This window comes from Ochotona curzoniae, unplaced genomic scaffold (assembly GCF_017591425.1).
Source record: "Ochotona curzoniae isolate NIBS_2020 unplaced genomic scaffold, NIBS_Ocur_1.0 scaffold_274, whole genome shotgun sequence".
Classification (NCBI taxonomy): domain Eukaryota; kingdom Metazoa; phylum Chordata; class Mammalia; order Lagomorpha; family Ochotonidae; genus Ochotona; species Ochotona curzoniae.
Genome location: NW_024467101.1, coordinates 12,447,918 through 12,516,545, shown reverse-complemented (window position 1 = coordinate 12,516,545; position 68,628 = coordinate 12,447,918). Strand labels below are relative to the sequence as shown.

The 68,628-nt window shown below is 54.5% G+C and overlaps 2 protein-coding genes across 4 annotated transcripts; one reads left to right on the top strand and one right to left on the bottom strand.

The window, feature by feature from the left end:
• Positions 1–37,286: 37,286 nt before the first annotated feature.
• On the bottom strand, positions 37,287–56,349 carry MVK (mevalonate kinase). The gene is made up of 11 exons (XM_041003816.1): positions 56,270–56,349; positions 55,418–55,500; positions 53,851–53,998; positions 49,889–50,033; positions 47,718–47,873; positions 46,249–46,352; positions 45,700–45,745; positions 42,180–42,270; positions 41,658–41,774; positions 38,466–38,619; positions 37,287–37,538 (listed from the first exon to the last, which is right to left on the bottom strand). Exons 2-11 carry the CDS (start codon positions 55,493–55,495, stop codon positions 37,387–37,389), a joined length of 1,191 nt encoding a protein of 396 aa, XP_040859750.1. The 5' UTR covers positions 55,496–55,500; positions 56,270–56,349; the 3' UTR covers positions 37,287–37,386.
• Positions 56,350–56,641: 292 nt separating this feature from the next.
• MMAB (metabolism of cobalamin associated B) lies at positions 56,642–68,390 on the top strand. Of its 3 annotated transcripts, none has more exons than XM_041003735.1 (9): positions 56,642–56,773; positions 58,043–58,104; positions 60,423–60,516; positions 62,200–62,257; positions 64,221–64,293; positions 64,542–64,639; positions 64,971–65,035; positions 66,241–66,300; positions 67,746–68,390. In XM_041003735.1, the coding sequence occupies exons 1-9, from the start codon at positions 56,658–56,660 to the stop codon at positions 67,843–67,845; spliced, it is 726 nt and encodes a 241-aa protein (XP_040859669.1). In that variant the 5' UTR covers positions 56,642–56,657; the 3' UTR covers positions 67,846–68,390. The 3 variants fall into 3 exon arrangements, with proteins under 3 accessions (XP_040859669.1, XP_040859668.1, XP_040859670.1); XM_041003734.1 differs by having other exon boundaries at positions 58,040–58,104; XM_041003736.1 differs by lacking the exons at positions 64,221–64,293; positions 64,542–64,639.
• The last annotated feature ends 238 nt before the right edge of the window (positions 68,391–68,628 follow it).

Here is a 68,628-nt window from a genome sequence, read left to right as displayed (position 1 = left end):
GGGGGCTTGGCTTCATCCATTAGAGGCCCTGGGGGTGAGGGCTGGGTGGGTTGGCTCCCACATACCATGGGATTAATTCTGACTCATGCACAGTTTCCATTTGGTGTGGCAGGAGATCCTGCTGCCAGGAAGCACCAAAGGCAACATTAGGGAGAGAAAACAATGTGGCTGCCTATGCCTTCACTGAGTGCCTTTTGTAAGCATAACAGCTTCCATTTATTGAACATTTACTGTATGCCAGACCCTGCTGGAGGCTCCTGGCAGGAGGGACAGCTCCCCACAAATCTCCTGTTTCTGCTTTTATTTATTTGAAAGACCAAGTGACAGAGAGAGGCAAAGAGAGGGAGAGAGAGAAAAAAAAAAAAAGAGAGAGAGAGATCTTCTATCTGTGTTTCATTTCTCAGATGGCTGCAATGGTTAGGGCTGAACCAGGCTGAAGCTAGGAGCCAGGAGCTTCTTCCAGGTCTCCCACGTGTGGATGGCAGGTATCCAAGCACTTGGGCCATCTTCCATTGGTTTCCCAGGCACATTAACAGGGAGCTGGATGGAAAGTTGAGCAGTCAAGACATGACACAGCACCCATACGGGATGCAAGTGCCATAGGTGGTGGCTTAACATGTTGAGCCACAACACTACCCCCTAAATCTTATTTTTAAAGTTATTTAAAAGTATATTTATTAATTTATTTGAAAGGCTTATGCTCTCCTCATGCTTGTTCACTCCCCCAAATGTTTGCAACAGTTGGAGCTCAGCTAGGTTAAAGCCAGGGTCTCCATCTGGGTCTCCCGAGCATCCGGACCATCTTATGCTGCCTTCCCAGGTACATTAGCAGAGAGCTGGATGGAGAGTGGAGGTGGGATTTGGTCCTGGGCTCTTCGGTAATGGGTATGGAGTCCCAAGCTGAACCTTCAAGATGTCCTGGGGAGCGGTAACCATATTAAACCCTTCTCCCAAGCTTTAGCCTAGGGTTGCACAGTGCTAGAGCCTGGTCTCCACCTCGGGCCTGAGTTCTCCACCTCAGCCACAGGCTTGGGGGCTGTGGAAGTGGAAGGAAGCAGAACCAAGCTCACCTGCCACCCCCAACTTAATGACTCACCAGGGCCCTTGTAGCCTGTAAGTAACCGCAGGTTGTGGCCTGTACCTGTAGAGGCTGGGCCAGATGTAATGGCTTGGGATGTTGGGAAATCCCAGCCAGCTTGCAGCTCCTCGCGGAGCCTGGGACACAAAAGTGGCACCTATAAGGGATCCCGGTGCATGCATGGTGAGGATCCAGCCACCAGGTTATCATACCGGACCCTCAGCTTCCACTTTAGAGGTGACAAAACTGGGGCCCAGGGAGGCAAGGGTGGATGAGCCCAAGGAAATACAGCAGGCTTCTGATACCTCAGTGGACACGAAGGGTCATGGCATGGGGTCCAACCCTAGTGGCTGCTTAGGTAAGTGTCAATCAAAGGAGCCTTCAGTCTGAAGGACTCTCCCCACAACACACTTCCCTACGTGATCTTCCTCCCCATGCCTCCGTTTCCCCACTGTGCATGCCAGCGCTGAGCTCCAAGGCCCCTCCATCCCAGCTCTAACCTTGGCACCCTTCCTGTCCTGTGCTGTCTGTTCTATCAGCCTGGTATGCCCACCTTCTGATTTACTGAGTCACAGCCACCAGCTCCGAGGCAGGTGCAAGCCCCCTTGGGAGCTGTGTCACCTGGCTCCTGGGGTCTCCTAACACATGGGAGGAGGGAGCAGCGGCAGCAACAGTGACAAAGCTGTGACAGAGCTGGGGGGACTTCTATACCAGCCACTTGTGCACCTGCCTTGTGCCCTTGGTCCCTGGCAAGGGTGGGGCTTACCTCCGGGTGAAGACACAACCCCTTCCTGAACTCGGGGGCTCTGGGAGTCAGATCTGTGCCTCTGGGCTGGGCTGGACACATTGAGCTCTGAGCAGGCAAGCAGAAGCAGAGAAAGAAGGGTGCCTGCCAGTGCATGGGCTGTCCACAGCTCCCGTGTGGAGCACGGGTCATTTCTTGGAGCCATGATGGATTGAAGAGAACTAGCTCCAGGAAGCTCCTCCACCCAATTGAGACTCAAGGATTTCCCTCAGAGGAGGGACTGCCAGGCGGTGTTAAGCCCCTTCCCCAGAGAAGCAGAGGGTCTACCCTGCTAGATGGGGCTCATGTTCTGTCTCGCTAGTGCTCCCAGCACCTGTGGGTATCTGAGTGACCCAGTTCCTCCCCAAAGCATGACAACTTCCGAGGAAGTGCAGTTGCCTCCTATTGTACAGAGCACCTACAATCAGCAAGTCTCCCAGCAGGTGTAATCTGCACAGTCAGGCTTCACTCCTTCTCCCCCTGCACCCTGAAGTCCCTGAGCCTCTCCTGTCATCACCAGCTTGCGCCCTCTCATACCTACAGAGTTGGGAACATGCTGCTCCATGCAGCCGCATCTGGCTCAGTCCATCTCCTACTCCTGGCTGCAGGTGGAATGGCCTGAGGAGTCCCTGCCAGCTCTCTTAGCCTGGCTCCATGGCCGTGCCCTTTGAGCAGATTAAGACACTGAGGCTGGGGGGATTTGCCCAAGAGCATGTGTCTGTGGCTGGGCTGTTCCCTGGCGTGGTTCCCTGGCTCTGCATCAGCTCTGAGTTGGTCTAGTTCCATTGCTACTTCAGGCCTTTGCACACACATGCTCTTTCCTTCACCTGGCCTGTCACACATCCTCCTTTGTCCATCAGTAGCCGTGATGCTGGCAGAAATTTGCTGAACATGACCCATGAGCTCCTTCAGTCCTCCTATGATCTTGTCACAGCTGAGGTCACAGAGCCACAGAGAGGGCAGGTCACTTGACTGAGGTCACACTGCTGGTGGCAACATTCTTATTTGATGTTGTATGATTATTGGAGTGATCTGTTCTAGTGTGCATGTGTTTTTATTTACTTGAAAGATGGTAATAAAGCAAGAGGGAGAGACAAGATGGAAAGCTCTTTGATTTGCTCATTTATTCCTAAGCTGGGGATGGTCCAGGATGAAGGCAGGAGCCAAGAACTCCAGCCAGGTCTTCCACATGGGTGGCAGAGTCCCAAGCACTGGACCATCCTCTCCTGCTTTCCCAGGTGCCTTAGCAGGGAGCTGAATGGAAAGAGGAGCATTGGAACTAGAAGTGGTGTACTGATAGGGGATGCTGGTGTCGCTGACCCTGAGTGACCCGTTCTCAGCAAAGCAAGATCCCAGAATAATGCTCCAGAGTCACAAAGCCACACCTCTAACTACAGGGTGACTGCCCCCTAACTGTCATAATACCCAGATCAGCAGCTTTGTCCCCAGGATCCCCAGGGAACAATAGGAAAGCACTGGCCAGGTGCCACACTGTGGACTGCTGCCTTCTGCCTCCCCTCAACCACACAGCAAGACTGGGGCCTCTGGGAGAGTCTCCAGGAGCCTCTCATCCCTCCTCCTCTTCCCCCTCTCCCCCGTACCAGTTTACTGCCAATGACACTCAGACAAATGGCTGCTGTCAGCACGGCGGGGCCGGGGAAAGGCGTGTCGTGTGATGTATGGGACCATCTCCTGGAACCACAGGCCCCTGCGCTGCAGCTCTGATGGGGGTTCCCCTCCCCCATCATCCTGTGACCTGGGGGGCTACCCTTGGGCTTGGGGCTCCCCCTCCTGCCCGGCCCTGGGGATGACTCCCTCGTCAGACACAATTACTGGGGTCTTCCATCACCTGCTGCAGAGCCCACTCCCTTAACTCCGGGTTGCTACACAGCCCTAAACCCAGCCTCTGTGATGTCTGTTTTGGGCGCCCCCTTCCGGATTATTTCAGGGTTGGGGGTGGAGGGCAGAGTGGCTGTCTTACTCTTTTTAAAATATTTTAAAATATTATTTATCTGGAAGGCAGAAAGCCAGAGAGAGACAGAGGGATGTCTTACCTGCTGATTCATTGCTCAAATGCATGCAGTGGCCAGGGCTGGACCAGGCCAAGGTCAGGAGCTTGGAGTTCCATCTGGGTCTCCCACATGGTGACTGGGACCCAAATGTTTGGGTCATCATATGCTGCCTTATCGAATGCTTGTCATCTGATCTTCAGCTTCAGGGCCTAGAGAAAGGTGATGCAAACCCAGTCAGAATTCAACCTGGCAACTCATGCTGCCCTGGATTACAGCCATGTTTTCCCGGCTAATGGTCAGGACCCAGAAGGAAGCTGCCATCTCCCTGCATCTTCCACCAGCGCCTCCAGCAACCCCCTTCTCCCCAGCCTCCCCCTGCTCCCGTCCCCCGCCACAGAGTACCAAAATGGCTTCTCCTGCCTGGGGGACTCTGGCACCAGATTCATCATCCTTAAAGTAAGATTACCAAGGGCCAACATTCTAGCACAACAAGTTACGGCTTGCTGAGATGCCAGCATCTCTCATTTGAGCACCCGTTTGAGTCCTGGCTGCTCCACTTTTGATCTAGCTCCCTGCTAACACACTTGGGAAAGCGATGGAGGATAGTCCGGGTGCTTGGGCCACCCATGTGGGAGACCAGGATGGCGTTCCTGACTCCTGACTTGGGTCTGGCTCAGTGCTGGCAACTCGGGAGTGAACCAGCAGGTGGAAGAACTCTTTCTCTCTGTCCCTCTCTCTTTCTCTGCCTTTCAAATCAATAGAAAAATAAACCTTGATGAATAAATAAAAGGCAACAGCAACAACTGCATTTTTTCATGACACTGTTCAAGCGCTTCATGTGCAGAGAATCCTGCTGTCATAGCACCGAGTATTCATCCTAACTAGCAGCTCTACACCACCAAGTCATGTGGGCTAGTACCCCAACAGCTGGGCCGAGCCAGCAGGCAGACCTGAGGGAACCAAGCTCACACCATTGGTTTCACCCTGGGTCCTAACAACAGAAGTCCAACTAGTTTCATGCTCCCATTTCCCAGACAAAGCACATTGACACTCAGAGTCTCAGGTGCTTTCCCAAAGTCCTGAACTGGGAGGAATTCGCTTCGTCAGCTCCTGGACAGCTCTGTAGATCACCTGTGCCCAGCAGAGGAAGAGCAGAAAAGCCTACATGTGTCGGACACCCCAGGATTAAAACATGAGGCACTTGTTCCTTGTACGTGGAGGCACAAATGCCTCCCGCAACCTTGTTCTTCCTCTGGGATGGTTCACCAAGCATCATCAACGATGATGCACCTGGCCTGAGCCACAGGGAGAGGGGGCATGTAAGCAGCTTTGAGGTACCTCAGGGCTCAGCAGGGGCCTGGGAGACAGGCTTCCAGAGAGGAATTTGGTCAGAGTCTATCCTGAAACTAATGCTGAGTACTGCCACCACCCCAGTTCTGCTGAGTACCACCTGTTCACGAGACAGCATCCAGGGCCCCAGTGCCACAGTCAAACACCACACACCAACAAGGCTCCTGCCATTACACCTTGCATTTCAGCAGAGGGAGATAATGATCATCCAATCAGGAAGGGTCAGCCTGGACATAGCAGGTGGCAGGGCAGGACACAGGGAATGCTGATGAGGTCAGGAAGGAACCTCTGCACAAAGGGGACCAGGGGGCTAAGACCACAAGGCCTGGCAGGAGCCACACCTGCAAAAGTCAACTGGGGAAGTCTGGGATGCGGAGGGCCCAGGTGGCTGGAGACAGAGAAGGGGCTGGGAACAAAGGAGGAGCAGGGTTCCCTGGGGCAGCACAGAGAGAGCTAGTGTTGGTCTGTGCAGGCTGCTGTCGCCCAATGCCACAGACAGATGCAGAAGCCGGAGGGACCACAGTCAGGGTGGTGGTGGTGGCAGTGGTTTGTCTGCATAGGGGAAACAGGATTGGTTTCTTCTGAGGCCTTGGTTGGCAGATAACCACCTTCTCCCAGTGTCCCCACATGGCCTCCCCCATGCCTGTCTGGGTCCTGATCTTATATAAAGATACCTGTCATGTTGGAAAATGACCTCATTTTACCTTCACTATCCCACTGAAAGCTCATCTTGGGGCCAGTGTTGTGGTGCAATGCCAGCATCCTGTATCAAAGCAGTTCTGGCTGCTCTACTTCTGATCCAGTTTCCTGTTAATGTGCCTGAGAAAGCATTAGAAGATGCCTCAAGTGCTTGGACTCCTGCCACCCACATGGGAGACCCAGATGGAGTTTTTGGCTCTTGGTTTTAGCCTGGTTCAGCCCAGGCACTTGTGGGTATTTGGGGAATGACCCAGCAGATGGAAGACCTCTGTGTGTCTATCAATGTCCAGCTCCCAGCAGGACCACTCCTCTTCTCCCACAGGGACATCTGCACACAGCTGCCTCCTTCCTGCTTCACCTTCTTCTCTCTGGCTGCTGTGAGCTTCAACTCCACCGCCACCGACCTGGACCCAGATCTTTCATGTCAGGGGCTACCTAGGAGCAGTCAGGTATTGGGAAGGGATGGGAACTGCCCCCTTTATGTGTGCCTCATGGAAATCCAGAAACAATTGTGGCTGCTGGAGATTCCCCCTTGTAGCGGACCGGGGTACAGCCAGGGGGTGGCTCCTGGTGATAAACCCACAGTCACAGCTGCTTGTGCTTGGTGCTTTACTGGACTCTTGTTCCTAGATCTCCTGTGTAGCCCTGTGGAAAGCAGGAATCATCCTTACAAAAGAGAAAAAATTGCAGCCCAGAGAGGTTGAGTCACTTCCTAGAGGATGCAAAGCCAAGCCTTTTCTCCTGCTTTATGAGGTCAGAACCTCAGACACCCCTGGCCCAGCCTCCCTGGTTAGGGGGCAGTGCCTCCATATCACCACATGATTCCCACTCCCCCCACCCCATAGCAGGGACCTGTTATCTGTTTTGTGCACGGCCTGTGCACATCAGTGTAATGGACGACACAGGTCCTGGCGGAGGTGGTCGCTGGCAGCGATGATGTATGAGGCACTATTGTTTGATATGAATGCATCAGGCGACATCCCTGATAAAGACTTTACCAGCAGTGCCGGTTCGCTGGCGGCAGCCTTGTAGACGAATAGAGGGGGCAGAGACAGAAGCCCAAGTCCCTATCACACAGGGAGCCGCCTACAGGGAGCTGCTGCGAGTCACCCTTCCTTGCTTTCAAAACACCTGGGGCCCAAACCCTCTCTCTTACACCAGGCCGCAATGAGGTTATAGATCCAGGACTCCGGCGTTAGAGAGCATCGGAATGGGCTCAGGAGCCAGCTGGGAGGCAGAACAGGTCTGGGGTTGCAGCTGGGAGCCTACTGTTTGGAATCAGTGGCACCAACAAATCGGCCCTAAGACTCAGGGCCCAATGGGGCCCAAAAATGGTGCAGGATGAAGAGAACAGGAGTGTGCTTAAGGTCCTAACCCTCTGGAGGGGATTCTGGGCTCCCCTAAGAAACAGTCAGCCAAATATTTGCCAAGTAAGTCTTAGTTGCCCAAGTTGAGTCATGGGCATATCAGAAGTGTCTGCTGTGGCTGCCTGCCTGTGTCCTGCCCACATACACAGCTCCCAGGGGCTGCATAGAGGGGACCCCCAAGTCTTCCTGGAGGGAATTTCTTTCTTTTTTAAGAAATGATTTTTTAAAATTATTATTGGAAAGTCAGATATACAGAGAGGAGAGGCAGGAAGATTCACTCCCCAAGTGGCCACACTGGCCAGTGCTGCGCACATCTGAAGCCAGGAGCCTTGTTCGAGTCTCCTATACAGGTTCAGTGTCCCAAGGCTTTGGGCCATCTCTGACTGCTTTCCCAGGCCACAAGCAGGGAGCTGGATGGGAAGCAGGGCCGCCCAGGACACAAACTGGCACTCATATGGGATCCTGGCGCATGCAAGGCAAGGACTTTAGTTGCTAGGCTACTGGGCTGGGCCCCTGGAGAGGCTTTCTTATGGTGATATCACTCCCAGGTGCACGCTGACAATGCAGGGACTTCAGGACACACTCCAAGGGAAGGAGAGCCTATGGAGGACTGGAAGATCCTTCAGAGCATGTGTGCAATGAGTCCTGCTCTCTGAGTGAGGAACAGCCTCTGTGTGCAAACCCACCCTTTGCACCCTGGAGGTCAAGACCAGCAGAGTCTGGAAGCTGCCCCCGAGGGGGTAGAGTCACAGGGGACTGTGGATGGTAGGTCTGGGGACAACATGGAGGGGTCTGGCTGAAGAAGAGTGCCATGAAACACTGGAGGCAGCCCACCTTATAAGAAGAAGGAGCTTGGACCCAGTATGATAGCTTAGTAGCTAAGTCCTCGCCTTCCATCTGCTGGGATCCCATATAGGCACTGGTTTCTACCCTGGCTGCTCCCATCAAGCTCCCTGCTTGTGGCCTGGGAAAGCAGTAGAAGATGGCCCAAAGTCCTGGGACCCTGTGCCTACGTGGAAGACCTAGAAGGAGCTCCTGGCTTCTGGCTTTGGATTGGCTCAACTCTGGTCATTGTGGCCATTTGGGGGAGTGAATCAGTCAATGAAAGATCTTTCTCTCTGTCTCTCCCCTCTGTAAATATGATTTCCCAATAAAAATAAATAATAAAAAAAGGGATAGGGGAGTTCCTAGACACAGGGAACAGTTGAACAGCTTGCTAGGGCTAGGCTGGGGGTGGTAAGTGACTGTTAAGGGGACAGGGATTCTTTTAGGGGTGACAGAATATTCTGGAATGAGGTAGTGGTGATGGCTGCACCATCCTGTGACTGTACTCAAAACCACTGAACTGTAAGTTATTTTTTAAATGTTATGTTGTGATTTAAAAAAAAAAAATATTTGAGAGGTGGAAAGACAGAGACAGAGCTTCCAACTTCTACTAGTTCACTCCCCACATGCCCATGTGAAATGGGCCTGAGCCAGGCCAAAGGAAGACAGGAGTTGGGAATTCTGCCTCGGTCTCCCACATGGGTGCCATGGACCCCGATACTGAGCCATCGTCTGTTGCTTCCCAGACGTACGTGAGCAGGAAGCCAGAGTTAGGAGTGTGGCATTCCAAGATGGGATGCAACCATCGCAAACAATGTCTTAAGTATCCCTGGCTATTGTGGGCATTTGCGGAGTGAATCAGCAGATGGAAGATCCTTGTCTCTCTATAAATTTGTTTTTCCAATAAAAATAAACAAATCTTAAACAAACAAAACAACAGAACCTGCATCAGCTTCCTCAGGATGATACCAAGGTCCCTCGTGTGGTCTCCAAGCCTCAGAGTGCCCCTCCTGCCGTCCTTATCATCAAACATGCCTCCTTGAGCTTCACCCAGCGCCCTAAGCCTGAAGGTCCCCCACAACATCACCTTAGTCCACCTCCTGCCCCGAGTGGACCTGCAGTAGGCAGTCACCCACACCCCATGAGCTTGCCCTTGCCCTGCCAGGCTTCCCGTCTGTCTGTCTGACTGTGTTTAGGTCATGGGGAGAGGCTGAAGACCCAACCACAACCACTATCACCATCTCAGTAATGATAACAAGAGACTCCCCTGGGTCCTGACCCCTTCTACCCCCTTGGATGCTAACTGCAAGCCTCAGACAAATACACAGCCAGGCTCTGCTATACAGCCTCAGAGCTCAGTCACGTTTCTTCCTGTTTCAATGTGCCCTGTTTCAATGGCACACACCCCAAGGAAACGGCAGTTTCTATGGTGAGGTCAAATCCACCGTACCACAACGCCAGTGAGGTGGTGGTTATGGTTATGACAATAGGAGCTGGGGCTGGATCAGAGTCAGGAGCTAGGAACTCAGTTTGGGTCTCCTAGGAGGGTAGCAGGGGCTCCTCACACCTCCTCCTCCCCACTTCTTCATTTCCCTAAGCCTGCCCCATCCCACGACCCCATCTCTCAGCACCTGGACTCCTGCAATGGAGCAAGGAGAATCCTTGGATCACTGTTCCCTGCAGTGTGAGCTCAAACCCATTTCTGCAGATGCTTCCAGAAGTGACGATGGAATGTTGACAGTGGGGGTCTTGGGCATGTTGTGCCTGACCTGTGCCCTCACACCCACCCTAAGCCCACCCAGGGGTCGGCAGGAAGCAGGCTGCTGTGTGGCGGTTCCAGACATGACTGTTAGAGCTAATTTATGCTCCGTTTACACAGGCTCCAGATGTCCTGGGCTTCAGTGCACATTTATCCTAATGCCAGGGAAGAAGGAAGGCTGGGCCACAGGCTTCCTGCCTGCTCCTCCAGCTGAAAGGAAAACACCCCAGGCACCTGCCTGCTCTGCCAAGCCCTACTCCTGTTCCCTAGAACTTCTGTTCAGGGTTTGCCTCAGGGACTGTAAGTGCAGTCCCACGCCTGGCCCCCTGTCCCACGGGGGACCACTTCATATTCATGCCACGTCACCAGTCAGGAGGTGGCAGTTAGTTCGACATCTCTTGGAGAGATATGTTGAGGTCCTAACCCTTGTGTAACTACAGAGGGGTAGTCTTTACGGGTGGATTTGTCAGGAGGTGGTTTCACTGGATGAAGGCTGACCCTAACTCACTGGCTGGCGTCCTTAAACAAGAGGGAACTTTGGATAGAGACAGAGAGAGACGCCACATGACAATAGAGGCAGAGGTGGGAGGCCTGTCTCAGCTAGGGAGCACCCAGGCTTAGCAGAAACTATGAGAGAGGCCTGGGATTGTTTTTGACATCAGAGCTTCCAGAAGGGCACATATGGATTCCAGACATTTGGCATCCAGACCCAGGACAGAATAAATTCCTGCTGCGTTTGAATCTCCTGGTTCGTGGTTCTTGGTCACAGAAACCCTAGTAAATTCCTACTAGGGGACTGCCAAATGGTCAGGGATGGGTGGCATTTGGTGCTTAGGACACCTGCCTGGCATCAAGTCCCACCTCTGATTCCCATCCAGCTTCCTGTTGATGTGTGCCCAGGGAGGCAGCAGGTTCAAGGCCTTGAGTCTCTGATACCCACAAGGGAGATGCAGGAGTTCTGAGTTCTTGGCTGTAGCTTGGCATTGGCTGCTCTGGGTATTTGGGGAATGATCCAACAGATGGAAGATCTCTTTCTTTCTCTCCCCTTCTCTCTTGCTGTCTACCTTTCCCATGAAATGACAATAAATTTTTAAAAAAAGTTTAAAGTTCATAGAAAATGGAATTGAAAGGTAAGTTTTGGGGCACAAAAACATTTTTGAAATCCTTGCATCATTTTTTTTTATAAAATGTGGTGATAATGATAATGGTGATGGTGATTGTGGTGACAATGATAGTAGGTGGCGATTGAGGGTGGTGATGGTGATGGTGATGGCAGTGATGGCGATGGTGATGGTGGTAGTGATTATGGTGACAGTGATGATGGTAGTGGTGGTACTGAAGGTGGTGATGATGATGGTGATGGTGCTGCTGGTGCTACCGATGATGGTGATGATGATGGTGACGGTGTTAACTGGGTAATGGTGATGGTGGTATCTACACAGACTGTTCTGTGTCCTAGGTTTTCATGGCAATGTGCTGCAGCACAGGGGCTGAAGGCAACAGAAACTGAAATTTGGGAGCTGGGTGTCCCAAATCCAGATGTGAGTTCCTGTTCTGAGCCACTGGGAAGACTCTTATCTCCCCCTCTCTCTGACTCCTGGTGGTAACTGCCAATCCCTGACAGTCCTACGCTCACAGCTGCACCCATCTCCACCTTTCAGGCCCGCCCTCCTGTGACACTGGCTGCTTTGGGCAGCGGCCACCTTCATGACTTCACCTTAATGTGACTGCACCTGCTAACAGCCTAATTCCAAACAAGGCTGTAGTTACAGACATGGGTGGTTTAGCAATCAGGACCTCAGGCGAAATTTTGGGGGGCTCTATTAATCTCATAACCTATCCCTCTTCACACACAAACACACACTCTCTCTCTCTCTCTTTGTCCTGCATCTTATTCTCAGGTTCACACTGTTGTCATGCCTGCTTCCTGGCACCATCCTACATTTGCCTCAGGGGTCACCTTTCTCCTAGTCTCTATAGGCATTTACTGAGTTTCACTCTCTGCCAAGTGATATGTAGAGGAATTGGGGACACAGAGAGAAGGTAATGGCATGGTCCCTGTCTTCAAGGAGCTCCCTATCCAGAAGGGAGAGTGAGGTGGGCATAGGTCGCCAAGTCCTTGTTCCTCTTTGCCCATTCATACTGCCTAGGTTCTTTCCTGCCCTGTGTACCTGCATGGTTGTGCCCTTTGAGGCTGCTCAGATATGCACCTGTCCAATGGTCACATCCATCCATCTGGAAGGGCCAATCATATCCCAAAGGGGACATGCACAATGTGACTTCCTCCACATCCCACCCCCGCGCATGCACACCCACCTCTCTGTCTCCCATTCTCCCACTGTCTGCGCATCTGTCACTCAAGAGGCTGAAGATGGCCTGGCCCATCTCTGGGCTTTGTACCGAAAGGGCTAAATGATATGCTGACACCTTAATTATGGGCCATTGTCACCAAGCATGGCAAAAATTGTCTGAGTGATCCTCAGAGAATGGGCGCTATCAGCCCAGCAGCGCCTTTGATTCCTGTGGCAGATCTGAAAGTGACACAAATGGTGGCTTGCTCCAGCCCGCAGCCAGCCCATAGCCCTCTGTGACACCTGTGGATACCCATTTCCACCTCTATTCATGGCTTCCACAGCCAAAGTGCCTCTCAATGTGAAGAGTCCTAGCTGGTCACCTTGTGTCTCTGCTGCCCGCTAATGAAAATACCATCCTCTGCTCGCACCCTGCATCCCTCCCCTGCCTGAGTTACTGAGGTAGATGCTGGCCACACTGGCTAAATACCCACCAATGCTGCTGTGATCAGGCAGGGCAAACACAATCCAGACACTTGCAGCACCCAATGTGGGAGGACCATTATTCTCCTATTTTGTAGCTGGGGTAATAGAGGCCCCACATTGTCAAGCCTCCTCCTGGCTACCTACCTGTGAGGGGCAGAGCAGGTCACCTGGTTCCCGGCTTCTGTCTGTCTCTCTCTTAAGATTCACCTTTATTTATTTAAAAGGGAGAGGGAAAGAGAGAAGAGAGAGATCTTGCATAGCCTGCTTCAGTCCTCAAATGTCCGCAACAGCCCAGAAGTCCATCTGGGTCCTCCAAGTGGTTGGCAGGGGATCACAGAACTTGGGCCACCTTCTGTACATCAGCAGAGAGCTGGATGGGGTGCAGAGTGTCCAGGACTGGATATGGCATTCCAGTATCACTGGACAATGCTGGCCCTTTAGCCTGAAGCTGTTGGTTTACACATGTGCACCCCCAATCAAAGCCCCAGCCATGACTCCTGCCTCCCACTTTCTGCTAACATAAACCCGGGAAGCAGTGGTGATGGCTTAAGGAGCTGGGCTTCAGTCACCCACATGGCCAGAGAGGCTGCTGTGAATATTTGGAGAGCCAATCAGCAGATGAGAGCATGCACTCTCTCCCTCTCAAATAAACATGTTTTTAAAAAACCATGTTGTTTTCAATCCTCCTCCAGTGGGAGAACTTCAAAATAACAGTGTTTAGATTAAGGTCACCTCTGCTGCCTTGGGGAGGGCTGGGCATGCCAGTGCCACGTGCTCCAGCTTGGGGCAGACCCTTGTCCCCCCTGCCCCCAGTGGGACACAGCCCCCTGGATCAGGTTTCCAGCCTGCCTTGCAGTCACCCTGCCCTCTGCTGCAGGTGCAGAGCCAGGGGCCGCTGGATGCCTGAGCCGGGACTCTGCTCTCCTCTGAGCAGTCATTCCACATCTCTCTGCTGGCTGCTGTGATGGTGTGAGACTCTAATGCCGCTCATTGGTGAGCTGGAAATGAATGAAGGCACCTCAGGCACAGGGGAGACATCCACTGGGCAGTTCCAGGACACGCAGACAGTCATGGGGCTGCCACCCAGGAGAGATATTAGAAACTGAGTGATAGGGCCTGGCGCGGTGGCGCAGTGGTTAAGGTCCTTGCCTTGCACGCCCGGGATCCCATATGGGCGCCGGTTCTAATCCTGGCAGCCCCGCTTCCCTTCCAGCTCCCTGCCTGTGGCCTGGGAAAGCAGTCGAGGATGGCCCAAAGCTTTGGGACCCTGCACCCCTGTGGGAGACCCAGAAGAGGCTCCTGGCTTCGGACCAGCATAGCATCGGCCATTGCGCTCACTTGGGGAGTGAATCATTGGACGGAAGATCTTCCTCTCTGTCTCTCCTCTCTGTATATCCGCCTTTCCAATAAACAAAATAATAAAAATAAATCTTTAAAAAAAAAAAAAAAAGAAACTGAGTGATAGCCCAGAGAGAGGGGGTGGGGCAGAGGGAGAGGCCAGACACCCATACAAGAGTAGCCATGGACTGTCACTGTGGCGGGGCAGTGAAGTGATGGGGTAGAGGAGACTGGCCCTAGCAGAGCAGTAAGTGCTGCTGTAGATGGTGGGGCTGGGGGCTGGTCTTAACACACCGTGCTTAACCCATCCTCTTGTGGGATGAGGGTGAGGCCAGATTTCCATAGAAATTCAGATGATGTACTTTACTTGTTCCCAAGGTCAGCCCCATTTTACACACGAAGAAACTGAGGAAACATGTACACTTTCAGAAGAACGATGCAGAGCTGGGGTCTGTGCTAGGGGCTGTCTGGGCCTGAGACCACAGCAGGGGACCAGACAGACATAGTCCCAGCCCTCAGGGCACTCACACCCAGGGTCACCTGCCTCCCAGTGTATCTGGGAGGAGGAGGGCCCAGGTTCTGAGGAGGGTATGGCGTGGGACTCAGCTGCAGGTTGGACACCGGGTCTGACCATGTCCTTTACTTCACACCTCTGGACTCCAGTTCCCTGGTGACCTCCTCTAACCCTCACCATCTCTTGAAGTCCACCAATGCATAGGTGTGCAAACCAGCCTCCTGGTTGCTCTCCATAGATGACAATGACAGTAGAGGGAAAGGCAAGATTCAATAAAAAGAAATTAGCTTTTAAGTGTATTTGAGAGAGAGAGTGCTTTTCCATCCACTGGTTCACTCCCCAAATGCCCAGGGCTAGGCTAGGCTGAAACCTAGAGCCAGGATTCCCACATGAACAGCTTACTGCCTCCCAGGGTGTGCATTAGCAGGAAGCTGGGGATGGAAAGCAGAGCTCTGGTTGGTATGGGTTCCAGGCACCTCAACTTCTGTGCCAAACACTCATCCCAAGACTAGATTTTTATGAGGCATCTTGGGGGAGGTGGGGATATCTGAAGCTGTGTGGGAAAACTCCTGGGGTTCCTGCAACAGGAGATCCCTGTTAGGGACGGGTAAATATTTAGGGCTGGCTTCTCCTGCAGGATTTTAACACTCCAGATCATGCTGAGAGAGAAACCTAAACAGAGGGAAATGAAACCACAGGTGGCTGCAGCAGCAGCAGCACTCTGATTTATGAACGTGAACCTGTCCCCAACTTCCTGTTTTTAATTAAAAAGCCCTTTTTGGTAATTCCATTAAGAGGCAGCTGTGGTGAGAGTCTTGCACTTACACTCCCTAAATTATGAAGTGTCCAATCGGCCCTTTCGAGTTGCAGAGGAAAGGAGGGAGGAGAATGGTGGGACCCCGAGTCCCCTCCAGCTCCCACCCTGTCACCATGACATCTGCCCCTAGCCTTTCACTCCTGCCAGGCTCACCATCATGCACCTGCTGGGCCTGGAGCTCCCTTTTTCATAACTCTTTGCTACTCTCAGCACCAGGATAAGGGTGGATGGAAGCAGCCTGGTTGACAGAGTCGCTGAGAAGAAGCTGAGACTCAGAGAGGAAAAGGCACCGGCCCAAAAGTCACATGGCCAGGGAGTGGCAAAGCAGGATTTCTGATCAGGGTCACCTGACCCCCCAAGTCTTCTGCTTTTGCCACTTTTCCTCAGGAAAGGGAGGGACTGGTGTGTTTTGCTTTGTCCACTGGTGATACCTGGTAACTATGGGCAGCCCAGGACCCCAATCAGCCCAGAGCTGGGACCCAGTGAGGAGAGCCTGATGGCAGGAAAGGGCCTATGAGGTCCTACCAGGGCCCAGGCCAGGTGCTGAGGATTTGGAGTTGAACACGCCCCATGCCTGCTTTTGAGATGCATGTGGCCCCATCTTCCCTGCTTGGGAGCTTTCTTTGACTCCACAACCATCACTCTTCTTTCCACCTGCTAGCCAACGCTTATTTCACATCCATGCATCTGTCCTTTCAATTCTCTGATCCATCCACCTACCCAATCTTTCATCTATCCTTCCTTCCTTCCATTATTCCATCTATTTACTCATCCACCTGTCCCTCCATCCATCCATCCATCCATCCATCCAAGAATTAACACATCTCAAGTCAAGACTATATGTGTTCCTCATGTGCTACCCTCACTGAATTTTAATGACACCTCTCTACCAGGTAAGGCTACACCAGGAAACTGAAGTGAGGGAATGGAACATTAGCTGTACTTTTGGGGACCTGGTGACTCTGTGTGTGTGGGGGCTGGGGGGGCTGTGCTTGGACCAAAAAAGAAAAACCTTCCAAATCATAGCAGGCAGGTGTGCTGTCCATACCCTCGTCCACTCCTTCCATGTGTGGGCTCTCCAGGTCTCCTTCCCTTGCCCATAGGCTGTGCACTGACACGATGACCAGTGCCCGCCCCCAGAGTGGGACCCAAATACAGGGCGCCTGTTGTGCCTCCTCACAGGTGGGTTCTAAGCTGGCTTTGATTGTCACCACTGTGTGGCCACAGGGGCCCTTTGTCCCAGTCCAGCTCTTTTGCTGCCCCACTACCCTCCCCTCAGCCCAGTTGTGCGATTGGAAAGCAGAGGGACTGGGGGAGGGGACAGCACTGGCTTGGTCATGCCGAGAGACCTAGAACACCAACCCACCAATCTGAGTCTCAGTTTCCCCATCTTTAAAGGGGGGAGGCAGATTGTTTCTGCCGTTCAGGCTGGAGACAGTGAGAAGAGTAAGGGGGTGGCTATTCTGAGCGTGCGTTCAGTCCTGGCTCTGTACCAGGTAGTGGTCTCTGTGTGGCCTTGAGGCAAGTGTTCTACCCTCTCTGAACCCAACCCCACCTCTGCCTCCCAGGCGAGTGCTTGACCTTAAGTCTGTGGCTGGGGACACAGCTGCCTTCTACATCACTGATGGTGGTGGCTCAACCAGCCCTCTGACCTCAGGGACTTGCTACCAGCACACTGCAACCATGTGCTGTATTTGTAAACCCTCAAAGGCGCCCCTTAGCCCAGAGAAGTTAAGCAACTTGTCTGAGGTCACACAGCAAGGAGGATAGGTCTCAGCTAGACACCCAGGCTTTCATCCAGAGTTTTATGATCCTTCCCTCCCACCCCCTAAGAAAGGACCACAGATGCTTTAGCTGTGCTCTGGGTGCAGGCTGGACAGAGCTCTGCCTCCAGGGTGCTCTACAGCAGAGGGAAGGGTGCTTCAGGCCTGGGAGTAGCCACTGGGTGATGCCATTCTTGGGATCTGCACAGGTGCTGAACAAGTGGAGGGATGAGGGGGTGGCCCCAGGAGCCACAGGGGGATGTCAGATCTAGAGGGGGCTGGAGACAGGTGCAGCCTGGGGTGGAGGACTCTGCCTGGCTACCCTGAGGGCAGGTATGAGGGTGAGACTCACCATGCGTGCATGTGGAGGAGGGACTGCATGACTGGGTCGCTGCCCACAGTGGGTACCATGGCCTGTGTCTGGGAGCTTCCTGTCCCCCACACAGCACCAAGCCTCAGGGCCTGGGGCATGGCTGGCACAGGAGTGGAGACCCAGAGGGGGCCCAGCAGTCACCAATCTCTGCTGCGGCACTCTGTATCCAGCAGACCCTCTGGAGATGAGCGAACAAAGTGACAGCACCACAGGGATGATGTCATGGACACACAGACAAATGGTGTCCCAGTGTCCGACACAGGCTGTGCAGTGTCCTACACAGGCCATACAGTGTCCTGAACAAAAGCGGCGTCACACACACCCCCCACCCAGACAGTATTCCAAAGACAGGTGAATTGTGACACTGACTGCCTCGGGTCACAGAGAAGCATTACAGACTGCTTTCCAGTGTCTGGCACAGCATCCTGTTCATGGACACGCTGCCTGGATGGGTCCTGCGGACAGAGGCAACCCCGGCACCTGGATGTGCGTGGAGGACACAGCAGCCCCACACAGCAGCTCTCAGCTACACAGTATCCTGTCCACCTTGCTGAGATAGGTTTCATCAACACCTGGGTGCCATAATCCCCCAGCAGTGTCCACGGAGAACAGCTTAACTGGAACACATCGCCTCAGAAGGCCCAGCATCCCGCGGCCTCTACAGGCTTTTGTCCCAGCCATAGCATTACATACAATGTGGGATACGCACACCCAATGGTCACATGTGTGGCTACAACCACAGGTACTGACACTTGCTCCCTTGCTCTGCAGGACCAGGACAGAAGGCTGGGGCCATCCACAGGGACCAAGGCCTGGGCTTGAACCCTGGCCCCCAATACTGCTTCTAGGTGTCCCACTTTGAGACTCAGGGTCCCCCCGAGAAGAACGAGCCTGGAAATCAGGCCTGCCTTCTTGGCTGTATCCGGGTCATAGCCCCCAGGCATCGAGTTTGTTAACAGAATGATTTTAAAGTACAACCTGGAAAGCAGAGGGTGGGGACCAGAGGCAGCTGGAGGGGTCTCAACCCAGCTCTCAGCTCCCAAGGCCCTCTCCCTCCACACAGCTGGGGCCTTGGCCCCGCAGCAGCTGCAGCCCCTTCATCGGAGAGTGGGTTGGGGGACATGGGGGTTCCGAGAGCTGCAGGAGGCACCAACACATGTTTGGAGGGGGCATTATCTGTGCTTAGTTGACTGTGAACGTTTAAGCGGAATTGACTGTGTACTCAGCCACTTTCAAACACAACTAATCTTCATTGGGTGACGGGAAGTGAAATATGGTATTGTCGGCGGCAGTAAATTACCCGTGCCAGACCTGGCGCGTGAGCCATCACAGGCCCAGGCCGGCACACTCCTTCAGCCAGCTGCTGCCTGCCCGCCGTCCATCATTGCAAACAGCCCTGGTCATCTCCTCGGCTGGCCGGTCAGCTGCCAACCTCCCACCCCTGGATGATAGGAATGAAGAGGGCCCCCTCTGGGGCCTCCTCCAGGTGCCTCAGCAAAAGATATGCCTGATGGATTCCAGAAGACCCAGCAACCAGATTGGGAGATCGAGGTCCAGCCACCTTGGTTTCTGCACCTTTAAAATGGGAATTTCTTTGTTGTAATTTTGGTGCAAGTTTTTGTTTTGTTTTGTTTTGTTTTTTTTGTGCAGACATTTTGCAAATGTTTGCAAGGTCTGGCTTCACAGAACACAGCCAGGTTGTTACATCAGCTTTTGCATTCAGTGGCTGTGCTGCATCGTTCTGTCTAACCTATGTGTGGCTCCCATGGATAGGCTGCTTCAGACAGGGGCAGATAACTGGGGACATGGGGGAGTTCTTCTTTCACACTAAAGCAGCACCCCATTGTGGCAGCTCGTGAGCGACTAGCAACAGGATGGGATCTAAAATCACGCCACTGAACTTTTCAGAGTTCCAAACCTGGTAGTTCTATATTTACTTATTTGAGAGTGAGAGCAGAAGTGTTCCCACGCCCTGCTTCACTCCCTGTATGCCCACCACAGCTGGTACTGGCTAGAGCTAAAATTAAAAATCAAGAACTCCATCCAGGTCTCCTACTTGGGGTGGCCGAGACCCAAATACTTGAGCTGTTCACTGCTGCCTCCCCAGGTGCGTGTGAGCAGGAAGATGGAGTCAGGACAGCAGCCCAGCAATGCCCATGTGGGAGGCAGGTGTCTTAGGGTCAACGGCCTACCCCAGCTGTGTACTTGGGAATTTTTTTTTTAACTCATTTTGTGACCTGATACACGGGTCACGGAGAGAATATGGCTTGCCTGAGATACAGAATTCTTCCAAATGTTGACACATTCCCTAATATGATATACATATATGTCACACTCATGAATATTACCACCCACCCCTTCAGGAAAGTATTTAAGTAGGAAGCTGTCAAACTCATGGTGGCAGATACAAGTTCTCCAAAATTCTAATTTTCACTTGAAAGTCAAATTTCATCACTGGCAACAAATACTGTCAGTTGACAGGTGACTTTGTTCAGTTTTGAAAAAAAAAGAGCTGCCACGTCTCTGAGGGGGTAGGCTAACGCACATGTGTTGGATGTATTGGCATTTGCTGAAAATGGCACCCAGCGTGGCTCCCAGCCCAACTCCAGAGCACCTGTCCCAAGACCCACCAGCATGTTTATGTCCCATCATGTCACACAGATGACTTCACAGCTGTCTACCGAAGGCTGAAAGTTAAAAAAAAAAAATCAGTAATCTTTTACTTTTCATTAAGCGCATTCCTAAATGACTCTGATTTTTCTTTATTTTCCTTTTCTTTGAAAGGCAGAGAGAGAGAGAGAGAGAGAGAGAGAGAGAGAGCTTTCCACCTGCTGGCTCACCCCTACATGCCTACAATAACCAGGACTAAGCCAGGCTGAAGCCAGAAATCTGAAACTCAATCAAGATCTCCCATGTGGATGGCGGGGCCCAACCACTTGAGCCATCACCTGCAGCCTCCCAGGGTGTACAGTAACTGGAAGCTAATGAGAACTGCCGGTTCTGGTGATGCGGGAGGATGTGGGTAAAACAGGATGGGTGCAGGGACCAGAACGCACTCATCATTATCTGGTTCCCCCCATCTCTGCGCACATCACCTGGGCCTCTTCCCTACTCCCTGGTGGTCCCCCCACCCCCAGCATTGGTAGTTCAGTGGAAACCCCCTCGGCTCCTTCAACACCTTGTGCAGAAGTCAACCTCTATCTGATGCCTCCCAGAACACAAGCTCCAGTGGGGGCCATGGCTTCCCACCCTGTACCCCCCACACCCCATCCACTGCATGACAACCCAATGGCTTCCCCTTATTCCCGCTGCCCTGCCTCAGACACAGCAGGGCCTCAGCAGGATTCGCTTGACCAGAAGGAGCGAGAGCTTCGGTACCATTAGTAACACAGATGGACCAGGCATTCTGGCTAAGTCCCAAAAGCTAGGTGGAACCCCAAGAAGTACCAAGGACCAGGGATGGAGCAGCAGGGACCATCACCTGGGGTTGGGGTGGGGTGAATGGGACAGCTGGGGCCTGGAAGAGATGAGGGGTTACAAGTTCTTTGAGAGCTGACCTCAACCACCTTGAGAACTGGATGAGGGCTACACGGGAAGGGGTGGAACCCTTCTTGCTGTGTGTCCTTGGCCAAATCACTGCTTCTCTGGGCCTCAGCTTCCTCATCCGTCAAATAGAACCAAGCCCTGAGACTCCTCATGGCTCCCTACTCCGAGCCAGTGGTGTGCATATGCTCATAGCCCCTGCTGTCAGTGCCCCAGCTTCGGGGGACCTGTAGGTTTTCTCTGCCACTGCTGTTCAAACACAGCATGCAGTTGCCATCCATGTGTCCTGTGACATCATCTGATGACACTGCTGTTCCACGGGCAGGAAGGCTGACCTTCACGCCTGCTGCTGGTGCTGCTCATACTGAGTGCTATGACATCACCTGTCTGGGTGTGTGCCAGGTGCTGGTCATAACGACAGACTGAGTGACTCCTGAGTCTGTGAGTCGCCCCTTCCTCTCCTGATCCCAGATCCTATCAGTGGCTGGGCATGGGGGACATACACCCTCTGTCAGGAAGGACCACATTCGCACACAAACCCCTGTGAGCCTTCTCGAAGCTCCAGAGCCTAGAGTTGTAGCTGCTGTAACTCAGTTTCCCCAGATTCCCCTGCTCCCTGTGGACTTGGACAACGCCTGTGTCCAAAGCTCAGCAGCAGGACCCAACTGCCCCCCTCCCCCCGAGCCTCACCACTACACCTCAGGAGGAAGACCCTCCTGCTGAGTCTGGGTGAGATCTGGAAGGGGGTGGGGAGCAGTCATCCAACACTAGTACCCCCTCCCTAGGCCCCAGGCTGTTCCCCACCCACCCAGTCCCAACTCTGGCCCAGCTCTCCAAATCCTGAATGCCAATGGCCTTGCTTCTCTTGTCTCTCTCTCTCTCTTTCAAACAAGGGAAAAGAAAAGAAATTCCTGCAACTTGAACAATCATTGTGTTGGATTTGGGAGATGTTATTCCTGGTGACAGACAAGGGCAATTATCTGCAATCCGCCAGCAGTTTTAGCCTAATTTCATTACTGCTGTGCGAATCTCCTGGAGCTGCTAGTCTATCAATGTCGCGCAGAACGGATTAGCCCGCACTTTCTTCATCTTCAAATGAATTTCAGCTGTCATGCCCTTGATGAATAGAGCAGGGACAGGCAGCTGACCTGGACCCGGGAGTGGCCAGGGGGTAGTGGCAGGCAGGTGCCCTTGGGGCCTGGCGGGAGGTGAGTGGAGGAAAAGGCCCCCCAAGTGGCCCAGTCTTTCCTGCCACTGCCCCTTCCCTTGACTGGGACAGGGGTTGGCTTGTTCCCTTTGAGGAGCTTGTACATTTAAGCATCCAGTTGGGACAGCTTCTTGGCTCCCTCGAACCCTGGCCAAGAATAAGGGAAAAGAGCTCCCTTCTGCTGGGTGTTGCCGCAGACACCTAGCCCCGTGCCCCCGCGAGCATACCAAACTCTAGACACTCCAGCTTCAAGTCTACCCACCACTCCACATGAGTGGAGTGGACCTCCGAGTAGCACCCCAGCCTGCACCTCCCACTCCACAAGAGCCATTCAGTGCTCTGCACAGGAGAGAGATTTCCCAATCTCACTGCAGCGGAGGCCAGGCCTGGATAGAACCAGGGTGTTGAGATGGGCGGGGGTAATGCAGTGGGGAGCAGAAAACGGGCAGGCAGCATGGAAGGCTTCACAACCACCTCCTACACCTAAGGTGCTGTACCTGCAATTTGACTGGTGAGGCCATGGTTCATCCAGGGCTGTTACAAGCCAGGAGTGGACTTCCAAGCCCAGGCTTGTCTTGCCACCTCAGCAATAACTAAGGAGCACTGTTTCAGGAGCACTGGGTGCCAACTAAGATTCTCTACTGGGCAGGGTGAGGCCCCATGAAGAGAACGGAGGGGCCCCAGAGAGTCCTACTGGGAGGAGAGTGGATGGGGAAAGACTCCCCCATTCTGCTTGGGACCCTCTTACGCCAACCCTGTCCTACTTCCTTCTTCCTGCTTTACTGTGTGTCCTGGGAAACCGAACCCCAAGAGTCACACCTGGGGGCTCCCTGGCTTACAGGTGGGACCCCTGAGAGGCTGGGGCCTAGAAGTGGAAGAGTTTGGGGCTTCTCTGCCTGCTCTGGCAGTGGCTGCATCCCTCGGCAATCACGGCTCCCACTCAGGGTCACTCTCTGAGGCTTCAGTCCCTGCTGGTGCTGGTAACTGCATTGGTGACCCTAAGACCTGTACATCCTTGCTGTTTTCAGACCAGGTTGGGGTGGTGGGGCAGCAGGCTTAGGTGCCTTAGCTGATTGCATGTTGGTATGTAGAACTGAACCCCCATGACCAAATTTTCAGTGTCCCCTCCCAGGGGAATGCCATGGTTGTGGGGTGCTGACCGTGGCAGACTTGTGGCTTGGGGGATCCACTGTGACAGTAGCCCTCATTCCTGGCTGGCCTGGGCAGACACCACCACCTTTCAGCTTTGCGATGGGGTGACCCTATTTACAGAGGCGGCCACTGGGGTGCACAGGGAGTGAGGCGTAACCCCTCCCCCTCAAGGAGGTGGGGGAATGGGGACTCAGGTCCTGACCTCCCAACCCGAATCCAGGGAGGTGCCCTCTTAGCTTTGCCTCGGCCAGCTCTTGCAGCTGGCACACAGAGCCTAGGGAACTGCATGCTGGTGTCCCTAGGGAAGTCCACACGCTCCCCTTCTCCCTCTTGTTGCTCAGTTCCTGGCAGGATGCTATAGCTGCAAAGCAACATTGAGGGGATGGGGAGAGGGTTCTCTCCACAGAGGCCCCTGGAGCCCACCTTCCTCCCCATAGGAGGAGCAGGAATCCCTGGGTGGGGCTAGCCCAACACCCAGGTTACAGGTAGGAACACTGAAGTTTGGGAGGTAAAGGGTCTTGCTCTGAGCTAGTTAACGAGGAGTTCTGCAGGCCTGGGCCTCACAGGGGTGGACCCAGCTGTGGAACCAGGCTGGGATGCCTGAAGGAGAGCCCATTCCTAACCCCCCACCCCTGCCTCCCTGCTCTGCTCCTTTCTCTGGGCACCCGGGCACTCCCTTAAGTTATCGATCCGCAAGGCCACTGCAAGTCGATGCCGTGCACTCTGCTAATTAATCTTTTCCAGATAATTGTAGGAGAGTGCTGGTTGGTGTGAACAAGAGTGGAGAACCAGCCTTTGCCACTGTCATTGACCTGCTCAGGGCAGCCATGAGCAGAACTCACACCCTCTGTCCAATGTGCGCCCACCTGCCCCTGGCTCATCTCTCTCTGCCTCCGTATGAGGTAGGTGACCCTGTTACCCCCTTGTGTCTCCTGTCAGACAACCATCAAGTCAGCTCTGTCTCCTACCCCCACTCCAGCAATGTTCTGAATGTAATGAGGAGACCACTGCGGGCACGATGGTCCTGGGTTCGAATCCTACCTCTGACAATTACTAGGTGACTAGAAACAAGATGCAGCTTGTGATCTGCTTCTAAGGACAAAAACACCAAAGAAGGTATTTTAATACTGAGGTCTCATGACCTCTACGATGGATAGATAACAATTCTAGTGACAGGCAACACAAATGGGGTTTCTCACATTCTGGGGGTGAGAGTGGGGGTATGTCTTCATAATACCTATTTTATAGAAACACAAACTGAGGTCCCATGAGAGGCTGAATCGCAGGCCTCACTCAGTGCCCTTTGCCACCTTTTGCCGTGTTATCAAGCCTTGTGTGGCGTCCTGCAGGGGTAAGCCAGAGGGCCTCAGTACTGGGTGGGCAGGATGGGGCTGAGCGCCGGAATACCTCAGGGACACTCATTCTAGCCTCACAGTCCTGGGTCTGCCTCTGAAAAGCTCGGAGGAGTTACTGGGCCAGGTTATTAGGCCTCTTCCAGGGCCAGCATTGATTAATCACAACTGGACACTCCAGGGACACATTCCCTAGGACTTCACGGATTCTCCTCTCTCCTTGTATCTCTTCCTCCCTCTCTCTCTTGCTCTCTCTCTCTCCCAAAGATCGTTTAATATACAACCTCGCCCGGCTGCGTCTACCTGCTCCTAATAAACCTCTACGACTTTAATGAACTAAATAGCAAATTACTTTTTTATTCAAGAATGAAATTTCATCATATTCATAATTCATATTTTATTTCAGACATCTGCAGCTGATTACATTACATTTAACTAAAATTAGACGATGCTCAGAATGCAATTAAAGGCTCTGCCGAATTCTCCGGCCCACCAATGCCAGGCGAGCACAGCGGGGGCCGCCAGGAACCTAATATGTAATTAGGAGCTATTTTCTAGCTGTTTTTAAAGTCTGAAAATTAGCTGCCTTTATTAATCACACAGACAAATATAAAGTGGAACCAACGCGCGCTGAAATTTCTAAAAGGGATTTTTTGTTTAATTATACACCACAGAGCGCTGCGACTCGTTCTGCATGTTGATTTGTTGTACACTGACATTTTGACAACTGGTTCTCAATTTGTCTGTCGTAGTTAGGCAACAACAAAGCCGACGGTAATACTTTAACTTTCAAAACCTTCAGTGTGCTGGGGACTAGGAAAATGGCATTCCTCCCCGTGAGCCCTGGGGTGCCTGCTCTCCAGTCTCCTGGGGCTGACGACCAGGGGAGAAGGGCGAGCCCCAGGGGCAGAGAGGGGCTTGGCTCACAGCCCTACCTGGGGAAAGGACTGCAAGTGCTGGACTGGGGTGTCCGGAGGCCGGGCAGAAGCTCCTTTTCAGGTGGCTAAGAGAAACCCTGCCCCTCTTTAGGCCTCAGTTTATCATTGTGCACCAGAAAGAGGCTCGGAGGCCATAAGAAGACTTTGGGTGCGATGGCTTTGTCTTTTTTTTTTTTTTTTTTTAGATTTACTTCTTTTTAATGGAAATACAGATTTACAGAGAGGAGAGTCAAAGAGAGAAAGGTCTCCCACCTGCTGGTTAACTCCCCCAACTAGCAGGTGGAACTGAGCCTATTCAAACTGAGCCTATTCAAAGCCAGGAAACAGGAGCCTCTTCCAGCTCTGCCATGCAAATGTAGTGTCCCAAGGCTTTGGGCCATCCTCTGCTGCTTTCCCAGGTCACAAGCAAGGAGTTGGAAGTGGAGCAGCTGGAACTCAATGCCAGTGCTTGGAGGTAGAGGATTAGCCAGTTGAGTCATTGTGACAACCCCTAAAGCCCTGTCTTCTCATTCCTTGTGTCGGAGTTTGCCATGTAGCATGAGAGAGCTTCCTGATCTTAGAAGGGACCTCTGAGTCCTGCCTTGTGTAGAGACCAGCTGAGCTCTGGCCACCTGTCACTGGCTAGCAGGTGGCTGCACCACAAAACACACTCCTGTCGTGTTCTGCTGACTCCTGGAGTCTGGGCCCCTCATCCCTGGGGCTGCCTCCCTGCAGCCCGGTGCCTCAATTTTGCCTCAGTGCTACCTGGATGTGGCAAAGAGACCCCCCACCCTGGGGGGACCAGGGAAAGGGGTACTCAGACAGGGCCACAACACACAGTGGGACTGACCCCTGCAGGTGGTATCTCAAGCCAAATGTGACCACTGAGCTGGCTCTAGGCCTCTGCAGGTCCCTTGGGCGTTCCTGTGTGGGCACCGGCCTCCGGGGACGTTCAGCAAGTGGCTACCGTAGGATTCACACTCTAACAATAACAACAGCAGCAGGAATGATACTAGTAACAGGTGGTTTTTGCATTACTATGAACCAGGTACTGCAGTGACCCTGTGGTACCCATGCCAGCCAAAAGACCCTGCCACTTCTCTGCCAGGCCCCAGGTCAGGATGCTGCCTCGCCTTCCAACATCATCCCAAGGAGGGTCTGAACAGCTCTCACCTCAGCTGGCTCAGATAACTGCCCGAGATAACAGGCGCTCAGCCCAGATCAGCCCTCTGCCTGGGGAACATCTATTACCCACTTATCTGACAGATGGGCACACTCAGGCTCTGCATGGGAAGGACTTGCCCCAAGGTGCCTACCATGGAACTGACAGCTGCACTGATGAGTCTGAGACCACATTCCAGACCTCGCTCCCATGAGACCCACACGCAGGATGCCTCCCACCACCACTTCCCAGGGAGGGCTGAGCAAGAGGGCTGAGCTGTCCTCTCTGGCCATTGCCTGGGGCTTCTGGCTTGCCTTCCTCTCTGACCTCTCAGAGCCCCACTGCAGGGGTCTTCTCTTTCTGGTTCCCCCTAGGCCAGGGGGGCCAGTGCCATGCCCTGCCTAGGCCTTTTTTCCTGAGCGTGCCCTGTTTCTCCCTGCTGCCCCAGCCTTGCCTGATGAAGACACTAGTGAAGACACCCACCACATTGGGAGGCCCAAGGGACCTGCAGAGGCCTAGAGCCAGCTCAGCGGTCACACTGGGCCTGAGACACCTCCTGCAGAGCTCAGTCTCACTCCATGCTTTTTCGTTTGTGTGTGTGTGTGTTTTGGGGGGAGATGACAATGAAACTGCCAATAACATCCCTAAGGCAGAGATGGGCGATGCCTGTCTCACTTTTCCTGACAGGTGAGACAGCAGGCGAAGGAGAGTGACAGGCACCTGCTGACATCGACACCACTTCTTACGGAGAACAACCCCTGGGAGAGGCGGCCCCCAGAGACAGGCTGGGGCCGGAGGCCGTGGTTGCTGTTGCTGTTGTTGGCAGAAGGGATGGGGCTTGCTTTGCAGAGGAGAAGCTCTGTCCATCCCTTCATTCATTGCATGTCTCCTCTTTGAGGACTGACAGCCACTGGGGGTTGTGCTGGGGGCCACAGTTACAGACGTGAGCCAGTAGAATCCCTGTCCTCAGGGCTCGCAGGGGTGAATCCCAAGAAGAGCCACCTGAGGCCCTAGTCCCTAGTGCGTGCAGATGGGAGCTTATTTGGCAATGAGGTCATCATCATGACCCTTAATCCAAGATGACTAGGGTCCTTCCAGGAAAAATAGATGCCATAAAAGCCCCAGGGGAGGGTGGACACACACAGGGGTGAAGGGACATCAGTAGAGACAGAGCGAAGGCTGCACATCAAGGACTGTTGGGCACTGTTGGGCGGGTGGGGAGAGGCCAGCCAAAGTGCAGGTCATTGACACCCCATATTTTGGTCTCCTGGCCATAGCAGAAGACATTTCCATTCTAAGCCATCACATTCTAAGGTCCCAGCAGCCCAAGGAAAGTTAACAGGGAGGGCTTCCATGCCACTGAGGCAGGTCTGGGGTGTCCACTCTTGGAACTGGGAGATAAGCAGGAGTTCTACAACTGAAGTACCTGCCCCATGTGCCCATGGCACCCTTCAGGTAGCTGCCTCCACTCCACCCGTCCCTACTGTCATAGCCACCCAGCAGCCATCGCATTTGTCCCCTGACCTCTCCTCCTCCACAGATACACAGGTCCTTCTAGAGTGTAACCACAGTCCTGCCCTCCTTGCTGGATGCTCACCATGGTTCCCCCAGGCCGTCATGATGCCCCTTGCCCAGGCCTGCTGGCTCCATCGGAATGTCAGATCCTTTGTGGCTGTGGCACTGTCCATTCAGTGTCCTTGCTGCCTAGACTCCCTGTATTACCTCCTAGCCCAGCCTCCTCCAGGAAACCTTCCCTGAATTCACTCCCATCTAGAATACACATCTCCCTCATCCTACCTTAGTCTTCTTCCTTAGATACCCACCCCCTTCTCCCCGGAAGGACATCAGGAACTGCTGTTCTGTTCTGGTAAGTTTGGTAGCTAAAACTACGTAACTCAGCACATAGTCTGAGCTCAGGCACTAAGTCCATTTGCTACCTTGGCCCCAGCCACATCAGCCCTGGGCTAAAATGCTGACCTTGGGACAACTGCTTGGCTGGAGCCATCGAGCCCCAGTCGTACCACCTGCTGCTCCTGACTCTGTGACAGTTCCAGGTCAGAGGACTCAGGTCTTGCATGCCACATGCCCACTGCCTGGTCTTGGGCATGGCTCTGTGAAATGGGAACAGCAAACTAGGGTGGAATGGCAGTAGTTATTACAGACTGTTGTCCTCAGAGGAATGACCCACTCCTTGTCACTGTAACTATTATTGTCTGGGTGAATTGCCTCCATTTTCCAGATGGACAGACTGAGGCTCACAGAGATGCTCACCCAGCCAGCAAGTGATGGAGCTGGGATTTGAACCCAGTCCTCTCTGGGCTCTTAAGCTCCACTGGCCCAGCCTTAAGGCTGCTGGATCAGGAAGAGTGGGGAGCAGCAGTGAGGAAGACCCCCAAGCCCCTACCCACTTATAGCTGGTCTTGGAGGGGCAGGGTTGACCCTGTAAGCCAGGTTCCGGGCCCCAGCAGGCGGGGCAGAAGCGAGCATGTGTAACACAAACAGCACTAATCCCCTGTCAGTTACACTGGGTGTCAGATGAGCCAAGCTTCTCAGCTGTGGGGGCCTAATTGAATCGGATTGAAAAGGCGGAATGGGGCCGGGCTGTGGAGGGATGTCTGGGGAACAAGGACCTGAGCGCTGAGCACAGCTGTCCGGGCATCCTGGGGCCACATTCCAGTTCTTCCCCACCCCGGGTCCGACCCCTGCAGAGAGTCAGGCTGGGCTTGGTGGGGGAAAGGGGGACCCCAGCCGGGGCGCTCCGCCCCCTTAGGCCTGGCCTTTATCTGCTGGCACTGGCGGTTTTTCTCTCCATCGCTGACCCTTTTTCTACTCCCTCTGTTATCTCGAATAATGTCACTGCCTCTTTAGAATCTATTCATCAGAGCAGGAAGGAGCCTGGGCTGACACCGATGAAAAAAAATGCCATCTGTGCCTCCCAGGGAAGAGCTGGCGTGCCCGCCTGCCGCTTCACGGGGCACCCAGGGGTAATCAGATTCATCAGGGAGGGGACAGCTTGCGCCGACCAATGGGAGTCCCTCCCCACCCCAACTCTAAAGGTTCGCTCTTGGGTGACTTTAGCTTTCCGTTTGCAAAACAATGATAATTTTTCTTGATCTGCTCTATTGTATTTGAAAACCACATTTTTAACACCCCAAATCCAGACCTCTGGATTCTCTTCCAGAACTACCTAAAGAGGTGTGGACTACAGGCCCTTTACCATGTCATAGGGAAATCTCCCTTCATCCCCATGTGGGAGTCTGAGACCATCAGAGTGGTACCCAGGGACCACCAAATCAGGTCCCAGCCCTGGGGCACTTCCCAGGGACTGGGTAGAAAGGCGGTCCAGGCCCAGAGAAGGGTAGTCACTTGCCCACATCACACAGCATTTCAGAAATCTGGCTCTCGCATGGCACTGTCCTCCACAGGAGACTGCTGGGAAGGTAAGGGGGAAGGAGGGTGTCTTGACCCAGCCAGCTACCAGCCTCCATGGAGCTGGCTGTATGTCCCCGCTTACTGCAGACCTCGTCTCCCAGGGCAACGAGGTCACCCTAGCCGCCTGCCTGCCGTTTCTCCCGGCTTCTCAGGCTGCAGGAGGCCTGGGCTAGAGTCCCAGCTCTGCCCCCAAAGTGTAGGTGGGGCCCCCCAGAGCATGAATCCGTGGCTGTGCCCGGCAACGGTATGGATGGGCAGATAGCCCTTCCCCGACAGCCGGCTGGTCCCTTGGAAGCAGGTGGCAGGAGGGAGAGAGGGTTGCAGAGCCTCCCAAGGACAAGGCGGGCTGCGTTGACAATACCCGTCTCCCCTTGATCCCCCAAGGGACAGCAGAGCAGCTGTGGGCGTCTCAGTAGCAGGAGGCAGGTGTGCCAGTTAAGATGAGTCTCTTTCTCCAGTGTCTGACCCGTGATAATCCCCAGCTGGCACTGTGGGCTCGGGGATCGCAGTGTCCATCCGTGGCAGCTTGACTCTGCTGCTGGTCCTGCGCACTGGACAGGGGCTGCCTCCTGTAGCCAGCATCTCCCTCTACGGGCAGAGGCATCAGCAGAGCCCAGCCTGGCCTTGTTAAGAGATGGGTCTCCTAACACTGGGTTTGAATCCAGCCTCTGGGCTGGCCTGGCCTCAGATGTGTGGTATATTCCCTCTTGGGACTTTCCCTTTGCCTGCGAGGCACCTAAGCTTCAGAGTGGGTGTGGCTGGCCTCTAGCCCCTAGGCTGGAAGTGGGCAGGCCACACAGTGTGGCCCCATGGGACTGAGCTGAGAGTTCACAAAACACCGATCTTGGGGAATGAAACACAATTACAGGTGGGGTGACTGAGGCTCAGAGAGGGCAAGAGACCAGCTTAAGGTCACAGAGAGCTACCTCCCTTCTCCCACAAACTCCTCCCAGGGCGTCACAGGAAGAGCACTGCACTTGGCCTTGAGAGACCCGAGTCGGGTCCCTGCTTTGGCAGGCGATCCTGGCGTGACCTGGAAAGGCACTATCCCTGTGTGCCTCGGTCACCTCTTAAGTGAAATAGGCTGCATGCTGCTCTTGTGGGCTTGTCAAGGGAACAGGTGGAAGGGCGTGCCCAGTAGCAGTGGTTGGCCCGGCCTGCAAGGACAAGGCCTCTGGGTTCTGCTACCTCCCTGCCTTGGGGTCCCACCTGGTTCTCAGAATATCATGGGTATGCACTAAATATCTGCCAAGTGAATGGTGTTCAGGAACCAAGGGGCTACAGTGTGTGTGTTGGGGGAGGGTGGCTGCTCAAAGGGCCCCCAGAGGAAGCAGGTACATCCCGAGAGTACCCAGGGAAGACCTCCTGGCCCGGACCGATGCGTTGTAAATGGACCTTCTGCTTATCAGGACCCACAGGCACTGGAATGGACCCAGGCACTGAGAGCCCATGGAGGTAAGGAGGGGGCTGAGCAGCTGGCAGTGGCAGCCCAGCACCACCTTGTCTCTTAAGCCTCAGGACATCTGATGCATGTGGGGAAAAAGGGGTAGTCTGGAATATGTCCCCCTGTTCCCCTCCCCTAGTTTAGAGAAGGCTGGACCTCCCCACCACACCTCCACAGAGAACCCAGGCACTGGAGTGGGCTCATTGAAGCCATTTGTCATGTGACAATGCTTACCGTGCTGTGTATGTAGCGGGGACAGAGGGTGAGTAGGAAGGAGGACTGTGGGTTGACTTCACAGGGTCCCCTTGCCCTTGGAGTACACCGTGTGGAACCATTTGTCATTGCTGCCCAGGCCAGCACTGGTTCCCTGGGTAGGAGGCTCTGTGTGGCCAAGCTAGGTGGGGTCGCAAGATTAGTCACTCATTAAGGCAGAGCCTCTGTGCGCCTGTGGGCCAGACAGGACAAGGTTTCAGGTCCCCAATCCAGGATGCTCCGATGGACTCCTGGGAGTGGTACCACACATGTGGGCCGGTGCGGCCCAGGTAGGTGGATCCCTCCCCTCAGTGCCGGGCTTCTTGTTGCCTAGTAGGCTGTCCCACCGTGGCTGTAAGGCAGCCGTGGCTGGGGCTGACTTGGAGGCAGGCGGGGATGGGACATGAGGGTGCAGCTCTGTCCCTCCAAGATGTCAAATTCCCAAATCTAAACTGCACAGAGGCACTCAGTACTGGACAGGAGCCTGGTCCTGAGCTGCTCAGTGTTTTTCCAGATGCCAAAAATGAGGCCCAGAATGAGAAAGGATGAAGAGCTCCTTGCTGAGGCTGGCTGGCTGGGCTAGGCTGTAGCATTCACCAGTATGAGCTGGGACCAGAGGGCAGACCTGGCCGGGCAAATGCTGAGGTGAGGTGGCAGGTCATGCCAGACTGGGTTGCTACACCCAATAGCACACGTGAGACCTGGGTGTGTAGGGGTGGGGAGGTGCGAGCCCAGTAGGGGGGCTACAGAGAGCTCACCTGCTGGGCCACTGCTCCCACTGGTGAGTGTTAGAGCTGGGACTGGGGGCAGACTAGGCTGGGCTAACTGACTGCCTACTGGTGCATGCATGAGCCAGAGTAAGTGCAGGCTGGTTGGGCATTGCCGCAGCATCACCTGGCAAGTACTGGGACTGGGGGCAAATCCTCTTAAGCTGGACTGTCGAACTACCTGTAGAGTGCATGACTAGGGGCCGGGAAGGGCCTAGTAGGGCCCCGGCCATGAGGAAGAAACCAGAAGTCAAGGAAGAAGGGAATGTGCTTGCTGTGCAGTCTGGGAGTAGTTTCTTGCCCTCTCTGGGCCAGTTCCTCAAGCAACAGCACATGGGGTGGTCACTGAGAGTCCTCCCAACTGTGACAGGTTCAGATTCTGAGGACAAGCAACTGAGGCACCAATGGGGCTGGCTGCCCTTGGCCATGGCAGAACCCGTGGGTGTGTGGCCTGGCCCTGGGCACAGTGCTCTTCAGCAACCTGGTCTGCTTGCCCACTGTTGTGTTGTAGGTCTCGGGATCTGAGATGTGCATAGCACTGAGGGCCAAAGCGGGCAGAGGTGTGGGTTGGGCCGGCAGGGCAGGGAGAGTGGGAGGCTCTGGGGGTGGGGAGGAATCAGTCCCAATGTCACCCAGACGAACTTGCCTCACGACCCCAGACAGGTGCTTCCCCTTGCGTGGGTCTCAATTTATTTCCCCATTAGGTTAGGGGTAAGAATGGAAACTACTGGACTTGGCGTCGTGGCCTAGTGATTAAACTCCTTGCCTTGCACATGCCAGGATCCCATATGGGCACTGGTTCTAATCCTGGCAGTCTGATTCCCACCCAGCTCCCTGCTTGTGGCCTGGGAAAGCAGTCGAGGAACGGTCCAAAGCCTTGAGATACTGTACCCACGTGGGAGACCCAGAAGAAGCTCCTGGCTTCGGATCAGCACAGCTTTGGCCATTGCAGCCCCTTGGGGAGTGAATCAGCAGGCAGAAGATCTTCCTGTCTGTCTCATCTCATCCTCTGTGTATCTGACTTTCCAACGAAAATAAATAAATCTAAAAAAAAAAAAAAAGAAAAGAAAAGGAAATGAAAACTACTGCAGCAGACGGTGAAGACTCCCATGGCACTTGGCAAAATGCTGGGCACGCAGTAGGGGCTCACAGAAGCCCTGGCAGTTGGCTGTCAGGTCCTGCCAGGGCAATGCTTCTGCATTTCGGCCAGTGCAGACAGTACACCCAGCAGACGGCCAAGTCTCTGGGCAAGTCACAGAATGGAGGAAAGTGGTGTGTACTGGCATGTGCGGGACTGCTGGGCTGGATTAAAGGAGCATTTAGGGTTCTAACAGCCAGAGGCGGGCAGCAGAGGGGGTTCTGGACATCTTGGGGAAAAGTGAAAATAGCCAAGATGTCAGAAAAAAATCCACAGGGGTGGCTGGTACTGAAACGGTATTCGCAGCAGCAGTTCACTTTATTATTATATATACAGCACACGCGCACACACACACACACACACACACACACACGAAAAGGTTGCGGTTGCCAAGGGAGTAATCTTCGAGTGGTCAAACCTCATCACTTCTAACTTCACTTCATTCGGATTTGCTTTTTGGAGTGTACCTGTATAAATATCCTTTATGACGGCAACATGGCCTACGATTTTATAACTAAAGACCACACTGTGGGGCCCGGCGCGGGGGCCCAGTGGTTAAGGTCCTCGCCTTGCACGCCCAGGATCCCATATGGGCGCCGGTTCTATCCCGGCAGCCCTGCTTACCTTCCAGCTCGCTGCCTGTGGCCCGGGAAGGCAGTCGAGGATGGCCCAAAGCTTTGGGACCCTGCACCCGCGTGGGAGACCCGGAAGAGGCTCCTGGCTTCGGATCGGCATAGCATCGGCCGTTGCGCTCACTTGGGGAGTGAATCATCAGACGGAAGTTCTTCCTGTCTGTCTCTCCTCTCTGTATATCGCCTTTCCAATAAAAAAAAAAAAAAAAAAAAGACCACACTGTGGACTCTAGCTGGCTGCAGGAACTGGCTCCGACCCAGCTCTCTGGTCCTGTCCTGGCATGGTTGGGGCTGAGCCCCAGCCAAAGAGCTTGCCCCACAGTAACTGGGAGTGGGGTTGGCTGTACGCCGAGCAGCAACTGTGGCCTGAGCACTTTCCAAGGGGCGTACTGGGATGGCAGGGCTAGCCTGCAGCCCTGACAGCTGCTGACTTGGAGCCAGCTGTCCAATGCAACAGGCTGCTAGGGTCCTTGGGGAGAAAGGAGTCCCAGGGTCAGGAAGGGTAAGGTGGGGGTGGTGACCCAGCAATTGTTCTACCTGAAGAAATGGCAGCAGTGGCTGCCTGTCTCCCCACGGCAATCCCTACCGGCCCAGGGGTGTTGCCTGTGGACTTTGGCCTCCAAGGATTGCTGTTAACGTCCATACTGGGTCGCAGATGCTGGCCTAAGTTGCCAGTGCTGGCTTGGAAGCCAGCAGGGCCGTGTGCTTGTCCCCAGCCCTGAGGGACCCTCCTCACTGGGGTGTATGCCCTCCACGGATTTATGTGCTGTCACCTGAGTTTCATGGACCCTTGGAAAGGGGCACTGGAATCCGCACCTTGTGGCTGTGGCCTGCAGAGGTGACCTGATTAGGCCAAGGTCAGATGCAGCTAGTGGGCGGCAAAGCTGATGCCAGGGGTCCTCAGCTTGATCCTGGCTGCACATTACAATCACCAGGAACTTTTAAAAGGCACTTTCCCACACACACAGTGAGGGGCCTGCAGAGGTGGGCTGAATCAGACTAGATGGGGTGGGGTCTACCACACGAAACCGGGAGACTGGCTGCAGTAGGCAGTGAGAAGGGCAGTGCTGTCCATGCAAATTGCCTGCAAATGGGTTTCCAAGATGGGTTTGCATGGGTAGCTGGGGGTACCAGGGCACATGCAGGTGGCTTTTTCTTGGGGGCAGCCTTTGCAGTGACATCCATCCCCAGGGAGTGACAGAGGGCGGCCCCAAGGAGCAGGCATGCTGGGTGAGGTGAGGGGTACACAGCTTCTGGCCAACTCCCCTCCAACTGGACAGCGTCCCCTGGTCCTGGCTGCTCAACTCAAACCCTGTAGGATGACAACGTGCCGGCCCAGGAGTCACACTGGCCAAGGACATCCAGTTCCACAGGAAAAACGATGGGCCCCACCCACAGCAGGTGTTCAGGCCCGAGGGACAAGGACGCTTTGGAAAGCTTGTGGGAAAATGGAATCACAAGGTAAGCTTATTTTAGTGCAAACAAACAACAACAACAACAAAACAATAACAAAAAAAACCCCACACACATTTTTCCCACTTTATTATGGGCTTTCTGATGACCGTCGTCAGGGCAAAGGGCAGGCTGGGTCTGGGCCCTGAGGCTTACGGGCAGGGTGGCACTGGACAAGAAGCCTGACCTGTCAAGAGCTTTGGCGTTGTGACCTGTGCGAGCCAGCGAGACCACAGCCCCTGTTAACTTCTAACCCTGCTTCACTCAGCGTTTCCATGTTGAAGGCAGGGGACCCCCAGCAGCCATGCTGTACCACCAGCAACCCCTGGCAGGGTTGGGAGAGGGGCCCAGTGGGGTATGGGTGAGGTAGGGTTACCTCTGTTCTTCAGGGGGGCCCCAACTCCCCAGTGAAGGCGTGGGAAAGACAACAGCTGCCCCCTAGTGGTCAAGGGCAGTGGTGCGCGAAGTCATTTCCACCAATTCCTGAAGTCCCTGACCCAACAACCCACCTTTCTACCCTGGCCTCTGTTGGCACAGCTCTGGTTGGTGAGGGTTTTCTGGTGGATTCTGCATTTCAGAAAGGGCCACACCAACATGTAGAGGGGGCCAGATGTGCCAAGCATTGGGGTTGTGGCCACTTGAGTGTTTTCCCCCCTTGGCCAGTTACAACCACCACTGCATGGTTCTATCCTACGTCCTTTGTGGGTGCTCGTTTCTGGGTGGCAGGATGCCAAACACTGCCCTTGCTGGAAACGTAGCCTACAGCTGAGCTGTGGGACTGTCAGCCTGGTCCTGGCAGACGTGTCCAGCAAGGGCCACCCGAGAAAACAGCCCTGTCCCTGAGATGTACAAAACACCCAGCCTTGTCCCTAGCTTCTTTCGGCTCCACAATCACTGCACCTGCAGAGCCAGTGGCTGCAGAGGGGTGGGGTGGCACTGGGGGCTACCGGCTCCTCAGCCTCCTGGGTACAGTGTGAAGCAAACCTTCCCCCAAGATCTTCTAGCCTGCCTTTGCCATCTCTCCCGCAAGCCCTTCACGCACACAGGGGAAGCTACAGCTCTTGGGCCACAGGGGTTGAGCTGGGCAGAAGGGCAGGCTGCTGGTGACACCGAGAATTCCCAGAGACAGAGGGAACCCAGGAGGTCCCCCGGGGAGGGAGGTGGAACCAGGGCCCCCATGGGCTTCCTGGAGGTGGTGAGGAGAGGGACAGTGCGTAGATGGACGCAGAGAAGGCACCTTGCTCAGGGTCACACCTAGCCTCTGCAGGTACCAAAGCAGCGCCACTCCCCCGGGGTAGGGAAGAAGCATTTCACCTCACAGGTGTGAGGCCCTAGTGCTGGGCCGGCTCGAGGCGAGACAGGAGGCAGGCTGTGCCTCCCTGGCAGCCTCTCTGTCCGGGTCAGCACAGGAGCCAGCTCCAGCCTCCAGAACAGTCTAGAAAGGAGTTTTTCAGCCGGGCTGTAGTGCCCCAGGCTCATCTTAGAGGTCCCCCAGGGCTCGTCGCACAGGGCCATCCAGGGAGGCGGTGGAGTGCATGGATACTCCGGGGGCACCGATGCTGGTCTCCCAGCAGTCGAACCCGCAGCTGGTCAGGGCCTGCTTCGTGGCTTCCACCTCCGCCCGCTCCAGATCTGGGATAGGGTAGTAGGAAAGGCGGGTCACCACTCACCACTGACCCTCCCTTACACAAAATCCACTGCATGCCAGGAGAAGGTCCAGGGGCTGAGTCCTTCTGCTGCCTGCTGAGGCTCCAGGAGGCTGCTGGCCACTGCTGCAAGCTGCACTGTCCCTGTGCTGAGGCAGCCACAGGCACAGAGACCAGTGACATCCCCTCGCCAAGCCTCAGTCTCCCCATCTGGGAATGGGCAAATGATCCACCAGAGTGACCATAAGGCTGTCATGACAAAGTGCACAGCCCAGCTGAGGCTGCATGGGCCACACGCCAGAGATGACCATGCCCACAGCTGCCATGGGCCCTGAACCAGGAGCCAACTCAAGTGAGGACATGGGTGTCCCCACGAATGGCAAGCTGGAGCCCAGGTGAAAGGAAGAGGCAGATGGAGGATGACAAAGAGGGGAGACCATGAGGGACACGGCAAGGCCATCGAGTGCTGTGAAGCTGCAGGGACACCCCATGCCAGGTGCAAGCTGAGAGGGTCTTGTGGGCAAACAAGGCGTCTGCCATGCCAGCCTGGCAGCCACCAGCACAAGACATGCCCCACCCCCTGCCCAGCGCTAACCTGCTCTTTCCTCATAGAGCAATGGGGACCCTTTGTTTTGTAGCAAGATCCACCTCCACCCTGGGAGTGAGGCTACCCAGAGAGCGACCACATCCCCATTCCAGCACCCGGCATGGCCCAGCCTTGAGTCAGGTTCTCTTCGTCTCTGAGCAACAATCCTACATGTCTGATGCTGTCCTTAAGGCTGAGAGGTGAATTCACTTGCCCAAGGCCACACAGCTGAGCTAGGACTTGTTCTGGGACCTTTTTCCTCTGGGGAACTCTATCGGAAGCCCAGGTTGCAAGCCAGCCCCACCCTCACCCTGCCTCCTGGGGTACCTGGTTTGAGAAGGGTGATGCCACAACCACCACCGCCCGCACCCGTGAGCTTGCTGTGCAGCCCGTGGGCTGTGGTCACTTGGCAGAGCCGGTCCAGGGAGGCGTGGCCCACACCGAGGGCATTCAGAAGGTGCTGGTTCATGTCGATGAGCTCCTGCAGGAGAAGGTTCCATCTGTTTCCACTCGGTCCTGTGCCCACCCTCACAGCTGCCCCATGAACCCACCAGCCACTAGCTGGGAGAGCTGACAGCCCTGCCTGGCGTGGTCAAGGCTCTTGCATGCTGTGGCCTTCCCTCGGCACCTGGGGGATGGAGGAGTCGAGTTCACCCAGATATTCCCAAGCTCAGGGGTGGACCCTGGGTTGGGCCACAGAAGCTTTTGGCCCTGGGGCCAGCAGGCCTGTCCAAGGCTTTTCCTGCCTGTTCCCAGAGCTGCTGGGACTAGGTAAGTTGAGACGTGGACTGCCATTGTGAGAGGTTACACGGAGGAAGGATAGATTCCTGACTGCACTGTTTTAAGCCCTGGGTCGAGCTCTGCCTGAAGCTGTTACTACAGGCCTTTTCAGTTACACACCAGGAGACCGCCCGGTAAAGCCCAGCCGAGACAGCCTTCTGATACTTGCAAGAAGAAAAGTCTCAAACAACATCCACCTTATGGCTGCCTCGGACTGGTTTCCGGAACAAACAGTTTCAGCAAGGCCACGAGGGGTGGTAAGGGCTAACAACACATCGAGGTTTCCTCAGTTATACTCAGTAAAGCTTCTGCTCACCAGACGGCCAACAGGAAGCGTGTGTGTGTGTGGGGGGGGAGTGAGATAATAAAGCCAAGAGCTAGCACCCTCCGCCCAGACCTCTGTCACATAGAATGTACCCCCAAATGTGTACAATGGGCCGGGTGCCATACCAGACACAGGACTGGAAGCAGGAGCACTGAGCCAGGGTTCCCGACGTCAGGAAGTGCCCACCAGCCAAGGCCCGGGACTCAGGAGGGCCCGAGTTAGAATCTCAGCTCTGCTGTCTGGCTTGTGTTCCTGGACGAGGCCTCTGTGCTTCCCCTTCATAAAACAGGCGGCCCAGCCGAACCTTCATCACACCCGGGAGGCTGGCACCCAGTGAGCCTGGCACAAGGCCTGGCACGAGATGCATGCCTTGCAGATAAGGGCTGCTGTGGGGGTGCTTGCCACCATCACCTCTGTGTCACAAGGCAGGAGGTGGAGGTTCAGCAGAAGTGAGACACCTGTCTCAGGGGCCAGGGGAGCAGGGCAGGGCAGGCACTGGAAAGCAATGGGCCCGACCTAAGGCTCCCTCCCTCCTCCACTCACTTCTGCAGGTGGGAGGAGCAGGTGGGGCTTGGCAGCTCGAGGCTCTGTGCAGGAAAATGCCTGTGCACGGGGAGCTGCCAATTACTGAAGCCTACCTGGTGCTCCTGCCCCAGGGACACACAACCGCTCAGGCAGTGTTGGAATGCCCCTCCCCAGCCAACCATCTTGCACCCCCACACAAACCAAATGCTTGTGACCAACAAGCAGACAGGCAGGATGGCCTGCTGGCATCCCCGGGTGCCTCTCCCTGGCCTGGTGGGCTGAGGTTCTTGGGGGGGGGGTTTCCCTGAGCCTGGGCACCAGGTGTCAAGCTGTAGAGGCAGGTTCCAGACACCTGTCACAATGGGATCCAAAATCTGTCACAGATCAGATGACAGGTGTGACATGGGAGAACAGCTCGTTGGTTTGAGTGCAAAGCTGTCCAGGAGCTGAGCTGCACATTCCGGCGGCTGCCACCGCCAAAAATACACACAATGTCTAATCAACACGCTGCTCGGTGGCATTCTCCGGCGGCTCAACGGGCTGTGTATTTTCGGCAGCGCTCTATCATTATTCATTTCCGACCCAGGGGGACTGCGTGCCCTCCTTTCTACGTGGAAGGAATTGAGAGCCAGAGAGGCGGTGGCTGGGGGTGGGGGTGGCTGGCAGATGAGGAGAAAGGCACAGGAATTAAGACAGAGGGGCCTGCACCTGGTACACAGCTTGTAAAAGGTTAGTGGGAGGGTCCAGCATGGTGGAGTAGCAGGTCAATCCTCCACCAGCATCCCATATGCGTGCCAGTTCACGTCCCAGCTGCTCCACTCCTGATCCAGCTCCTTGCTAATGCACAGGGACAGCAGTGGAGGATGGCCCAAGGGAGCCCCTGCACCCATGTGGGAGATCCACAAGAAGCTCCTGGCTTCGGATCGGCTCAGCTCTGGTTATAACAATGGATGGAAGACTCCCCGTTCTGTAAATCTGCCCTTCAAATAAAATAAGTGAATCTTAAAAAAAAAAAAAAAAAAAAAGATAGCAACCAACAAGCCAGCCAGTCTGTTCTGTAGTTCAGCCACTTGCTAGTTGGAAATTCCTTGGAGGAAGTCATGCTCTCAGCCTCAGTTTTTCTATTTGCAAAATGGAGGCAGTAGGGTGACTTCTTAGGAAGGTGGTTGTGGGCAGCAAGGGAACAGCCACCTGTGAAAGGCTGGTTTCAATAGCAGCTGAGCTGCAGGTTCTAATGGCTGCAGTGGGGCCATGGCAGTAGCAGGGAACGCCTTACAGGATGGCTGGGATCATGGCAGCACGGCTGCCTCTGCAAGGGGATGTCAGGCTCCCTCCAAGGGAAGCTGGGACTCCACATTCACCTGGTACTTAGTTTCTGCCTTCCAGGTGAAGGCTGGGAGTCAGACCTCAGGGTCTGGCTTCTCTTCCACAATCTGGGAAGGCAGCGCTTGGGATGACGAAGATGATGACAAAAGATGACTAGATTCTCTCCAACCCAAAGAAGGTAGGTCATACTGAACCAACACGGGTAATCACAACAGGAAGAGTGAGCCGGGTGAGAAGCCACCTTGGATTGGCAGCAATGTCGCCGTCCACTTGTGGAACCCCAAATGTGGCCCAGCTCACCAGCTGGGTGCCCAGCACCACCCTGTGCACTTTCCTGGACTCGCTGGCTACATGACACAGAATCCTCTGGAGAGAGGGGAGAGTAAGACCCTCACCCCCTCGGGCACACAACCCTGGGATCCTGAGAGTACTGGCCACAGCCAGGCCCTGGGCCCTCTGTCTGCATCCGGAGACTTTGAGCCCTGAAACTCTAAGTAGGTGTCTTAGGGGAGGCACTGCCTCTGTGGGTGGCATGGCCCTGGGTCCTGCACATGGGCCCTTACTTCCAACAGCAGGTACTGCTCCGGAGTTGGGGCTGCCACCAAGTCCCCCAGCACGCGCTCACACTCCAGGGAGATGGCATTGATGGAGGTCAGCAGTGGGTCCACGATCTCTGGGAACTGGAGGGACAGGAAGGAAGCGGAGGTGAGGCCCATGGCCGGCAGAAGCTAGACAGCTGTCCCTCTGGGTGGGGGGTGTGGGAAGGGAGACATCCCCACCGCTTCCACCCCTTCCCGGGGCCTCCCTGCTCCTCCTGGTCTCCTCTGGGTCTTGCAGCCCCTCCTGCCACGAGCATGACTAGTGAGCTTAGTTATCACCAGTCCAGGACTCCCTGTCCAACATCTGACTGGGTGTGGGCCTGCATATAGCACCTCTTCCCAGCCAAAACTGTCTCCCTAACTCTTCCTGTTGCCGTCATGCAGTCCTCCGTCCAGAGCCCAACAGCCAGAGGGAGGCCTCAGCTAGCCACATGTGACTGGGCTAGCTCCTGCCTGAAACCTGCTCAGGACAGGGGTAAGAAGCACCTTGATCAGTCGACTTCTGACGCCAGCCACCAGGGCTTTGGTGCTGCGTGGGACCTTGGTATTGGTCAGCAGGATCTGGAGAGCTGGTGGCCTGTGGGGTGATGAGCAGGCAAAACAGGAAAGCTGGGTCAGCACTGGGAGCAAGCTGGGGCCACCCCCAACCCCATACAGTAGAGGAAATGCTTCCCTGCCTTAGCCCGTAGGGGAATGGACATGCTGAAGGCTCCTCGCTCACTCAGTCATTTAGCACCTAGTCTGTGTGAGTTCTCTGTAAGGCAGGCAGGTTCAGCCTGGGGCCCGGAGACAGAGAGAGGAGGAGGTCCCTGAAGGCTGCCCCTGGCTGAGCATTGAGCAAGGGTGAGAACTAACGGGGCAAAGGAGAGAAGGGCATGTGCCGCTAGCAGTCTGGAGTGAGGAGAGCATGACATGTTCATCAGGATTTAAGTTTAAAGTGACTACAGCAAAGAGGGCAGGGGAGCTGGAGACATGGAAAGAAAACCCAACAGATCTCGGCTGGGATGAATGGAATCTCCCAAGGATGGGGAGAGAGTAGAGAGGGAGGATGCCTGGGCTGCATGAAGGAGAGGGTGAGAGGAGGCAGGGCCGCTGGCAAGTCCCTGGAGCTTTCCCTGCCTGCTTTAATGGTGCCCTGACATGAAATGAAATGCAGTCATAGTCCAGCAGCCCCACAGCTGCTGCCACAGGGGTGAACACAGCTGCGCCCGGGGCAGCCTCAGTCAGCCGCTATCTAGGGACATGCTGTCCCTGTCATCCCTGGAGTAGCTCAGTTGACCCTCCCAAGGCTGTGGTACTGACTGTGCTGGGATGTCTCTGGAGACCAAGGCTAGCATTTATCCAGCTCTGTCTCCTCCAGGGCTATAACAGCCTGGGATGAAGGGCAGAAACCTTGACTGTGCTCTGGCCCGAGACGGCTGTAGACCTCTGGACACCTTTATTCGCACTCCCTTCCCAGTTCACAATTGTAAAATTCAATAGGGTTGGTGAAGCCTGCCAGCAACCTGCTCTATCTCACCGCCCAGGAGCCCATGAAATTAATATCGATTCTCAGCCGTGGAGACTGGCTCCTTCTTTCTTTTCTTTCTTTTTTTTTTTTTTTAACTTTATAAAAGATGAACATTCTATTTGGCTTTTCTCTCCGCTGTAAAGACAAGCTGTTTCTCAAAAGGGCAGCGTTCTGGGAGGCCAGGGCTCGATCCACTTGGCAAACAATGCATCCTTTTATGGGGCCAGCGGCTCCTCTTTCAGCCAGCCGTGGAATGGAGGTGGGTTCCGGCCTCCCGGCTCGTCACCATCTGCTCCCTGTGGCGCCCTGCAGCAGACAGCGATGGTCGGTTTACTCTGGGCTCCCATCTATTGGGGTGGGAGGGGCCTGTGCACTGTGTCTTCATTTCTTTCAGACAAGTCCTGTGTGAAGGCACTTGCCACCAGCCCCAAGCCCAAGGCTCTTGTGACATCCAGTGACCAGCACTGAGGGCCATGTCCTGGTGGTGCATGTCCCTGTTCCCTGTCTTGGACTGCTGACTCACTTATTCACCTGGCCTGGCCTCCATGCCATTGAACTGCCCAGCCAAGCCACTGCCTCCAGGCCTTTGCACTTAGGCGTCTTCTGCCACACTCCTGCTCTGCCCTGCCTTCAACTGCTGCACTATTCAGTATGCCTCGGCTCAGAAACTGCCTCACTGGAACCCCCTCCACCCAACTGGCACTTTCCAACCCTCAGCTCTGCCTTTTCCTGGAGGCACCGATCACAGCCTGACTCACACTCACATCCTAGCTTACCCATCGGGGTCTCTTCCCCTGGGAGCCTGAGTCCCACCAGGCAGCATCACTGAGGCCCAGCACCTGGCTCACCTTGGAAGAAGCAATCAATGCAGTGAGCAATGGGCTCTGTATTTTTCATCTCCAGCTTGGGATCCTCCCGGGGGCAGAGGAAGGCTTTAAACCCAGGCCTGCACATCTCAGGACCTCTGCCCACGACATGGCCAACAACAGACTGGTCCTGTACTGTCTCCTTCTTCCCCTCCAGATATACCCCGGCCGACTGTATACTCGGAGTGCGCAGGCCACATCCTCATTCGTTTGCTATTCTTCATGACCTTTTCCAGAGTTTGGGAGACAATGAGCTCTCAGGAAACTGAATGAACAAAACACTACCACCACCTCCAGGAAGACTGCCCAGACCTGCAGCCACAGTGGATGAGGCCCTCCTGGCCACACCCATCCACTTCAGAACCCTGTGGACATCTTCCCTGGGGCAATGCCAGGCGTGATCACCTCTTTGAGCAGACAGCAGGCTGTGGGCAGGCTCAGGTGGTCAGTATCTGCTACTTGCCCCACAAGTCTGAGGGACAGCTGGCAAAGCTGACTTTCAGCTGGGCTCTGGAGGCTCCACCAGCTAGGACTCCAGGGGCAGCCAGAGGTGGCTGTCCTGCCCTCTTTGATGGTCCTGCTGCCTCTTTTGAGAGAAGGGTGGGTTCCCAAGGGTGTCTTCGCCCCCCAGGGCACAGACAGCAAGGTCTGGAGACATTACTGAGTGTCACAACTGAGTGGTGCTAGTGGCCTCCAGGCTTCAGAGATCAGGGGTGCCCACGAACCTCCTCAACTGCACACTTGGCATAAGGAATGAACCAGAAGTCCACAGGGCCATGGTTGAGAAACCCTGGGCCTAAGAAGGGCAGATGAGGCTTCAGAAGCAGCTGGAGCGGGAACAGCACAATCTCAGAGGCACAGGCGTCACAGCATGCCAGGTAGTGGGGCTGCTTAAGGGAGTGGCCCAGCTAGCAGGGAAACGGGCTACGACCTGCTGGCCACAGTGCAGGAGACCACACTGGGAAAAAAAGAGTGAGCAAGTCCTGGGACTCTCAGAGTGTGGGAAAGCCCACAACACCACAGTCCAACTTGATCAAGAACTTAGGGCTTGGGCACAAAGGTGTCTGTTGGCCTCATATTTAATCCCCTGTGTCTAACATTTCCCCTGTCGATGCAGATAGAACAGAAGCAAATGGATTTGAGCATCTGAGATTTGTTATTCCAGAGGGATGGGTGAAGAAACATCAAATAGACTGGCAGCTGCCAAACGTCACCTCTGCCCGAAGCCACCCACAGGCCTCCTGTGGGCATTTGCCCTGCCTCTCCTGGCACCTCTATTCACACCCCTCTCACAATCACTGGCAGTGGCTCTTGTGCGCATGCCTGGCACCAACGCCCAGCCCAACCTGAGGGCTCTGGGACATGCTGGATCTAAGAGTCACCTCTGTATTCCCAGGCCCTGGCTCAGAACCATCAGGAACGCCCCCTGAGTGGATGAATGAATGAATAAGTGAATGAGCGCCTGAGGCCACAGTCATATCTAATATTCCCCCTCGACTGAAGTTCAAGAGAAGCAGACAAGGAAAGAGCAGTTGCCAGGCTGCGTCCATGGCCCCCGGGCACCAGGAGGGCCTGGCAGGGGAGGGATGATAACACGATGGTGCCCTGTGAGTGGATCCACCCTCATTACCTCTGCAAGGCTGAGATCTTCCCTTGCTGGAATCGCAGAGCTCCTCCTACGGAGAAAAGCACAGAGTAGGGTCCGAGCTCAGAAGAAGCGAGGGACACGGGCCTCTTGGCAGAGAGGTCATGCTTTGAGAGGAGTCAGCTGGCGCTATCAGAGAACAGGCTAAATGACATGCCCCATCCTCCTCTCAGCCATGGTTGCTGAAGCCTTGGGTCCAGTACGGTAAGGCCCAAAGGACACAGGTGCCTTCTTACCCTCCACCTCCCGGCGGCGCTGTGGCAATCTGAGTGGCCACATGGCAGAGGTTATGACACCCAGTCAACAGCTTCCCAGAAGGAGGCAGGTGAATCCCACAGCAGTGGTCCTGTCAGCTCCATCCCCTCCCAGAGAGTCCAAATCCACGGTGTGAGGTAGGAGTTTTTTCCATCATCCCCTAAGCAGGACCACAGTCCCTCCCTCAGAATCCATTCCCTTTTTCCCTCCCACACCAATAGGGTCAGGGTGCCTGCCATAAGTCTGCCAGTGGAGCAAGCAGCCTGAGATCGTACCTACCCCATGTGCTGACAGCGTTGTCCACCCCGGAGGGGTTCCCATGAATCACTCTTTCGCCCTGGAAGGCCCACTTGTTAATGAGCTCCAGATCTTCCTTGGCCCACCTAGAGACACAGAACCCAGTCTTCACTGCGGGAAGGAGGCTGTGGTCCCCTTGAGGTGTCACAGAGCAGGGTGGGGCTCGAGAAGCTAAGGGGCTTGGGCTGAGGAATTCAGGAGGGAGCAAAACAACGCCAACCCTGCTCAGCTAACAACTATGTTAATCTTGGTCTCTGAAACCTGCCTGGTGTGGCAGGCAGAGCTGTGGCATGGGACTCCCGTGGCCAGCAGTATGTTAGGGAGCCTGTTACAGAGGCTGAGTCCGCTCACTCTGCTCCGTGGCGTGTGCTTTGCAAGGTGTCTGCAAGCAGCCTGTGCCAATGGTCATCAGACCAGCCCTCAGGGTTCCCGACCTTGAGAGAACTCGGCAGAGGCATGGGTGTCTCCCAAAGCCCATGGGTGGCTCCCAGTGCCAGGAGCCCCAGACACCTGGGCTCACACTGGCCTTTTCTGTGTGTGTCACAGGCACACGATGTGCCGCCAACCACAGGCGGGTGGGTGTGGGCTCCCACACAGGCTGACACCTGAGCCACTCTGTCTGCCCTTTTCCTCTCACAGTGTTGTCTCTCCTGGGGACTCCTCTCCCTAGCAAGCAGCACAAGCCCTAGTGATTCTGCCACCTGTCAGTGACCATGCCCGGGATCTGCTCTGCACCCACCCTGCAGCCTGGTCCCCAGACATCCCCAGGCAACTACGCCAGCTCTGATTCAGTTTTCTCCTCCATAAACTAGGGAAAGCAGTGGCTTCCTCACAGAGGACGCCAAAGAACACACTTGTGTGCTGCCCAGAGCCCAGGAGCTAGGATGGGCCCCCCATATAGCCATCGGGACCCAAACTCCTGGGCGCACACAAAGCCCAACGCCCCAAATCAAAGAGACATGCTTCCCTGTGCTGATCTCTAGGCATGCGATTCTTTCATTCACAACTGTCGGGCCCCATCTCATCACTACCGCACAGAGGCCAACCCTGGAGTGCCAAGGGTGCGGCAGCCTCACCCAGCCCGGTCAGTCAGTGCAGAGAGAGAAGGGCTTGTCTAACTCACCACTCTCCACCCTCTCACAAGTTCTTCTTGAATCCCAAAGAGCCAAGATGGGGGTAATGTGTAGGAAACAGACATGGTTTTGTTTAGGAATAGGAAGCCTGCACTGTAGATGTGGACTGCCTGAGCTCAAATCCTACTTTTGGCCCCATCAGCTGTGCAGTCCTGAGCCAGCCACTTGATTCCCCTGGCCTCAACCTTCTCATCTGTAGAATGACATCATGACAACTCTTGGCTGACAGGTGCTATCAGTGCCGGCTAATGCACACTTGGGTCCTGACACACGGGGGGGGGGGGGGGCGGGGGGGGGAGGGGGGTGGTCCATGTTTACCTGCCCGTTGGGGCTCCATCCTTCCGAGGGTCTGGGATGTCGTCACACAAGGTCAGGAGGGCAGCAGCCAGACACACTGAGTACGCGGCACTGGAGCCCAGGCCTGCCCCTGTGGGCAGCTCTGACCACAGCACAATGTCCAGACTTGGCAGGGCCCTGAAACACACCAGAGTGCTGTGAGGCTCTGTGAGGTACCCACAGGGAACATGGGGCCAGGGCCTGACACCGGATGCTGGCAGGGCCTGACTCCAAGCCTCTGGCCCGGTTTTCATAACCTGGGGAGAGTTCCTGGCCCCAGAGGAACATCCCTTTTGCATGGCAAGAGTTCATGATGAATCAGACAACTAGGAAGCAGTCCCACATTCATTACATCACCCAACTTCTACCTCACCCCATCACTTCTGGCAGGGCCTGACCAACCACCCACCCTTTAATCTGATGTCCTTCTTGACCCCACATGCACTGGCCTCCCTCATGGCCTGCTCTCGGTACAGGCTGCCTGGGACGCCCTAGCCCTTCTCCTTTATCCCACCCGAGGAGTCCCCCACCACTTTCCACATTCTTGCTGGATGCCGCTACTGTGATGCTGTCCCTGAATATCACAAAGGCTGTCTCTAGCTCTGCCCCAAGGACCCGTGGAAGGGAACCTTCGTCCACTGCCACCTCATCGTAGTACACTGACCCTCCTCAGAAAGGGCTCTTTGCATCCACTCCCAACAGGCTGAAAACACGCCAGCTTTTGACCACTGCCAAGTTCGGAACTGTGGCTCTTACTGTGCCCTTCCCCCAAGGGAGTAGCCAAACCTCAGGATTAATGGACTCCACTAAGTACACTTCCCACTGCCCACCTGTAACTGGGGCAGGTGTTTGGGTAGAGGTTAAGATGCTGCCGGAGATGCCTATATCCCATATCAGAGGGCCTGGGTTCGAATCCCAGTTCTACTTCTACTTCCAGATTCCTGCTAATGTGCACCCTGGGAGGCAGCAGGTGACGGCTCAATTAGTTGGATCCCTGCCGACCCATGTGGGAGACCCAGATGGAGTTCCTGGATCCTGGATTTAGTTTGGCTCAGTCCCAGCTGTTGCAGACATTTGTGGAGTGACCCCAGCAGATGGAGGCCTTTCTTTCTGTATCCCAAATAAATAAAACCATACATATGTAAAAAATACTGACTGTGCTTTTCAAATGACATACATATACCCACCCTCCCCAGATGGGGTGACTCTGAGGTACCACCCACCACTCCCTCCTCTGGTGGGGATGTGGCCCTCCCAAGTGGAAACCCCTTGCATGCATCAACACGTGTGAGATCACTGACACACGCATCCTCAACCCAGCAAGCACCAGCTGCTGGGGTGGACGGCTGCTTCCTCCAAGTGCTGGATAGGAAGGCCGCAGAGAGCACTTACCACATGCCAGGCTCAGGCCTACTTCACCCACAATCCTACCCTTCCAGAGAGGCTTCTGAGGACATTAATAATGATAGCTAAGGTTTATCCAGCTGTGTGCCAGGGTCTGTGCCACAGGCTTCACATGAAGCAACTTATTTAACCTCTGTGATTTAGGAATGACTATTAAACCCATTATACAAATGGGGTAGAGTAAGCTGGAAAGTGGCACAGCTGGAAAGTGGCACAGTGGTAACAGCCTCCTGCAGTTACACCTCCTGTCACCGTGTGACAGTGACATCATCCCAGCAGTGCCTCCCCTTTCTGGGGCCTGGCTATCCCAGACACCCTTGAACGCAGGCCTCCTGCTGTGATCACGGCATGTCCCTGGATCCACGAAGCATGGAATAGCTGCACATGCCTGGTACAGGAGACACACGACTGTGGATCCAAGATCAGAATGTGGCTTGGGTTCCACTGAAGGTGGGAGTACAAGATTTCATGTGTGGGTGTCAGTTAACTGTGAACTGAATGGATTTTCCTGCTCTGCCCCTTACCGATGGGCTGTGTGGCCTCAAGTGTCTATGCCTCTGTGCCCACTGCTCCAGCTGCCTCTCTCTTGCAGCGGCTGTGAGTAATCAAAGCCTGCCTACCTAAGGGGCCTGCCAGGGTGCCAGGCACATACAGAGGGCTGTGGACGCTGGCTACCATCTGAAACCTGGATGGCAGCAGGTGCGTGTCCCAGTAGCAGCCACGGACATCCCCCCAGACCACGCACGCACCTCTGCTTCCGGCAGATGGACAGGTACAGGTAGAGAAAGGCCAGCACAGCCAGGCGCTCCGTGACGGCACAGTCCTCCGTGAGGCCTGCCACCTCCTTCAGCTTCTCCACTTGTTCTGGGGTGGGCGCTGAAGCATCACCTTGCTCTGTCACACAAAGAAGCAAGCACGAGTGGGCAAGAGGACCTTGGGGGTGTTTATAGATGGCATGACACCAAAAATCGTGTCGCTAGTGGGATTACAACATGGATGGAGGTGAACACAAGGTCCCAGCAGCAGAGCTGAGACTCTTGGTCTACTGAGCTTTGAGGGACAGGCAGAATCGGCTTTGGAGTCCTGACTGGGCCTCTGACTGGCGTGGCCTTAAGCATGTGACTTAACTTGGCTGAACCTCGTTCTCCCTCCTTGGTAAAAGAGGCATGGGCATAGCAACAGAACCTCTTAATAGTGTTGCTGTGAGGATTTAATTAAATAAGGAGTAGAAGATTCTTAGTCCAGGTCCTGGCACACAGTGTTTAATTAATAGTCATTTGAAATACACACACACACGGGGTGAATGCTAGTTAAACCATTCAAAGGCATGCATTTTACCTTTCATTACATGAAATCCAAATCAGAGGCAATATTAAATTATTCTCTGTGTGCTGGCACTGTGGCATATTAGGTTAAGCCTCCACCTGTGGTGCCAGTACACAATAGGAGCACTGGTTCGAGTCCTGGCTGCTTCACTTGGTATCCAGCTTCCAGCTGATGTGCCTGCAAAAGCAATGGAAGCTGGCCCAAGTGCCTGCACCTCTGAACTTAGGTAGGAGTCCTAGAAAAAAAACTCGTCTCCCGGATTCAGAAAGGTCCAGCTCCAGCCATTTGTGGAGCATCCCAGCAGACAGGAGACCTCTCTCTCACTGTGACTCTGCTTTTCAAGTAAAAACAAAATAAATCTTCAAAATATTCCCCCAAAAGGACTCCCTACACAAGATCAAGTCATGGGAAATGCTGCCTGGGCAGGAGAGGAAGAGGGGGTAGTAGGTGTTTTTCCATGCAGGAGCAGGGCCACTTTCCCAGAGACGCTGGAAAGGCAGAGCCAGTCTGACCAGTTTGCTGGGGCAAATCATTCTGAGCCAGAGCCACGGGTCAGGTTCCCAAGGGAATGTGAAATGGAGACAGGCATGCCAGCCACAGGAAACTTCAGGGCATCTAACATGTGCTCAGGAAATAGACCATGGATACATTACTGACACACACAACCCAGCCAGGCCGGGGGCTGCCTGGAGAGCTCAGATGTTGCAGTCCTCTGTTCAGAGCCTCAGCTTTGGAGTTCAAATGACCCGGGATCAAAATGCTTCCTGTGTCACTGACAAGCTCTGCAGCCTGAGCTACTGGACTTCTGGTCCTCAGTTTTCACATCCATGAAGTGGGGAGGAACAAACCACTTGCAAGAACTCTGGAGAACTCTTAAGAGTGCTAAATGTATGTGAACACACTTGGCTTGGTGCCTGGGACATGCGAGTGCCCCATGAACATTCATTATGGTTACTGCCACCAAAGAGCACCAAAAGCCACTTGGAAGAGAGATACGGATGCTGTACCCTAGTAGGCCACAGACTGGAATTCCTTTCTTCTTTTACAGGAAGTAGACTACCAAGCCCTCAGCCAAGTGCTGCAGCTGCTGTCATCATTCTAGTGCCCACCTTCAGCCCAGGACACACGACTGCTCACTGAGGCCCAGAGGGTCACGCAGGCTGCCTGATCTCCCCCCCAGTGAGCGCTCTAAGACAAGCGCCACTCCACCCACTGCTTGTACCCTGAGGCTCCTGTCGTATCTCAGGGAAACCTCCTGGCCTGGCTGGGAAGTCTATGCACCCTAGGAAAGCCCGTTCCAGGTGCCTGGCTGCCAGCTTTGTAGGGAATGCTCCAAATCAGTAGTCCATCTTTCCTTTTCATTTTTATTTGTTTGTTTTCATTTTATTTTTTGATGGCACAGAGAGAGAGACAGAATGAGAGACCGAGATCTTCCATCCACTCACTGGTTCACTCCCTAAAATGTCCACAACAGCATCTGGGCCAGCCCGAAGCTGAAAGCCCACAATTTCGTGCAGGTCTCCCAGGGCCTACAAACTCAAGCCGTGACCTGTTGCCTCCCAGGGAGCCTGTTAGCAGGAAACTGGAATTGGGAATAGAGCTGTGACTTGAACTCAAGCAATCCAATATGGGACGTACACAGTGTACAGTTTGTTTTTAATAATATTTTTTGTAAACTTTTTGGAGACCCTATGTATGTGTAGATTTCATAATTTTTGCAACAAAATAAACTCATTTTTTAAACTAAATTTTCATGAGTTGTTTGAAGGACACCCACCATTCATCCACCCACCACCATCATGAAAGGCATGATGAAACTGGAAACACTTGCTTTAAAATGAGGATTGCCAGCTCTCACTCCACCCCACAGCCTATGGGAGTAGAAGTGGCTGTGGCTACCACGGGGGAACTGGAAGCAGATGCCCAGGAATTGGGTACAGGCTAGAAAAACCATCCTAGAGGATTCCCATTTGCCCCATCCTGGCCTCCTGTTGCAGCCATGTGGGGAGTGAACCAGTGGAATGGAGGATCTCTGTCTCTATAAATCTGCCTTGCCAATAAAATTTTTAAAATCTCAAAACAGAAAAAACACTACTATTACAAATAAGAATGCATCCACACAGAGAGGAGGCAGCCACCTGAGCACAAACTCCCCCTCTGGGGCAGGAGACCAAGTCACTGATTTCTAACCAGCTTGCCTGCTCAGGTGTGTGGGCCACACCATGCTCACAGCAGGCAGCTGTCTACCAGAGAAGGCACCGAGGAAGATGTCATAGCCCATTGCACAGTGCCTGGGTTGGTCCCTGCCTGCAGGCCCTGCTGCTCCCTTCCTGTGACTGCAGACCCTGCGAGGCAGCACAAAAGGCTCCAAACCTTGGGTTCCTGCCAGCCACGTGGCAGATTTGGACCGCAGTTCCCAGCTACTGGCCTAGCCACTGCAAACATTGGGCAGTGAACCAAGTGGATAAGTTCATCCTCTCTCTCTCCCTGCTTCCTTTTGTTTTCTTGCCTTTCAGAAAAACAACAACGAAGTCCAAAAATGCCGCCCCCCCAAATCCCAAGATTAGCTCCAAGGCTTTTATTCACTGGTTTAGAAAGACAGTCATGATACAACAGGGAAAAAAAGCATATACACACACCTCTGAAGGATTTGTATGACCTGACCCAATTTGGGTTAAAAATCAAATTGTTTCCCAATCTCAGTCAAATAGTCCCTCAACTGAAAACAAGGCAGAAGACTTCACCCCAAAATGCTCAGTCACTGCTGGGGCATAACTTCCTGGTAGGGAAGTGCATTTTTCAATAGTAAGCCTAGCCATCTTATTTTTAAAATCACAAAATTTGAGTGTATTCTCCTGGTTAAAAACAACAGAAAGGAGAATAAATCTTTGGGTGTCCCCCACCAGTCTTCAGCATCCCCCCTCACCACCCACCCCCTCTCCAGAGCAATGAATCACTACTGTCAGTCTGATCTCGCTCTCCTCAGGCCTCGTCCTATATAAATATTGACACATTAGGGTTCTTCCAAAAGCTTATGAGAAATGCATTAGTATAAAAAAATCATGCCTGGATTTCAAAAATGTTTTTGCACCAAAATAAATGGATCTTTCTAATTTCCCCCTTTTTCCATGTCCGCTGAGGTTTATGGGCACTGCTGTTTTACACCGGTGTGTTCTCTCTTTCAACCCACAATTGCTTGGTGCATCATCTCACACCTTAATTTTAAAAATTAGCAAGCGAGCAGAGCTCACATTATGGCATCAGGATGGAGAGCCCCCTGGACAGGCTGGCCTCCTGCCTCCCCAGGAGCCTGCCTGGACAGGCCATGCAGCCGCCCTTGTCCCAGCCCAGGCTCATAACACACCTGTCACCCCCTGGGACTTACCCAAGAAGCTTGTGTCCAGCTGTTGGAGCTGGGCCACATCCCAGGTCCTCTTGCAACTGATGTTTGGTAAGTGGAGGGACACTTTTCCATGGTGCTGGGGCTGAAGCTGAAGGAATGTTCTCAAGTTCAAGGCCACAGCTAGGGCTACCTAGGGAATAGAGCAAGAACAAAAAGCTTGAAAGTAGCAGGCCATGAAGCCACCGTCGGGCCCGGCGCGGTGGCGCAGTGGTTAAGGTCCTCGCCTTGCACGCCCGGGATTCCCATATGGGCGCCGGTTCTAATCCCAGCAGCCCCGCTTCCCTTCCAGCTCCCTGCCTGTGGCCCGGGAAAGCAGTCGAGGACGGCCCAAAGCTTTGGGACCCTGCACCCGCATGGGAGACCCGGAAGAGGCTCCTGGCTTCGGATCGGTAGAGCATCGGCCCTTGCGCTCACTTGGGGAGTGAATCATCGGACAGAAGATCTTCCTCTCTGTCTCTCCTCTCTGTATATCCGCCTTTCCAATAAAAAAAAAATAAAATAAAAATAAATCTTAAAAAAAAAAAAAAGAAGCCACCGTCACTGTGTGAGAAAGGGAGAGCAAAATGGCACATGGGTCACTTCCTGCCTCACTCCCACCAGGCACTGTCATCAGCCTTGGCAAGTGGACACAGTGAGCCTGGCACAGCCTCCAGCAGTCAATTACAAGGGACATCTGCTTCTGTCTGCCTTCCCCATGCACGCTACACATGTGAGGGTCTTGATACCCGGGGAATCACTTGTCCAGAATCACCGTGTTGTCCAAGAGAAACAGATGCTAAGGACAGAGGGATGGCAGAGTGGGAAGAAGTGTGAGCACTGGAATGCCTACAAAAGAGGTGACAGAAATTTTCTAATTCTCTTTTTAAAAAATTGCTGAAAAGGCAGCTTTACACAGAAAGATCTTCCATCCTCTGGTTCATTTCCCCAAGTGGTCCCAATGGTTAGAGCTGAGCCGATCCAAAAGCCAGAACCCAAGAGCTTCCTTCAGGTCTCCCACAGGGGGTGCAGGGTCCCAAGGCTTTGGGTTATCCTCTACTGTTTTCCCAGGCCGCAAGCAGGGAGCTGGATGGGAAGTGGAGCAGACTGGATACGAACTGGTGCCCATATGGGATGCCTGTGCTTGCAGACGGAGGATCAGCCTATTACACCATCACATCCCTGCCCTCCCCCCACCCCCCACCAATTCTTTCTTAAGTCTCAGCCTCAGCTTTCACAGGTGTAAGACAGGCTAAGATGAGAATATGCCTGGAGGGGTGGAGGTGAGGGCGATAGTGGGAAGCGCGAAATGGGATGGAGAACACATGTGTCTGACTCCTTTGTGGGATCATCCTCTGACCCTCAAAGCGTGGCCACCCCACCCCCTACCAGAGTTTGGTCCTCAATCACTTTCCGGGTGATCCCAACCCCTCCCACCACCTTCATGAGCTCTCAGTGAGGCCAGGCAGAGTAAGACCTGTCTCTTGCCCGGCTCTCCTCACATATGCCTTGTGTGTGTGTGTGGGGGGGGGTCTTCCCTTTAATCTTCCAAGGAGACTGTAGGGCACACTACCTTGCCATGGACCACGGCGTGTTCTCCATGAAGGATGACCTTCCCAGGCGCAGACACCAGCAGGACTTCTGAACGCATGGCTCCTGGGGGTTGGGGAAGCAGAGGCACACCCCCGACCCTTAATGATGTGAGAACCAGCAGGAAGACAGCGAGTAGATGACCGGGTCAAACCCCAAAAGGCACTGAAGGCAGGATAGCAGAGGGAGCAGTTGCCGAAGCCGAGAGCTGGGAGTTCAAATCCCAGACCTTCCCCTCCCCAGCACTACACCTGCTAAGGGGCTCGCACCTGCACCATCTCAGGAGGTTGTTAGGAGGGACGGGTGGACGCAAAAGCAACCTCCGCGTCCAGCACTGGCTACGGACAGCTGTCTCTTAAAACCGGCTTGCTTCTAGGGGTTTAACTTTTACTATTGGCAATTTAAATGCAGAAGAAGACCGGAAGGAACCCCCAGCCTTATCCCCACGCTGGGGAGGTTTCCCACTCATCACGGAAGCGCAGAGTACACCTGTCAGCCCCAAGCTGGGCACACTCCACGGAGGACTGGGGAAAAGGGGCGAATCCGCAGTCCATACAGGCAAAATCCCCCGCGACCTGGAGGCGTTCCGAGGACTTTCTTACTCATACACACATAACGATATTATTCCAGCGTCTCCGTCGCCCCCCAACGACTCCAGAGCCCCGGCTGTTAAAAGAAGTTTCTAGCAACCACCCCTGTCAGATCCGACCCCTGGGGACCGAGTCTCAGGAACTGAGGTAACTAAAACCTAGAACGGAGACGAAAGCCCCGGGTTCGCCATGCTCTCGCACTCGGACCTCACGCCCCTCGGCCCCGCCAGCTCGAGTTCTCTCACCTGCCGCCGCCTCAGCTACTTTGCAAGGGAGTTGGGGCAGCTCCGGCACTCCTCCATGCCCGGAGCTCCGGCGCCTCAGGAGGAGGCGGCCACGGCCCTCCCGCTCAACCAATCAGAGCGCGCAAGCCGGGAATCCCTTTCCCAATTGGCTTGAGCATTATCCAATAAAGACTGCTGCTGAGCCATCACGGATTTTTCCCGCCCCCCGCTCCTGCTGTAAACCAATGGGAAGCACGTTATTAGGGATGTCCCGCCCTGGTGCGAGCGCCGTAAACCAATGGAAAATGAAGCTGGACGGTGGCGCGGCTGGCCAGGGGGTGGGATCATGCCCAGAGCCTGGACGGGAGCCTGGAGGGATCAGCCCCCGCCCGGTCTAGCGCCGCCGAGCATGGCCTTGTGGATCCAAGCAGGCCGCCTGGGCCTACGCGGGTGCCTCGGCACCGGCCGGCTAGTGCGTCCCCGTTTCCGGAGCCGCGGCTCTACGGGCGTGGAGGACGGGGACAGGTGAGTGACTGGCTGGGAGGGTAACTCCACACCTGCCGCGAATCGTGGCGTCATCCCCGTCTGTGCTGACGTCACACGGGCTTGACAGTAGGATTTGTTTGCTCCAGTCTGACCGAAGGCCAGCCAGCTGTCATTGATCAGAGCAGGCTGTATTGCGAGTGAGCCAAAACACAACCCACACGTTCGCCATCATCTGCCTCGAAGCTAGGCACACAACACAGTAGGGTACTGTGAATTTAGGACGGATTAAAGGTCTAGCGGGTAAGACGCGGCTTGGCACGGCCAACCTAGCCTGTCCCGGTGCCTGGGATGGAGGCTCATCAGCCCTGCTGCTGGTTGCCATCTTGCCGCTAACGCGGACCCTGGGAAGCAACATGTGGGTGGCTCTAGGGACTTGGGCCTCCGCCGCTCGATGGAGTTCCAGGCTCCTGGCCTGACTGTGGTGGGCATTAGAGGGAAATGAGCCAGCGAATGGGAACCGACTCTCTGTCTCTCTGCCTTTCAAACAAAATGCAAATAATTTTTTCAATGTTAAAAAAGTATATATATATTGAGAGATGTCATAGACCCAGTCATTTAACCTTTAACCTTGTAAATACCACATTTACATTTAGGGTCATATATTTACGTTGTTATGTTAATGTTTGAAAATGCCAGTTTTGAATGCTGTTTTGGCAGAGTGTGTGTGTCTGTGTACTTGAAGCCTCAGAGAGCGGAAGTGGCTCTGGTCCATTTGCCTGCCCGAGGCCCTAACTTGTTAGAATGGAAGGTAAGAGCTGAATCAAAATAGAGGCAGGAGCTAGCAGAGGGTAGAGTGGGAGTTTCGGCATTGGAGTAGCACCGGAGTCTTGGGCATGAATGCTAGGCTGACCTCTTCCTGGCTGAGCCTGGTGGCTGATGAGTCCCATGCTTACCTGTGGCTTCCTGCACGGGGCAGGGAAGGCAACCGGGGCAGCAAGCAGTGCCTGCTGGTAGGGCTCTGCAAGGATTCCGGGAGTCATCCGTGGAGAGATTCCAGGGCAAGACGCGTCAGTGGTATTCGTTGATTCTCTCTACTGAGCACTGACTGTGGACACAGACGTGGACTTGCGACAGGAAGGGATGGAGGGAAGAGATGCCCAGAGGTGCCATCCTAGCAGCAGTGATGGCAGCTGAGGCCAGCCAAGTACTGCCTCGGAGATGACGAGGGCCACTGGGAGAGATATTCCTCTGTGTAAGCTATTACCACTCATTGGTACTCACCTCCCCTCTGTGTCTGTTTCTTAGTAGGCCACACCCTTCCTCGAAGACAGCCAAGATCCCCAAGATTTACACCAAAACAGGAGACAAAGGTAGGGTGGGGACAACAGAGGAAAGTACAAAGACAGACATGTGACAGACACCATTTACCGTTCTTCCAAAAAAGCATGTGACAGGTTGCTGGATTCATCACAAAAAATGGGGTGTGAGTGGCCCTGCGGGGTGGCTAAAGTCCTTGCCTTGTACACGCCAGGATCCCATGTGGCCACCGGTTCTAATCCCAGTGGCCCCGCATCCCATCCAGCTCCCTGCTTGTCGAGGTCAGCCCTAAGCCTTGGGACCCTGCACCCCCATGGGAGAGCATCTGGAAGAGGCTCATGGCTCATGGCTTTGGATTGGTGAATATATAGAGAGGAGGAGAGACAGAGAGGAAGATCCTCCCTCTGATGGTTCACTCCCCAAGTGGCTGCAACAGCTGGAGCCATGCCAATCTGAAACTAGGAGCCAGGAGCTCCTCTGGGTCTCCCGTACCAGTGCAGGGTCCCAAGGCTTTGGACTGTCCTCAGCTGCTGTCCCAGGCCACAAGCAGGGAGCTGGAGGGGAAGCAGGGCTGCTGGGATTAGAACCGGCAACCATATGGGATCAAGGACGTGCAAGGCAAGGACTTTAACCACTATACTATCACGCTGGGCTCCCATTCTGGTTTGTTTTTTTTTTTTTTCTGTCATGAGCACATATGACTCTGATGATTTAACAATCATCATATTGTACAGAAAGAATAAGTTACAAAAGAATGTACCAATATGTTGCAAGTCACAAATACGTACTGGTTTTTTAAAGTATATGCTTATATAGTAATATAGATTTATATGTAGAGACAGAGATGCATCAGATATACTTAATGCTGCTGATGTATAAATTTAAAAATGGTTAAAATGGGAAACTTTAGCTTCTTTATGTGTCACTACAAGAAGGAAAGGAGAAAGAAAAAAATGTGGAAGAGTGTGTGGAAAAAATGTGGAAGAGCTGCTGCGTAGAGTACTGGCATCCTGTATATGAGTAAAAGTTCAAGTCCTAGCTACTTTACTTCTGGTCCAGCAAATGCTTCTAGGAAGGCAACAGAAGATGCCAAAGTCTTTGGGCACCAGCCACCATGTGGGAGACTGGGATGGAGTTTCTGGCTTCTGACTTCACGCTGGCTCAGACCTGGCCGTTATGGCCATTTGGGGAGTGAACCGGTAGATGGAGGATCTTTCTTTTGATAGTTCTCCCATGTCCTCTGCTTCTCTGCCTTCCAAATAAATAGAATTCATGCATAGTACGAGGGCTGGCCTTGTGGTGTAGTGAGTAAAAGCACCACATGTGACACCAGCATCCCACTTCAGTTCAGCTTCCTACTGGAGAAGCCCAGGCTGGGACGCTCACTGCCAGGACACAGGGCCAGTTCTGAAAGTGGGTCTCTTCATTTTCCTCTAGAAAATAAGAGGAGCAGGGATGTGCTAGAGCCCTGAAGATGGAGAAGCAGTGATCACTCATATGGGCTGGGAAAGGGGGTGCTCGGTGTTGTTCATCTTGGGCAGTGTTCTCTGCTCAGACGTCACCAAGGAGCCTTAGCCTGTCACAGCGGCGGAATAGTCCTTCAGAGGGACTGCTGAGGCATGCCGTGTGTGCCGCAGAACGCCACCTCCTACGGGCGAGTGCCCAGCCAACACCCAAAGCTGGACTGATGGTCAAGGGCAGAGGGGGCTGTGACCTAGGCAGAGTATACAGAGCACTTGGATTCATGCAATATCTAATAGCAGTGTGTCTGTAATATGCACAAGATGGTGAGGACTTGTTTTTTTTTTAATTATGATGATTATGATTATTTGAGAGGCAGCAGTCAGAGGTTACTCTCATGTTCTGGTTCCCATGGAGGTCATGAACTGGGCTAGGCCAGGGTCTGGAGCTGGGAACTCCATCCAGGTCCAAGAGGCAGGAATACAACTACTGGAGTGTCCCTGGGACTGTGTTAGCAGAAAGCTCAAGTCAGGAGCTAGAGCAGGGACTCAAACCCAGGCCCTCTGGATGGGGGATACATATCTTAACACGTGTCTCAACCACCAGACTCAGTGTCTGCCCTAGTCTGTGATTTTCGTTTTGGTTTGTTTTAGGTTTAAAAGAAGAGCATATCAGGAAAGAAGTCAGGTTGGCTGTTACTCACTGGGGAACATGAAGTATAAGGGGGCTCTAGGGGTTCTTGGGTACAGATTACAGAATTGTGTTCAGTTAGTAAAAAGCCACCCTCTTGTACACGGAAGGACTGAGTGTTTTTGTGTCTGCTATACTTCCAAATTTTTTTTCAATATATAGCATATTAAGGGAAGAAATTCTTAGTTGGGGTGGCTAAACATTTCCCTCCCTCCCACAGGGTTTTCTAGCACCTTCACAGGAGAACGGAGACCCAAAGATGACCAAGTGTTTGAAGCCCTGGGCACCACAGACGAGCTGAGTTCAGCCATCGGGTAAGAGAGCTGGCTTCGACCCCAAGGTTGAGTTTGAGTGGAGCATGAGTGAGTGTGACTTGCGTGATGCTGTCCTGAGTGCTGGCCAGTCCAGAAGGTGTTCAGCCCTGGTGGAGCTTGCTACTCCTGCACCTGTCTCTGGCCCTGCCCCTGCCAGTCCTGCTTCCCTCACTTTTCAGGGGAACATGTATGTGCTACTGAGCTTCCATCAGTGTAAAAGAGGTAAGTAACCAGGGTTTCTAGTAGGACCCCTTTTATGAATGTTGTTTCTTATTTTATTTACTTTGTAAAGAGTTATTTATTTATTTATTTGAAAGGCACAGTGGCAGAGAGGAAGAGACAGAAGGAGAAAAAGAATGTTCCATCCACTGGTTCATTCCCCAGTTGCCCGTCTAGCCAGGGCTGTGCTAGGCTGATGCCAGGAGCCAGAAACTCCATCCAGGTCTCCCATTTGAGTGGCAGGGGCCCAAGTCCTTGAGCCACCTTCTGCTGCTTTCCCAGGTCCATTAGCAGGATGCTGGATGGGAAACAGAACAACCAGGACTCATTGGCACTCCCATGCAGCATGCTAGTGTCTCAAGTGTTGCCTTAACCCACTACACCACTACACCTGGATGCTTTTTTTTTTTTTTTTTTTAATAAGTCACAGTTCAGAAGGGTGGACTTGGGGAATTAGAGTGGATCAGATCATGCTCTGCTAATAACCCCCGATCTTGTGGTTTATAGTGCTATAGATCCATTTCCTGTTCTTACTTCAAGTACATCACGGATTTGCTCTGGCTTTATGCCATATGGCCTACTCACCAGGACCTAGGCTGGTAGGACGGCCTCTCCCAGGGTTCAAGTCCTGAATGCTCTGCTTCCAATCAAGCTCCCTGATGATGCTCTTGGAAAAAGCAGCAGCAGATGACCTAAGTAATTGGGCCTCTGCCACCCACGTGAGAGACCCAGATGGAGCTCCTGGCTTTAGCCTCGCCCAGCCCCACGTATCGCAGCCCTCCAGAGAGTGAGCAACAAGCAGTTGGAAGCTATCGCCTCCTCTGTTTCTCCCTTGCCCCTCAGGCTCCTGCTAGTCTTTCCCACCCATTTCCAGTTTCTCTGCTATGAACAGTTGCTTCTTGAAAGCTCTGCTGTGGGAATCCCTCCAGTGCACAGCTCTCTGTTCCCTGCCAGGACCCTGGCTGTACAGAAGGGCCGTGCAGAGCCCAGGGATCTGCCCTGCAACAGGGGCAGTTGGCTTTCCCCACCATACCCTGCCTTGCCAGGGAATGCCTGCTTGGCCAGCCTCCCCCAGGAAGCCCTCTCTGCCCCACTAGCCAAGGCCAGGTTAGGCTGCCTTGCTCTTTCCTTCCAAGCCCGGGCGTCAGTTGGCAGTCTTCAGTTGCACAGCATGATTCCCCAGCTCGGGCCTGCCCCTCTTGCAGAATGGAGCCTGCATTACCAACTGCTCACAGCCGCGTCAACCAACACGGCTAGTGCAGGCTGTTGAAAAGGAGTTGCTGGCTATAGGGAGGGGGGGGAATGTCAGTGCAAGGGAAGACACCGTGAGCAACAGGCATCACTGTCGCCGGGAACCTTGCGATGTCGCTATTGTCATCCAGAAAAGCAAGGCCATGGCTATCAGTGGGCTCCACCTGAGACTCCTGTGCGCTACAACAGCATCCTCTGTCCTTTACTGCCTAGGCTTGCCATGGAGTTCATCACAGAAAAGGGCTACCCGTTCACTGAGGAGCTTCAAAAAGTGAGTCAAATGCTGTCTCATCCCAAGCTGGGATTCCTCACCCCCACTGAGGCCTAACGACCATGACTGGGCTTCCATCTGACTACTGTTCCCACTTGGTGCTGCCTGAGTCTAGTCCCTGTCCTTCTTCAAACCTCATTTTTTTTTTTTTTCATCTGTCAAATGGGGATGTGCAGAGACAGCCCGTTGTTACAGGCAGCCATGAGGCTGGGGCACCAGGTGCAGCAGTTCTCAACCCAAAGCCATCTTTGCTCATCATAGAAGACACTTGGCAGGCATTGTTGGTTTTCACAGGAGGTCATCAGTGGAGAAAGAAAGGTCCTGGTATCTAGAGAGTAGAGACCAAAGACCTAGCTAAATGACCTGCCGTGCATAGGTCAATCCCCTTCACCAAAGAACAGTCCAATCCAGAATGGCAATGGCACCAAGATTGAAAACCCTGTGTAAGGTGCCTCAGCTCCACACAGCAGCTTCCATGAGACGCCCTGCCATGGAGGCCACTGGCTGGGCACTTGTGCTTAATGGAAGGAGGAGAGCTTCCCCTGCCCTCACTGAGAGGGGTTCCACTCCTAGAGCACCTCAGGACTTGAGGAGGGAAAAGCCAAGCCAAACTCCCAGCTGAACTGGGCACCTGCTACCCCCTTACAACACACAGGCCAAGTGGGGAGGCAGACAGGTGATGCAGGCAGGTGGGCATGTCTTGTGAGACTGAGGTGAGAGGGTGTGGAAAGGCCAGGGAAGGAGCCTAACTCAGCAGGAGCCAGAAAAGTCAGCAGAGCCTGGAGAAGGTGACACGGAAGCTGTGCCTTTGCCCTCTGCACACCTGCAGGAGGAACCAGCAGAAGGAAACTCTTTAATTCCAAGAACAAATTTATAAGGCAGACCAACGTGTCCAGGCCCTACAGTCAGGGCCGTGGAGAAAGCATCACTACTGCCCCCTTCCACTGAGATACCATCATGCCCAAGCAGTAAAGTAACTCATCCAAGTCTGCTGGTCAGTGTCCAGAGAAAGGTTCTGGTTCGGCGCTGGGTGGGCAGCCTCTGCCACCTCTACTGCGCCTGTTTTCACCTGCCTCCCACCAGGCCCCAGGCCCATGCCCAGATCAGTGACATGTGTGGGTCTGATTGCACAGGTGCCTACCGACAATGTGCCATGCAGGAGGAGCCTGGTGCCTGGCCAGCAGACCTCACCAGGCTACCTGTGGGCCACGCAGACCCAAGCTTCTCTTAGAGGCTGGGCCTCCCCCTGCCAGGCATCCTGACCCCAGTACCTGCCCATGCCTAAGTTCCTTGTCCTAGTGCTGTCTTGTTGAATCTTTTGGCCCAACTGATGCAGGTGAGAGCAGCAACATTGGCATTACAGAGAGAAGAAAGAGAGGCTTACAGGGCCCTGGCGCTCAGAGCCAAGTCAAGGCCAAGCACACTGCACTTGACCACCTCTGGGGCACCTGCCACTCCTTCCCTGTGTAACCCAACTACCGCCCCGGGAGCCTCCTGCAGATTTGCCAGGTGCCCAGGGAAGACGCTGTGCCTTGCCAAAGGCCCCCACGGAGCCGGCCTTTAGACATCGGCTTTGTAAAGACCCTGCAGTCCCTACTGAGCCTACTCTTGTGTGCTTTGCTGGCATACCCAGTGCCACCCCTGAACATGGAACAGCTTTCTGCTTATTTATTTGAAAATCAGAGAGACAGACAGACAGACAGAACTCCCATCTTTTGGATCATTCCACAGCGTCCTGGAACAGCTGAAACCAGGAGCCAGGAACACAGCCCAAGCCCCGGTCCCCCGTGTCAGTAGCAGTGGACTTGAACAGCAGGAAGCTATTAGAAGAAAGCTCTCATTAGCAGGAAACTGACTTTGGCTAGGGGCCAACATAAGCACCACCAAGGCCAGCACTCACTTGGTGGGACTGCTCTGTCTCTGCTCAGCCCAACCCAGTTTGTGCCTCCCATTGCTTCCTCAGATCCAGTGCCACTTGCAGGATGTCGGCTCTGCCCTGGCCACACCAAGCTCTTCAGCCAGGGAGGCTCACTTAAGTAATTCCCAGGCCTGGTGGGAAGGGGTGGGGGTCCAGAGGGCCCAGGTGGGGGAGGCAGGGAGTGGGGAGCCCTGTGTCCTGAGTGTTGTTCCCTTGGGAGGGACGATGCCTTTTGAGCCGGTGGAAGCAGTTTTCTGGGCACGGCGGGTTGGTGGGGTATAGAGGGTACAGGGGCAATTAACTGATGGCCTGGCTGGCAGGGGGCGGCCTCCTGGCAGTGTGTCTTTCTGCTCCTTGACTCCTCAGAACACACAGCCTTCGAGGAGGGGCCCATCCTGGAGCTGGAACGCTGGATCGACCAGTACTCCCGCCAGCTGCCCCCACTCACAGCATTTATTCTGCCTGTACGTGTTAGGTGGCTTCCAGGGAACCAGGGTAAGGGGGTGGGTGGCATATTAACAAACATGTGAACTTTGGTGGCATCCCTCACTGTGACTTTTTAACTAGATCAGAAGCTGTCACCTAGCCCCCCACCCTCACCCCCTGACTCCTTTACCACTTCCCCTGCTGCACCCCAGCCCTGGCCACTTTGGAGGGAGATGCCCCGTGGGTTTGCTGTCAGGGTCTCCTGGAGGCAGACCCTTCTGTGGTGAGGGGCAGGACCTGCACGGTGCAGGTGCCTCTGCCCCCACCTGCCCAGGCCTGCCCTTGACGACACCTGCTTTCTGCTTGCAGTCAGGCGGAAAGAGCAGCTCCGCACTGCATTTCTGCCGGGCCGTGTGCCGCCGAGCTGAGAGACGGTAAGAGGGCCCGAGGAAGGGAGGGGGCCTGGTCAGAGCGGGCAGGAGGGACATCACAGGTTTATTGGCACACACTTCCAGGCCCCGTCGCTATGCTGGGGTGACTGTGGCAGTCCGCCTTACTCCTTCCAGGAGCCAGGCAATGGAGTTCAGAGAGGGAAACTTCCTGTCCAGAGCCAGTTGTCATTTGGCAGTTTTCAGCCCAAGTCTATCTGTTCAGACACTTAGGACTTTGTGTGACCCTCATTCCAGGGGTTTTGTCCTTCCTGAAAGGGTCCTGGGCACAGCAGCTCCTGAAGGATCCTGAGTGACAGCTGTGACTTCCAAAGATGCAAAGAAGCAACCTGGCATTAGTAGAGAGCGTTCCCCCCCTTGACAGAGCTCACGCTGGCAGACAGCAGGGACTGTCCGAAGGCCCCGGACAGCAATCGGTGGGCCCCTTGTGTGGTGGGCACAGATGGTGCCATGGCGGGGAGCAACATGGGGGCATCAGTGAGGGGAGCTGTGTAGACGGGTGTGCTGAGTGTGAGGTGCTCGGGCACACATCCTGCCTGGGCCACCTGCCCACCGTGTGGCTTTGAGAATTCCTGACCCTGAGCTAACAGAAGCCAGCAGCCGTGAGGGACATGCAGGGCCTTAGCAAGAGCTGCCACATCTGTGGATGACAGTCCGTTGTCCTGGGCCCTCTACACCCAGGTGGACATGGCCCATCATGGACACCTGGAAACTCAACAGTCCCAGGTGGACCTGGGAGCTTGGCTGGGCCAGGGTCTTTCTGTTCCCTAGGAAGTTACTCTTAGTTGTTTCTAGAACAATTTTAGCCGACAACCTCTTGAGAACTAAAGGGCAGCGCCCAACCCCCTTCCCTTGCTGCTGGGAGGCCCAGCCCTTCATGCAGGGAGGCCAAGCAGCAAACTTGGCCTCTCCCATGGGTGTTGCCAGCTCCAACCAGCACCCTGCCCTAGGCCCCAGTGCCCTAGGCCAGCAAACTTGGTTGTGAGGTGGGCTGCCCGCTCACCTGGCCTCTCCTACTGTTCTCCATCTCTCCTAGGTTGTATCCTAGTCAGGGACATGACATTTTCAGACCCCGCCAGTGAGGGGTTTTCTGTCATTGCCAGCTGGGTCAGTGCAGGCTGGAGCCAAGCAGCAGGCTGTGAAAGGCTCCAGCTCCCAGAACGTCGCTGACAGCATGTCCCCCTTTGCAGTGTGGTGCCTCTGGTCCAGATGGGAGAGACCGATGCAAACGTGGCCAAGTTCTTAAACAGGTACAGAGGTGCAGCCTGGGCTTGGGGGTGGGGGGTGGGGGTGGACGGCAATCCTCGGGAAAGCTGGGCACATGTGTGGGAGAGAAGAAGAAGGCCGCAAGCCCGAGGAGTAGGCCCTGGGCTGAGTAAGCCCTGACGCCAATCCAAAGCCAGGAGCCAAGAGCCTCTTCCTGATCACACTCACTCACTCGCCCACTCATGAGCATCTGGCATGGGAGAGGCAGCTGTGAATGACTCAGGATTTGATCTTGTCAGGAGAGGTGGCTGTCAAAACCAACAGAGGAAACTCAAGCTCCAAGGCACAGGAGACAGGGGCAGCTGTTTTCCTGTCAGTCCAGATGCGCATGTTCCCACCTTGGAGTGGCCTGGGCTCAATTCCCAGCTCGGCTGCTGCTGAACAGCCCGGGAGGCGGCAATGATGACTCGCGTCTCTGGGTTCCAGCCGTCCATGAGGGAGATCTGGATTGAGTTGCTGGTTGCTGTGGGCCTTTGGGGAGTGTAGCACCATATGAGAATTCATTCTCTCTCCTCCTCCTGCCTCTACAATAAATGAATAAAAAGTAAACCAGCAACATGGGGCAGTAGCCAGGGGCAGGGCATCTCAGTGGTGACTGAGCAGGGGGCCCATGAGGCAGGCCCTCTTCAGACCCCTCTCTCAGGGCCCCAGGAGAGCATGAACTGAGAGAAACTGGCTTGGCTGTGCCCAGCTCAGTATGACAGCCGGCAGCCAGTCCTCCCCCGGGCCTCACAGCTGCCCCATGGCCCGCAGCCTGCTCTGTTGGCTTCTGCCCCAGCTCTGGCTTGTTCAGGTGCCACAGGGACCAGGCCGGGAACATCTCAAAGGCTGTTGTGCTGTCCTGTATTCCCCCCACACTGTGTCTCCGAGAAAGCCGCCTGCATGGGAGCCCTGCTCCCTCCTCCACTGATGCTGGTCTAGGGGCACCCCAGGGTCGTGCTACCACAATGGGGCTCCAGCAACATCTGCCCACGTCTCTGGTTGTCAGGACCGGGTACTGGATGGCAGCTCCGTCCAGCACCCTTGGGGTAGAGGCCAAGTTTGCTGCTTGGCCTGGTGTAGCACCCAAGGAAGACTCACTCAGAATGTCTCATTCACAGTTCCACCTGGTGCCAATTCCACCTGCGGAGTCCCAAGCCTGGCCCAGTGCCCCTGCTGAGAACCACGGCTCAGGGAGCACCAGGCGATTTATGTGTATGCTCCTGGCCTGGGTCCTTGAAGCTCAGGGGAGAGGTACCAAGTCACTGGAGCAAGGGTGAGAGCTTCCTGGCACCTTGGGCTCCTCCCAAAGCCGGCCTGGTGCCTGCCGTTCTCACGTGATACCTCTAGGGCCGTGTGAGCGACAGTTCTGCTAGGAAGCTAATGGGGAAGGACCCAATGAAGCATTGATCTCTCTCTTCATTCCCTTTGCTTCTCTTCACCCCTCCAGACTCAGTGACTACCTCTTCACGTTAGCCCGATACGCGGCCATGAAGGAGGGAAATCAGGAAAAAATATACAAGAAAAGCAACCCTTCAGACCGAGCCTGAGGCACTTGGAAGTTACAAAAAGGGAGGACTTCTAGAAGCTTCCACGGGGGGTGACAGTGACACAGCGTCCTGGTTCCCAGAGATCCCAGCCGGAAGTGGCTGACTGCAGACTTCACATCCAGTCATACCCCAGCTCTTCCCTGCAGGGGTCGTGGCTGGCCCCATGAGGATTTTGTCCCCTGCTCGTGGGCTGACCGTGACCTTGGAGAGAGCAGCAGGGAGCTCAGTCTTGGCAGCAAGGTACAGTGATTGCTGTGAAAAGCAAAGAATAAAGAAGAGAAAGGCTTGCGGAGGGCATGCAGCTGTGTGTGTGTGCGTACACGCGTGCCAGAGGCAGGCTGACTATGCATGTGAGCGAGTGTGCCCTCCCACTGCCAGCTCCAGCGGATCAAGGATTTGGAGCAGTCCCAGAGGCTCTTGGCCATGTGACTGTGACCTGCACATCCCGAGGGAGCTCCCAGTGACTGACACCAAGGCTACTGTTGACAGGGTGGGCTGCTCGTGCCCCATCCTGAGCCAGTCAAGAGTCCGAGGTGGCACCTACTCAGTGGGAGAAGACGAGATGACAGGGTCCCAGCGAGGCAAGGCTGACTCCTCAGAGATGTGTGTCCCATGGCTATATTTTATTTCTGTTGTCACACCAGCTCTCTCCTGCCCGGAGGTGGGGCAGCCGGTGCCTGCTGTGTCCTTGGGAAGGGGGATATATATCAAGGATGGAGAGGTGGCCCTGAGAGGCTGAGGAATCCATGCTGCTGATTGTTGGGGGGACTTCAGAAGGGCAGG

Excerpts from the sequence above, each read along its gene's own strand:
- MVK (XM_041003816.1), bottom strand. The coding sequence starts at position 55,495 with ATGCGTTCAGAAGTCCTGCTGGTGTCTGCGCCTGGGAAGGTCATCCTT. Across the intron at positions 47,874-49,888 it reads TCCATCTGCCGGAAGCAGAG|GGCCCTGCCAAGTCTGGACA; the intron begins GTGCGTGCGTGG and ends GGTGTGTTTCAG. Across the intron at positions 46,353-47,717 it reads GATGGAGCCCCAACGGGCAG|GTGGGCCAAGGAAGATCTGG; the intron begins GTAAACATGGAC and ends CTGTGTCTCTAG.
- MMAB (XM_041003734.1), top strand. The coding sequence starts at position 56,658 with ATGGCCTTGTGGATCCAAGCAGGCCGCCTGGGCCTACGCGGGTGCCTC. Across the intron at positions 64,294-64,541 it reads AGCCAGGGAGGCTCACTTAA|AACACACAGCCTTCGAGGAG; the intron begins GTAATTCCCAGG and ends TTGACTCCTCAG. Across the intron at positions 65,036-66,240 it reads TGCCGCCGAGCTGAGAGACG|TGTGGTGCCTCTGGTCCAGA; the intron begins GTAAGAGGGCCC and ends CCCCCTTTGCAG.